The sequence below is a fragment of the Adiantum capillus-veneris genome, chromosome 16 (assembly GCF_014529385.1).
Source record: "Adiantum capillus-veneris isolate H3 chromosome 16, ASM1452938v2, whole genome shotgun sequence".
NCBI lineage: Eukaryota > Viridiplantae > Streptophyta > Polypodiopsida > Polypodiales > Pteridaceae > Adiantum > Adiantum capillus-veneris.
Window position 1 is genome coordinate 51770839 of NC_140946.1, and position 72089 is coordinate 51842927.

Here is a 72089-nt window from a genome sequence, read left to right on the forward strand (position 1 = left end):
GGAGGTGGTTATGGAGGAGGCGTTGTGAGCGGGATGGAAACACATAGAACGCCTCTATAACCACCTAACACACACTCTTGGGAAGATACACACACACAGACATTGGGGCACCACTCCTCTTACACAACCCACCTGGCCGAGACAGGGAACACACCGATGGAGCGAGAGGAGAGAGACTATTCGTTTACCCACTCCACACAGAGAGAGAGACACACACACACACACACACACCCAAAAACTCAGCTCACAAGAGTAAAATTTTTTATGTTTAGATACAATAGAGCTTGGGCCGACACCAATGGAGCAAATAGCTCACACAATATGGGTAAAATGTACCAGATACAATCACAAATTGGAGCAGAAGCTTCGTTCATAGGAGAAACTTACACAACCAAAACAATAGAAAAATAGTGAGGAATTTGAAAAAAAATGGACAGCACCATTGCGTCCGGAACGACCCAAAACCCCAATCTACAATGTCGAAGTGCTCAAATCCGACTTCGGATGAACAGTTTACGACCAATACAGGCTCCAAAATCAGCAAAAACACAGTTGCAGTTGTTCTTCCTCTCTTCTCCACGTTTTTTTTTGTTTTCTCTCTGTTTTTTCATTTCCCACACTTAGCTTTATTAGTTGGGTACCCTTGGCCTTTTAGATGACCTCAAACGGACCCCGAACAGGCCAAAAACTGACCTTGCAATGCATAGTTGTCACCTTTTTGCATCATGAGCACACCTGGCACTCAACTTTTTTCAATAATGCATCCCACCACCATGTGAAGTGGCCCCAAAATATGGTCCTCATGATGACCTTTCTGCATTATTATCACAAGAAAACACCCACGTTGTGTCCGTACTTATCCACGTGCATGTATTGACCCCATTTGCCCTCCTGACGCCACCAGATGCCATCTGACGCATCTGCTTACCTCATGTCATCGGCCCGCGGATAGCTTCCTAGATAAGTTTTATGCGCTACCAACTCCTCAATATTGTAGAAAAAACACACTGGTACTAGTAGCGATGAAAATCGATGCACTATGTACACCCTGTCCCTACCTGTACACATGTGGGCCCCACGTAACCACCTGGCTCTAGAAAATGGGCAATCCTTTATTCGCTGCACCATGCATGTGTATGTACTGAGGCGGTCCGGGGTGGGCAACAAGAAGAGTGTCCTCTAAGCACTCTGCTAGGCTCCCGTATTACTCAATTGGGTTGGGGTTGAAAAAAAAATAACAAACACACTCCCTAACCCTACACCAATTTGGGGCACCACCTAGTTTTGGATGCGAACTAGGACGCGTAGAGAGAGAGAGAGAGAGAGAGAGAGAGAGAGAGAGAGAGAGAGAGAGAGAGAGAGAGAGAGAGAGAGAGAGAGAGAGAGAGCTTGGGCTGCTTTGAAATGTATCAACAATGATCAAGCAAACATAGTTTTATATGTAAGAAAGAAAAAGAAGGGGGAGGGGGTGCTTGTTGCATTAATACCTTCTTACAAATCTATCATGACCAATCAAAGTGACATTAGTATTTGTTCAACATAGCTTGAGTAAATTACACCACAACACATCATAAGAAAATCCACCCCAATCACTGTCTTAAGGCCAGGGGAGTCCTCTCCATCCTGTCGCCCTCTTACATTATGTGGGATTTATGGCTAAATTGATGACAACACCCAGAGACAAGCTATCAAGAACTTAAAAAAAAACACCAAGACACTTACACATCATTGTTGTCCATTACTTCACGTTGGAAGAGAGACAAAGTATCCAAACTTAGTCCAAATCCACCCTCCTTGATTCAGCAAATGTTGGGCTTACACTAGTAGGAGAAATGATAGATTTCCTACTCTCAATTGAATGATCACTCTCTCTCTTATAATGGCATAGAGTTCCCTTGCTAATCACCCCTATTACAACACATTCACATGCATAAGACAATGAGCTTCCACTCAAGAGCTCCTTCTAGAGAGGTTGAGCTTGGCTTCTCAAGCTATAGCATAGTGCTCTTGCTTATGGATCTCCCCCTTTTGTGCTAGCTACACCCTTCTTTTATAGAAATTTTGAGGGCTAGGGTTACTCCTCTAACCATGGTTGGGTTAGATTTTCAGTACTTATCTAATTTCTTTTGCTTGGAATTATCAAGAAGTTAGTGTGGATAGATGAAGAAGAGAGAGAGGAGTGAAGTGGAGGTGATAGGACTTTTCATAGTAGGTTAGTGTTAGTAACTTAGTAGAGTTGGTATTTTTATTGATTTACAAATGGAATTGGATATTTACAAAGGGAGTATCCAAGTAGGATACAAATAAGCAAGAAAAAACTCTTAATAGGTAAGAAAATATGGACTTCTTACAATGTTGATGCTCCAAGTATCTTGAGTACGGTCAATTTTGACGCTTGTTGACGGTCCACTAGCTTTGATGGTACGTTTTTTCTCCACTCTTGACCTTCCTTGGGAGCCAAGATAAGTGAACATGAGTAATCAATCACCATGATGTTGTCTTTCAAGAGAAGAGGCTGAATTTTGTGGTTTTTTTATAGATATGGGTAATATGGATAAGGAAAAATGAGTCTAGGTGGTCAATTTTGGAATGGAAGTGTGTGTAGGAGACATGATTTCACCATGGTTTCTCTTATTCTTCAAGGTTGAGAAGAAGGTGAGTAGGGTGTACAGAGGAGTGGTGAGAGAGGTGGGGATGATGAGTGGAGAAGTGTGTGTGAAAGAGGAAAATGATAAAGTGGAAGAGGGAGTGTGGTTGCATAGCATGGGCAAACTGGGGTCCACCAATAAAATCATAGCTCACAGCTCGTAGCTCAAAAAAATATGAAACAATTTGAGGTAAAAGTTCAGCCCACGAGCTACAAATTTTGTTTGTATCACCTTTTGAAATTCAGAGAGCAAGTGATCTTTAAAAATTCAGCAAAACCGACTGTTTTTTTCCACTACACAAAGTCTTTGTGAGGTCCTTCTTTGGATGATTCTTTTGAATACCTCCAAGAGTGAGCCCCCCATAGTGCATGCATGCATGCCACATATCCTTGACCTTATTTGGTAGGTCTATAAGTGAAGATATTGTTGAGATCATGATATAAGTGAATAGTACCACTAAGAAAATCAAATATTGAGGGGTCTAAAAAAAATATGTACATGTCAAATATAAATAATATAGGTGGAAAAAATATAAAGGGGTCAAAATAAATCTCTCTCATTATAAGTCTACCATAAAAAGATGAATATTTTTGGTGGTCTAATTTATGAGAGTAATAGAGAATAGACGTAGGAAGGAAAAAATCACAATAGTAAAAAAATATACGCATAAATAGAACTAGTTTTTTTGTATTTTTGTTGGGATGGAGTTACACCAAAAATAAGAGAAGCTTGCATGAAATTATTTTTATATGGAATAAAGAGTATGCAAAATGGTAAGAAAAAATATGGTAATGGTGAGTCAATGTACATAGCATAAATAACACACCATAAGTAGAAATATTTAAATAAATACCAAAATAATTATAAAAAATCATTTTATTTAGGCCCTATATACAATGAAATATTTACACACAAATGGGCCATAATATACTTATATTTTTTTATTTTTTATTTTTTTGGTTCAACTAACCCAGTGACTAGCTAATTGAGGGTTTTTAAGAAGATATGGGAAAAGTCCCCTAACTCACACACTCCTATATACAGTGAAAGGGCGAGGGTAACCACAGTGACTAGCTAATTGAGGGTTTTTAAGAAGATATGGGAAAAGTCCCCTAACTCACACACACCTATATACAGTGAAAGGGCGAGGGTAACCACAGTGTTTGAATGATTTGATAGGGTGAGGTAACTCGCTATGGAAATTACAGAGAGCCGAAAAATGGCTATCAGTACATATGCACAATCCCTTGCTCCAAAAAACTCGTGACATAATTTGCCTATCCCCTATCCTTCTAGATCATTCATGATCAGCAGAGCAGCAGCAAAAAGTGATATGAGACTCACCGCGTCACAGGTCTCCTCATCCTTCACCAACACTGCTTGATCCACATACAACTCATCTTGCTCCACCATCATTACCCTGGCATGATATAATTTAAGACGCAATCCATTTACCCTTGACTTATGTAAAATACCATCCAAGTTAGCCAGCTGATATGTACCATTCGAAAAACACTCCACTACCTTGAAAGGGCCTTCCCACTTAATTTGAAACTTCTTTTGGAAGGTGTTGTCCAGCTTACTGTTATAACGCAAAACCAAGTCATGCTTCTTGATACCCTTACTTTTGACCTTTTCATTTATCTTTGCCAAATCCTTATCCTGCATCTGTCCATAATGTCCCAATGCACTCATCCTATCCAGTTGAACCTCTTGTAACTGTAAGAGCCTCTCTTTGAAGGCATCACTAGGCGGCCCAAGCAATTTCTCTAGCATCTTTACTGCAAGCAACTCTACCTCCACTGGCAATGGTGCTTCCTTCCATACACCAAATGAAATGGAGTAAAACCTGTACCTGTCTTCACCGAAGTACGGTAAGCCCATAATGCACTAGGCAATTCCAAATCCCAATTCTTTTCTTGGTACTCTGTCACTTTTGAAAAAATCTGTACCAACTCACCATTGAACCTTTCATTTAAGCCATTACACTGCGGGTAATAAGGAGTGGTATGCTGGTGCCTAATATTTATCTTTACGCATAAAAAGTCTAGCAGTTTAGCTATAAATCCTGGCCCCTTGTCTGAAAGTAGCTCTAGTGGTACCCCAAACTTGCAACATATTTCATCATACACAAATTTTACCACATCCAAAAGAATGTGAGCCGGATGGAAACACACAGAACGCCTCTATAACGACCCGACACACACTCTTGGGATGATACACACATACACACACACACCCACACACACACACTATGGGGCACCATTCAGCTTACACAACCCACCTGTCCAAGACAGGGAACACACCCATGGAGCAAGAGGAGAGAGACTATCCGTTTACCCACTCCAGAGAGAGAGAGAGAGACACACACACACACCCAAAAACTCAGCTCACAAGAGGAGAATTTCTGATGTTTAGATACAATAGAGCTTGGGCCAACACCAATGGAGCAAATAGCTCACACAATATGGGTAAAATGTACCAGATACAATCACAAATTGAAGAAGAAGCTTCGCTCATAGGAGAAACTTACACAGTCAAAATAGTAGAAAAAGAGTGAGAAATTTGGCAAAATGGACAGCACCATGATGTCGGAAACAGCCCAAAACCCCAGTCTACAATGTCAAAGTGCTCAGATTCGACCTTGGATGAGCAGTTTACGGCCAAAACAGGCTCCAAAATGAGAAAAAACACAGTTGCGGCTGTTCCTCCTCTCTTCTCCACGTTTTTTGTGGTGTTCTCTCTGTTTTTCCAGTTCCCACACTTAACTTTATTAGTTGGCACCCTTGGCCTTTTAGATGACCTCAAACGGACCTCGAACAAGCCAAAAACTGACCTTGCAGTGCATAGTTGTCACCTTTTTGCATCATCTGCACACCTGGCACTCAACTTTTTCCAATAATGCATCCCGCCACCATGTGAAGTGGCCCAAAAAATATGGTCCTCATGATGACCTTTCTGCATCATTAGCACAAGAAAACACCCACGTCGTGTTCGTACTTATCCACGTACAAGTATTGACTCCATTCGCCCTCCTAACGCCCCTAGATGCCATCTGACGCATCTGCTTACCTCATGTCGTCGGCCCGTGGATAGATTCCTCAACAAGTTTTACGCACTACCAGCTCCTCATTATTGTAGAAAAAACACACTGGTAGTGGTGACGATGAAAATCGATGCACTATGTACACCCTATCCCTACCTGTACACATGTGGGCCCCACGTAACCACCTGTCTCTGGAAAATGGAAAATCCTCTATTCGATGTACCATGCATGTGTATGTACATGTGCACAATCCCTTGCTCCAAAAAACTCCTGACATAATTTGCCCATCCCCCAGTGGAAAATCTGAAACATGAAACTTACGACGAGCTTTCCTTTTCCTCTTGGCCTTGACATCCTTGCCTTCATGGCTCTTTCCCTTCTTCTTACTAGGACCTGGGGCACTTCTTCCTTCCTTGTCCTCTGTGGTTCTCTTCCCAATAGGCATCACTTATGTATCCTCTAGCTTTGATGCCTTCTCCAAGGTGACTACACTTATCACTTTTGTCTTTCCCTTTTCCTCCTGGGTTAATCCATTGGTTCCTTCCTCTCCCTTAATTTCAATGCCATAATCATTTGACCTAGTTAGCACCTATCTTGGGAATGGATACATGTCTCCCCCCATCCTTGGTGGCTTATCACATTGCGGGCTGATGTGGCCCAACTCTCCGCAATTATAACATGTGGGCATCTGCCTCTAGAACCTGCCATTGCTTTGTCCACCACCATTCGTGGGTCTCTCCTCACCTCCTGGCTGATTTGCAAACCTCCCTTGACCTCGATTGTTTCGCACTTGACCTAGCATGTTTAGGCTGAGATTCTTCATTAAATCTACCACTTGCCTCATGTCTTGCCTTAGCCCATCATCTTACACTGCTGGCATAACCTGAGGAGTAACAGAAACCATTGGTTCATGATGAACCCCTAGCATACGACCTTGTGAAGAATCCATAGGCTGAAATTCAGACCTCATGGGCAAAGACTCTACTCCTAACTGACTCATTTTCCTCAGCTTCCACTCTTTGTTCCTTGCTACCTCTAGTGCATCTTCATATGTCCTAGGATTCTTTAGCTCCACTCTCCAACGTATATTATCCCAAAGACCAGCCAAGAACCTGTACTTCTTCATCATGTCAGGCGGGGGTACCTGTGGTGCTAAGGCCTTGCACATCCGCTCCCATGCCAATGAGAACTTACGTATGTACGCATTTACTAGCTCACCTTCGTTTAGCACTAAAGCCTGTACTTCTTGCCACACTTTGTCAGGACCTTCTGTCTTCACAAACTCCACTTCCAATCCATGCCTTAGATTGTCCCAGCTCAATCTTACAGGTGGATTAGCCCCACGCAAATCTTCTTCAAATGCTTTGGACCAAACTCGTGCATCACTCTTCAAACAAATTTGGAGAACACGTAACATCTGCAGAGGGTCATGAATCTGGTTGCTAATGCAGGCAACCTCCATCTTTTCCAAAAAGTCTTCCATCTTCATCACTTCTTCCATGAAACTCCGGATAAGAGAAAGCCATGGCTACCCAAATTACGATGCTTTGAGAACCCCTTCGAACACACGTGCAAGAACCCAAAACTTTTCACTACCCAATCCCTAGAAACTTCAATGGAGCGCAGCTTTAGATAAGGACAAACACATGCACATCACATGAGTTTTCATAGTTATTCATTGGAATTACAACAGTGAAAGGACATTCCAGGATCTCTCGTAATCTTCTTGGCCCAAACATAAAGACTATGCACTACTGGAAAAAAATATTCCTGGACACATGAACATTTATGTGGATTGTTTGAGTTAAATGAAAAGGAGTGAATTGAGGGCCATTTTGATCATCCATTAAAGTCAACCATGCAGCTCCCAAGAAAGCACACCTGTCTTATCCTCTGATTTTGCCAAAATTTCACCAGCATAACAGCATAAATGGCTTAAAAGACAAAAAAACCAGCCATCATAACTTGGAAAATTTTTGACAGAGTTTCCCGAGAAGTAGAGCAGTGAGAACCCAAAATATAGACTGCATATGTATGCATAAACTGCAAACAATAGAACTCGAGCATCAAGTAGGATCACTAGTACATAGCCTATGGCGAGGTCACGAAAAGGGTGCTCCAGCTACCTGTATCACCGAAAGGATCTCCACATTTGAGAATCCCCCAGCTCAATAAAACCTCACGCTATCGACCCTCACACGAAGGCTTATGCAAATCTCATATAGTCAAGTCTCAGAAATGACTATCTTCCAAACCAAGTCTCAGAAATGGTTGGGACTGCCAAAAAAAACCAAGTATGGCTTCACAAAGGCGTACAATGGTAGTTTCCACAAGTAACGTACAATCTAGCAGACAATGCGCTCAAACAGGCACCAAATGATGCATACCCACAACAACTGCAAGTGACACCACTACTAGTATATCACTGTACTCCAACTACCTGTACCTGTGTGAATTACCTCTACCTGTACCTGTCCCTGTAACGTGTAACTTATAATTTGCAACTTGTAATCTTGAATCTCGAAGCTTCAAGATCGAAGCAGAAGATACTCGAAGAAGATACTCCATGGGGCGCCAAAAGAATGTGAGCGGGATGGAAACACACAGAACGCCTCTATAACGACCCGACACACACTCTTGGGAAGAGACACACACACACTATGGGGCACCACTCGGCTTACACAACCGACGGCCGAGACAGGGAACACATCGATGGAGCGAGAGGAGAGAGACTATCCGTTTACCCACTCCACACACACACACACACACACACACACACCCCCAAATACTCAGCTCACAAGAGGAGAATTTCTGATGTTTAGATACAATAGAGCTTGGGCCAACACCAATGGAGCAAATAGCTCACACAATATGGGTAAAATGTACCAGATACAACCACAAATTGGAGCAGAAGCTTCGCTCATAGGAGAAACTTACACAGCCAAAACATCAGAAAAAGAGTGAGTAATTTAGCAAAATGGACAGCACCATCGCGTCCGGAATGGCCCAAAACCCCAGTCTACAATGTCAAAGTGCTCAAATCCGACCTCGGATGATCAGTTTACGGCCAAAACAGGCTCCAAAATGAGCAAATACACAGTTGCGGTTGTTCCTCCTCTCTTTTCCACGTTTTTTCTGCTCTTATCTTTGTTTTTTCAATTCCCACACTTAGCTTTATTATTTGAGCACCCTTGGTCTTTTAGATGACCTCAAACAGACCCCAAACAGGCCAGAAACTGACCTTGCAGTGCATAGTTGTCACCTTTTTGCATCATCCGCACACCTGGCACTCAACTTTTTTCCAATAATTCATCTTGCCACCATGTGAAGTGGCCCCAAAAGATGTTCCTCATGATGACCTTTCTACAGCACAAGAAAACACCCACGTCATGTCCGTACTTATCCACGTGCAATTATTGACCCCATTCACCCTCCTGTGACGCCACTAGATCCCATCTGACGCATTTGCTTACCTCATGTTGTCGGCCCGTGGATAGCTTCCTCGAGAAGTTTCACGTTCTACCAACTCCTCATTATTGTAGAAAAAACACACTGGTACCGGTAATGATGAAAATCGATGCACTATGTACACCCTATCTATACCTGTACACATGTGGGCCCCACGTAACCACCTGGCTCTAGAAAATGGGCAATCCTTTAGTCGATGCACCATGCATGTGTATGTACATATGCACAATCCCTTGCTCCAAAAAACTCCTGACAGCTTCCAAGGACAAAAAGCAAGGTAAGCCGAGGGGACCCTCGTATAATCTTAAATGTGATATTGAATTAGCTACAAATCTAAAGAAAGTTTTTGAAGAGCGCATTTCGAATAGCAAAGTGGAGCTCACATTGGGTGATATTCTGGGAATTTCCAAACGCGATTTCCACGAGGAGATTATTGATATTATCAAGAGGAAGCAGCGGATACCAAGTGAGCAGGAGCAAGAATTAGTTAAGAGCCAGATGGTTCAGCACATTGAAGCAATTCTAGATGATTATGAAGAATATTTGGTAGATCTTGAAGAAGTAGAGTCGAGGTCTTTGGTGGTTTCAAACCCAATTGTACCTGACGTAAGACATGTTCATTTTAATGATGATGAAGACAATGAAAGTATACCTAGGAGTCACTTTTCACGGACTCATTGGGCAAGGGCAGCAATCGAAACTGTTGTGAAGCTTGCCGACATTGAAGAATCGGTCTTAGCACTAATAGATCATGGATCGGAGATAAATTGGATGGAAAAAAGATTACACAAAAAGGGGAAATGGCCTATTGATGTAGACCACGGTTGGCGGATTTGAGCTGCCAACATGTTTCTAGGAGACCTCTATGGTGTATGTGTAAATGTTAAGGTAACTATAGGGGATGTGTGTGATGAGCAAAATTTCTTTATACAGGATCATTCCTCTTATCCATTGATTTTGGGGAAACCCTACATTATGGCTGTGCGGATGGAAACCAAGGTGCTGGATGATGGCTCAGCCTATGCTAGGGTTCGGAGTCGATATGGTAAGAAAGCGGTTCAATTCTTGAATGCATGTGTTGAACATGCCAGGAACAAGGATAGTTTACGTGATCATCCACTTCCAAAGATACGCAAGGAGTTTAAAGAACACAAGTTTGCACATGATTTTCTCGGAGTGCCACTATAAAGCGTGACTATGGTGGTATAAGTGAGGAGAAGTTCTTGCAAAGAGAAGATTTCTCTTCAGGGTTTTTGGGGTTAACATCTGAAGGTCAGTATCTTACAGATAATTTAATGATTTTTCGAAGTGGGAAAAACAGTATGCTTCAAGTATCTAAAGTGAATTGCAGGGATGTGATGTTCTTGAATCAGATGATGTGATTTTAGGGATATTTGGAGGTATCTTATGTAAATACTATGTCAGATCTGAGGAGATCAAGCAACACAAGTTACAAAGCAGAACTGAAGTGGTTAAGGTCCACTCAATGGACATGTATGAAGAGTTGGGTATATATGAAGCACTTTTGCATATTGAGGATGATTCAGGTAAAGCAGTTGAAGCACAGGTAGAGACAAAGTACAAGACTTTTGCAAAGAAAGTGAGACCAGTGGCTACACCTCTACCAAAAGGAAGCGATGGGGTGATCAAAGAAGCTTCCCAACAACCTATACTCAGGAATCCAAATAACATTGGACATAAATTTACTAAGGAGACATTGCAGCAGCTGAAGGTTGGAGAAGATGGTTTTCTCAATGAAGAGGAAATCAAGTGTTTACAAGGTATGCTCAAAAAACATGGTAAAGCTTTCATTTTTGAGCCAGGTGAGATTGGGTGTGTGGATCCAAGTGTTGTTTCACCTATGGTTATATTCACTATTCTTCACAAGCCACGGAGTTTACATCCTATTCCAATTCTTAAAGCTCACTTGCCAAATCTTATCAATTTGCTTAATGAAAAGATACAAATGGGATTTTTGGAGCCATCATGTGCACCATATTCTAATCGATGTTTTACTATTCCGAAGAAAAACGGTACGTTAAGGATTATTCATGATATACAGCCAATTAATAAGGTAACAATCCGCAATGTGGGTACTAGCTCAATTGTGGATGAATTTGTTGAGGCCTTTGCAGGTAGATCTATTTACTCCATGGGTGATCTTTATTCCGGATATGATCAATTCCAATTACCTTTGGAGAGAACGGATCTTACTACAATGCGTATTGCTCTTTGTTTGGTAAGAATGTGCACTCTACCATAGGGTGCTACTAATTCTGTAGCTCATATGATCATGATTTGGATGCATTTCTCATCTCACATACATCATGTCGTATTGTATCTATCGTTTCCTCTTTCAATACATGATCACTCTCAACTTTGCTCAAGCGCTCTTTCAATACATTCATGTCAACAAGATAGCGTTTACATTCCTGAACTTCATTCTCAAGATGCATCAAGCGTATTGTTTGCATTTCAAGAACCTTCTCGAGGTGCTCATTCTCCACAACGAGAACTCTTAAAGTGCCATTCTCCATTGCAAGTGTGCACAACTCTTCACCTTGCTTGTTGACGGTTTCTTGTAACGAGATCAAGTAAGCCATGATCATTGCTTTTGTTGTTGTAGACGATGTGGTTGGATTAGCATCCAAAATCCTTGGAGATTTTGCATCATTCTCCATGGAGAGTGTGGATTTTCCACCCTTGCGAGTTTTGTCTGACATTGCCTTCAAGTCGGCAACAAAAACGAAAAGTTTTGACAGTTTTTTCAGTTCTGAGATAGATAAAGAGAGATATAGAGAAATAGATAGAGATAAAGAACACTTGGTGGGGAGCAGCCAAGTGGGTCTTCTTTTGGTTGGTTCACATCTAGATGGGCTCCCACTCGGGGTGGATATCGACTCCAGTGGACCCAAGTCTTGAGTCGGTGTGAACAAGCAAAGAAATAAATAATATTTCTGGCTAGTTTACCCTAAACCATGAGTGTCATAGGTTTATTTTTGTTATTTGCAGGCATGGCCATCCTGCAGCTACCCTTCTCAGGTTCCTCCACTCGTCGTAGATCCAGACCTACAGCGGGCCGCTCTCTCTTTACGAGACCAGTACCTCTGAGAGACAGAGAATTTGTTTGGTCACTACACTCCACAACAGCTTGCGAGCTACGGACTTTCTCCGCAGACTACACCATGGGGGAGTTAGAGAGGGAATCCTTACCTACAGAGCCTCACACCGATGGCACCTCAGTCTATAGCCCCTTCTTATCGTCCTACTCTCCTTCCATCACAGGGTCCTACTCTCATTCTATCGCAGGATCCCACTCATCTTGCATCACAGGGTCCTACGCCACTCCATTCCATTTCTGCTTCGCCAGAACACCATTCGAGGAACTTCTTCTAGCAGTGCGCGTTGACGCTCGTCTCAGGGCAGCGAGCGCCATGAGAGACGAAGCGGCAATTGATCTTGTGGTTTTGCCTATTTTGGTAGTGGCGGGGGAAGGATTCCCCACTTTCAGAGTGTGTCGCCCCTGACGTAGAGGACAAGGATACTGATGCACTCATGCCAGACACGCATGGACGCTACTACAAGGTTAAATTTGGCAGGGAGGTGGACTTCGATGCAGCATAGGACAAGGCATTTCGACACCATGTACAAATTCTTATACATTCAACATATAAGAACTATTTTATAAAGTTTAGAGACCAATTGCCCGATCGTGCATGGTACATTGAGGACTTGATGTTAGATAGATTTCCAAATACCCAGGATCAACGTTTTTCACAACAATGGTTGGAGGGCTACATAAAGACATTTCTAAAAAAACAAGCAGTTGAGTGTGTGGTGCGCAGCAGCCAACCAGGTTAGAGATCCAGACAGGAGCTACCACGGTGGCAACATGGCAGACGCGGAGTGGGAGTGGGCAATTCAACAAAAGAGCGATCAAGGTGTGACAAGCTCATCACAAACAACCACGCGAGGCTTACGCAAGACAAACTCCCACGCACTATGTCTCAGGAGGCAAGGTATCTTGGAAGGACAAATATGTAAAATTGATTAACTTTTAATGTCGATCGATGATTATTAAAACTGTAGTTGATGATTTGTTATTATTGTTGCTCACTTAGGAAAATATCACTCTTTCTCGACCAACCTGAGAGATGATCAAGTATTGAGAGCGACATACAAAATTTGATACTTGGCGATAATTGTTCAAAAACAACCACATCTCTCGTGAGTAGTTCGACACAGCGTTTGGATCACTACAAGCGGTAAGTTTAAACAAGTAATTTTGTATCAATTGTTTTGAGCTGTTGATAATTGTTTAATTTGGTTTGGGTTTATTTAGAGTCAAAGTTATCTAACGTATGTGTCTCTGGAGGACGACGAGATAGAAAAAAAATTTATCCAAGGTCCTAATGTGGCACAATGTATATACAACTATTTACTTTTTCACTACAATAAAAAAACGTGTTATTGACGCAGATATCGACGCGGCCCGTCGCTATCCGCGTCGCTGTGAAACCAGTCGCTATTAGCGACGCGGATAGCGACGACCATAGCAGAAAATGTTTTTCTTGGTCAGAGGACAGGTAGCCTGGCCTGTGCCCAGTTAAAAGATGGACACAGCCACAGCCAGACTTCCTATCCTCTGTCCAAGAAAGCGAGCAGCACCAAAATATCAACCATGCTCCCGCGCGCAGAAATTTTGGCAGAGTTCCCTTTGTTTTTACATAAACTTTTCAAAAAAAACCATATCATGTATACGCCTCCTACATGCTATCCATGTAGGATCTCACATGAGATTTAAGGCCAATGAAAGACAACCGTACCAACTGAAAATCATAGCCATAACTTAAAAGCATAACCATAACGAACCATAACCATAACTTAAAACCATAATCGGTTATAACCACTTTGATCAAAACCATAATGTAGATAACCATAACCATAAACAAAATTAACAATAACCATAAGCATAACTAGAAAGAGAAACAATAACTGTCTATACAATGACAATGACAATAATCATAACCATAAGGGAAACAATAACTGTCTGAACACTAACTGTTTGTACAAAAAAGAGACACAGAAGCGTGTCTGTGTCTCACAAAGCATATAGATGAAATCTGGTCCACTAATGACTAGGCGTCGCGACCTGCACATAGGACAACTCACAAAATTAGTATTGATATTACTTCACATATATTGACTTAATTAAATCAACTCACACATATTAACGTCTCACCTCAAGCGATCAGCGAGACTGTAAGGCCTCCCAGTCTACAGGCTCTCCTGAAGGACTTCAATAGCGCACATAGACTTCAAAAACAGAAACATATTTCAAAAACAGACTTATGTTGAACCCTGATATATAGCCATTGACCAATAAAGATGAGATTATTACTTGGTGGTCCTGATCTTTATGCACTTCCAGATGAAGGTGTGCGGAAATCGGGCCTGGCTAGAGAATGTGAGGTTGTTAGAGCTAGCAACAAATGATAGAAAAACCACAAACGGACTTCAAAACGGTACTGGTCTTCAGAAACAACTTATATACTTCAAAAACACAAACAGACTTTGATAAACGAAGTAAAATAATGCAAACGAACTTCAATAGAGCACATAGACTTTAAAAATGCAAATAGATTTAAAAAACAAACGCATGCTTCAAGATCATTCAGTACTTCATAGATACCTCTGCGATATCCATCTGACTCCTCCTCGCGTGATGGAGCTCGATGCATTGCAAGATTCTGCATTTATACAAAAATCAAAGTAATAAGAATACATGATTCATCACGTTTTAAAAAACTCCATAGTTAAGATTGGATTAGAAACTCACAAACTCATAGTGAAAGGTGTCAAAGCCTCCGCTGCCAAGATGAGATGTCCCCCTAGTCATCTGTCGTACCTGCGCGGCCTCACGCTGCTATCTGAACCGCGTGGCCGTTGTCCGCTCATCCTCCCTAATTTGCAGCCACGTCTCGTGTGGAATGCCCGAAGGCTTTGGCGAGCCGGTCCTGAAAGCCTTCCGAGCTGTATCTTGTCGATGTTTGATGGTGTCCCGTGCAACACCCTTGATCCACCGTGCCGAAACAACGGAAGAACCTGGAGCAGGCTGGTACTCTCTCGGGATGGTCTCCACTATGTAAGTGACTTATTCCTTTTCTTGCTGATCCCAAGACATCAGAATGTTGGTCGAAAATTGCAGCTCCACGAGCTAGCGAATCCGCTGTTGCATCTGGTCTCGACTCTATCCATGTCAACAGAACCATCTCCCCGTACATTATAGATCTTGGAGGCACTAGGATCGTGTGTCCCCCAAGGTGTCCAAGGTGTGCCAAGAGGTGTGTCGAGAGGTATGCCTAGGTAAGACGGGGGTCGTGAGCGAGGAGGGGTCGAAGCATCAGTGGACCCTCCTCCACAACAACCACCACCTCCGCCTGACGATCACCGAGATCGGCGAGTGCGCCTGTGCTGCGGAGATGAGGACGTACCTGTCTCTGCCCCACCCCTAGGTGTCAAAGCAGCCATGATGGGAGAAGAAGGCATCGTACCCATAGACGTCCTAAACCCCGTAGGCGTCCCCCCCCTAGGCGTCAGACCCTCGGGTGTGAAGCCCGGAGGCGTAGTACCCGTGCCTCTGGCTACCGAGTACTGAGAAGCCTCTGCCATCTGAGCAGGCGTCATCCGTGTAACGAAGCCCATGAATGCATCTGCACTCATGGAAGAGGGATCTAGAATCTCGTCTGCCATACTAAAGTCCTGCACAAAGAAAGTAAAATAAAGCGTCAGAACACAGTTGTTTAAATTAACTTTAAGCTTAATTTTAAATCAAAGTCTTCACACAAACACTTACAGGCCTAGGCCTCGACGAGTGAGGCATCATCGATAAGATCTTGCACCGTATCATCGTCTATCTCTAATTGCAAACATAACTCTGCCCCAACTCGTTCTGGCAGATTGTCTTCATCCATTGCATCTTCATCTACAAGTGTCAATTCTGGCTCGTCTACGTCATCCCTCGTATATCTGTCAGCTTCCTCTACCATACCTTCGTCCATCTCATCTAATGTCATAGTAGTATGGACGTCGTCTGACTGACTTTCTTCCAGGAGATCTTGCCCTTCAAATACTTGTTTATTTCTTGGAGCAACTTGAACCACAAACCACCATTGTCGCTCTCGAGGGTCCGGTACAAAGACCACTTGCTCGCAATGTTCGGGGAGAGAAAATGTGTCGCTCGCATTTGTCCAAGTCTTTGTAGAATCTATTTGCACAATTTTGTTTCCATCTCTGCGTACCGTTGCATTGCGACCAGAAGTAATCACCTTGAACCACTTCACATCCAACAAAAACATCTCAAACCGCCTGAAGCTTACTTTCAGGATATGTTACACCAGACCACAGTAATCCAGGTTGCTAGTGCTCTCATTCGTGTCTCTAGCACTGGCCCTTCTCTTTTGCATGAAACTAACCATTACCCCACTATCAAACGTGTTTCTTCTGCTGTCAATTTGTTGTGTTTTGAAATGCTTTCCATGCGACCACAGTGCCATGTATGTATGATACTTCCAGTCACATCCAATAGCCAGCTCTTCCTCTTCTAGAGATATGGGTTCTCCGATCTGTCGAGCTGCTCTCACTGTCTTGTCCAACCATGCCATTGTAGGGAATTTAGGTAGAGGAGCGAGATAGTCTGGCAAGGGTAAGCCTCTAGTCGTTCGACTTCGCCTGAAATCCTGTCGCTCTAGATTGCGTCTCTCTTTCTCTTCTTCGTACCTTTCAAGCCATTTTTGCATCAGCGTTGAATTTAGTATACAGAACTTCATGATCTTTTCTCGCATGGCCAGGTTCATTTTCTTCGGCACCCCTTGCCCTTGCGGCTCCTCTCCCACCAGTCTTGCATCCTCCTCATCGCTCCACAGTCGAGGCATTTCTGGGTCAGAAATGGATAGAAATTCGGTCGTCAATACAAGAGACTCTTGCACCATCCATCCTTCTGCCATCCTCCCCTCTAGACGCGCTTTTTGGCAAACAAAACCCTTAAGTGTTTTCATGAACCGCTCTAGAAAGAACATCCAACGGCTGTAGACGGTACCTGCCACTGCAACGTCATCTACTACATGGACGAGCAAGTGCATTTGGATAGTTAGGCAGCTCGTGGGTAGATACTTCTCAATCATGCAAACTGCCTCAATGGAGTTAGCCCTTGCGACTGCAATAGATTCCTCCCGTATCTCCTTGGAAGAGATCCACCGCACTAGCTCTGAAATCTTGTATATGCAGGTCCGTACTTCCTCCGTTAAACACCCCTTGATCCCAATTGGAAGAATGAATTGCAAGAGCTTATGCCAGTCGTGCGATTTCAACCTTGACAGTTGATCATCACGGGTGAATGCTATCTTGAGACATCGCATATATCCTGTTGGCCTCTTGAACTCTGAAATCACCCTTTTCACTTGTCGCTCTTTGTTTTTTAGCAATACCCATGGCGCTCTTGGAAGTTTTGTTTGACCAGCTGCATTGGTGAAAGGCCACAGCTCTGGCATCTTTCCAACTGACTGCAAATCATCTCGTGAAGCTCGATTGTCTTTCATTCCCATGATTGTCTTCCAGAGAGGCTCTCCCACATTCTTGAATATATGCATTGGATCCAGCAAATGGTTAATTAGTAGATCACCCCAGTACGACAATGTATGGAGAATGGACAAACGTTTCATTCCTGGAACAGGTTGCCCCTCATGTTGCTCCCATCGGCGACGCCACTCTTGTACATGCATAGGACGACATTCGACGCGACCAAGCTGGCCTTCGCGCAAGTGATGGCCATCTGGAAGATAACGGTGGTGGCCTTGATAAATTGTCTTTCGAAGAGAGGTAGAATAGCGCACATCCAAAGACTGCCCGCAAATTGGACATGCATTGTATCCCGAAGTTGTTAGTCTTGTATATATCAAATCATGAATCAGGCCAAGGCAAAGGGCTTGCGAATAGCGAGAATTTTGTAAATCAATAACCATTACCAGAAGCTTCTCCGTATCCTGGCCAATCATGCATAGTCCACATAAGAATTCCATGGATCCTTGCATGATGTTGTCCTACTGGTTCAACCGAATCTGCTATATCCCATGCCATAACTCCTGGAGCTTGTCAACTAGTGGAGCTAGATAAACATCCATGTTTTTTGCTTTGAACTTACCAGGTACAATCAAGCTTAAAATCAAATGACCCTTCTTGATAGCAAGCCACGGCGGGAGGTTGTGATTGATAAGGCACACAAGCCAAGTGCTCCATGACGAGCTTCTCAAGCCAAATGGATTGACTCCATCCATTGCCATGCCCAAACGCAAATTGTGTGGTTCACTCTTAAAATGTGTCTAGGTATCTTCAATGTGCCTCCAAGCATTCAAATTAGTGGGCACCCTAAATGTTGCGTCAGTGGATCTATTTGTAGAATGCCACCGCATCCACTTTGCAATGCAACCACAACGAAACATGCTTTTTATCCTAGGAATAATAGGGAAATGCCGCAACACTTTAGCTGGCACTGTCTCGCCAACTACATCTTGTTTGTAGCGCATTGCTCCGCACTTAGGACATGACAGACAATCTACGAATTCATTGCGAAAAAGAATGCAATCATTTGGACATGCATGAATCTTGTTGTAGTCCAAGCCAACTGAGGTCAGAAGTTGCTTTGTGTCTGGCCTGGAGGGAGGCATTTCATTGCCAACCGGGAGAAGTTGCTCCCGCAATAACCTGTTTAAGCCACATTAAATTAAAATTAAAGCTCTCCGAGCACATCACCGTTGCAATCGGAAAATATCTTTTGTAAATTACGTACCTAAACAAAGCAGTGACGCTTGCATCTGACCACCCATACACTGACTGAAGATTCAAAAACGCCAGACAAGTACGAAGTACAGATATTTTGGCACCTTCATAGATTGGTTGACGTGCCAACTTTCTCAACATGTCTTTAGGAGATAGGGGCACGGCTTCTGGTGCTGCTTCGTTCGCGTTCTCTTCGCTTGTCTGGAAGAAGGCATCCAGCATCTCCTCCATGCCGTCGTCTTCTGTCTGTAAGCCCTTTTCTGCTTCCATCCATGGCTCTATATTGGTCGGACCTTCACGCATAATCTTTTTTCTCTCTCTCAGATGTAGGTGCTTTGTCACGGAAATCAATGCCCGTTCCGTAGGAGTCGTATCGCAGATTATGTACGGTTTCTCTAGCAAACTCTCCGTACTTGTGCACATGCTCATTACATATCCTACGCATGCACAGGATTTGATACTTGTAGAGCGTGCACGAGCATGCAATCTTTTCCTCCATGTTAGTTGATGACGTTGCCATCTACAATGATTCTGAATGTTGTTTTAATATATATATATATATACTCCTCACAATGTAAACTACCTCGCATTCTGTAGTCTTGCCCAATCTCTGTACACCTCGGTCTAGAGGTGTACGGAGATGAGGACCACCGGGTCAAAATCTCGTCTTTATTGGTCAAATCCTATATGGGTAGACACATACGTGCACTCCCAGGTGTACATGGCAATGCATGTAGCAGGCAAAACCCCTTTGCCTCTTTTAGTTGCATAGTTTCTTCTCTGTCTACGTAACCTATCTCTCGTTCTTTCTCTCTCGATCTCGCTCTCGCTATCTCTCTTTCTCTCTCTCTCTCTCGATCTCGATCTCGCTATCTCTCTTTCTCTATTTTCCTATCTCTCTCTATTTCTCTATTTTCGTATTTCTCTGCCATAACTCCTGGAGATCCACTTCCCTATCTCTCTCTCTCTCTCTCTCTCTCTCTCTCTCTCTCTCTCTCTCTCTCTCTCTCTCTCTCTCTCTCTGGTGACACCGGTTCTTCTTTATGGAGTTGAAGTGTGGGGCGGGAGCATCTCAAAGTCTACTTGGAAAGAGTTTGAGAATGTCCAAAAGCGTTTTCTTACAAACTTTCTCCAAGTTAAGACACAAACACCATATATGCTCTTACTTCTTGAGTCGGGATCTCTTCCAATTGAGGTTATGGGCATGGAAAGGGTTGTGGAGTACGTGATAAAGATGCGTCAAAACCCCTCACATCGACTTCCTACAATTGCATGGGAAGCAAGCAAAAAAGTTCAAAAGACGCATAAAAGCAAGATCTTGAGCACGGGATGGATGCAAGACATAAAGAAGTGGTTTGGGAGATGGGATGCATTACACTTGCTACATGATGCTTCAATTGACTCTCAAGTGAATGAAGCTTTTCTACAACGCCAATGTATTACGGCTTGGGAGAAATCCGGTGGGTCACGCTTCATACATTACACCACCTATATTGCCCCCAACTACAAAACCATGTTCTTCGCTGAGAGAGGAAACCGTACTCACACTTACATGCTTGAGCCTATTCCCTTGTCCGCGATACGCACTATCGCAGCAATTCGGCTTAGCTCCCATTTCCTTCGATGCGAGATAGGGCGTTGGGGCAATGGAGAAGAGTCAAATCGATTGTGCACATTATGCTCACTGCAAGTTCAAGAGTCTGAGTACCACACACTACTAGAGTGCTCAGCTTTTGATCACATCCGAACTTGCTTCTCTCACATTTTCAGCCATAACTTAGACCTACACACTTTCCTCTCCCAGCCAAAGTGTGGGCTCTCCATTGTGACTCTCATCACTACAATTTTGGAGCATCGAGAGTCACTCATCAGCCATACACATACTACATCACATGTAACTTTGGTCCCATAGGTCATATTTGACCTCCAAGGACGATAATAAAATCTATCTATCTATCTATCTCTCTCTCTCTCTCTCTCTCTCTCTCTCTCTCTCTCTCTCTCTCTTTCTCTCTCTCTCTCTCTCTCTCTCTCTATATATATATATATATATATATATATATATATAACTCTCTTTCTCTATCTCTCTATTTCCTATCTCTCTCTCTCTCTCTCTCTCTCTCTCTCTCCTCTCTACTTACCTCTCTCTCTCTCGCTCTCTACTTCCCTATCTCTCTAATGATCGAACGAACGACTGATCTAGGGAGATCTAGACGCCCACGACTGCGGAGGACTACATAACATCGACAGAGGCTGCATCAGAGGATCTAGCTAGGTCACTTTGGCTCGACATGCACAACGTCCGGTCAGAGTACTGACCATGGAGGAGATCTACCTATCCCAACTAGCTCGTTTAGCCGTTTAGTCCACACCCAGCAGTTTAGGATTCCATAATATTTTATTTTGTCATCTTCTTACTCTGACTTCATATCAGATCCATCACATTGTAAATTTCTTGTCTCATGTCTCATAGGTCACTTTGGCCTTTCGAAGACGTTAATATAACATTTCATTTCATTTCTCTCTTTAATTTTTTTTCTTTAGTTTTAATTTCCTAAGCATACATTAATTCTCTCTCTCTCTCTCTCTCTCTCTCTCTCTCTCTCTCTCTCTTTTCCTACACACACACACACACATTTCTCTCTCTCTCTCTCTCTCTCTCTCTCTCTCTCTCTCTCTCTTTTCTACACACACACCTCTCTCTCTCTCTTTCCTGCACACACACACACCGCTCTCTCTCTCTCTCTCTCTCTTTCCTACACACACACACACACACACCGCTCTCTCTCTCTCTCTCTCTCTCTCTCTCTCTCTCTCTCTCTTTTCTACACACACACACACACGATGTAGAGGTAGAGAGAGAGAGAGAGAGAGAGAGAGTAAGAGAGAGGGGTTGGGGAGGGTGGAGATGGACATAATACCTGCGCAGCAGGTTTCGGCCAAGATCCGAGCAAGCGAAAATGGCCCCTACGCGCGGGTTTCGCTTTTTCCCCCAATTTTTTTGGTGTCGATATACGCGTCGCTATACGCGTGGCAAATAAAGCCTTTCCACGCGTATATCGACGCACATTACGACGCCTATAGAGACATCCGCTAATGTCGTCGATATACGCGTGGAAAAGCATGGCCGTCGATATAGGCGCGTCGATATCTTCATTTAGTGTTGTAGTGTTTATGGTAACTTTTTTAAATAGTTGATCTTTTGCATATTAAATTGTCAAGGTAAAGTAAATTCATTTTCAATTCTATGGTTCTTTTATACTCTTCCAAAAAACAATTGATGTTTCATTGTTTCATCCAGGTCAAAAATAAAGGTGCTCACTTAGACCACCCAATTTTGGGTGGCCCATATGAGCACCTTTATTTCTGAATGCGTGTGTAGCGACAATAAGCGCAGTAATAGAAGTGACAAGTATCACGCTAATAGCAGTGGGTATATTGTTGGGACAATTGCCGTGCTTATTGCTAAGAAACCAGTACCGCGTCATGGTTATTGCCGCTCTCATAATTTTTTATCTGTCCTTTTTCATTTGTTTTCCCTTTGCAATGCTAGCGGTTATAGATAACTCCTATTATAGTGAAAGTCTGACTCACTAGACCAAAACACAAGGAAATTTTGAGCTTTTGGTGTCCAAATCAAAACATTTGTTTAGAGTTGCTTACAGAAGAAATCCTCTACAAGTGGTATAATCCTTGAAGCCAAATAATACCAAAATGGAATTAGGAGAAACCTACCTAGGACGGTTGGTCATTACGAAATGCCAAAAAATAAAGGAAAATTTGTCAATAGATAGATGAACTAGAAACTACAATATAGAGTGTCAAGAGGATTTTCCGCTACCTTAGTGGCACTTTATATCTTGGCTTGTTTTATCCCAAGGGGGGATCGTTGCCGCCAGACATACATGCTTTTTCGGACTCAGATTGGGCTAGTTGTTTTGACACGCGAGTTTCTACAAGTGGTTTTTGTTTCATGCTTGGCAGTTCATGTATATCATGGTTGAGCAAGAAGCAACCTACTGTGGCCAGTTCGAGTTGTGAAGCTGAGTACAGGGCAGTCTTCACAGCTACGGTTGAGTGTGTATGGCTCAGACACCTTATGGCTGATTTGGGTGTTGGACAGGACATCGACAATACTATCTACACTGTCAGTCAGAGAACATTGGCAGTTGCGAGGAACCCAGTTTTTCATGCTCGCACAAAGCACATTGAGGTGCATTACCACTATGTCAGGGCGAGGCTCTCAGCAGGAGAGATCAGCTTGGCTTATGTGCCAACACAGGACAACCTTGCCGATCTTTTCACAAAGGCATTGTCTCATGAGAAGATGGAAGCTTTCCGCAAAGCTTTGGGCTTACTCCCCTTTGTGGACTGATCATGTCCTCAGGGCATGCCACTTCCCTTTACTCATGTGCCAACTCTTGTTCACCGCATCACTCCAAGGGGGATTTGTTACCATATACATGTGTTAGTCAGGGATTTCATTAACATAATCATGATCGGGTGATTACGTAAATAACTCTAGTATTTACACAAAAAAATCACGTGATCACGTTAATTGTTAACGTGACTTTGATAATGACCTACAAAAGCCTATAGAGCCGGTTAGCCCTCTAGGATTTTCTAATTTCCCTGCGGGACCCTCCGGGATCTTTCTTTTTCCTGGCGAGCCCGCCGGGAAATTGGAAAATCCCGACGGGCGTAATTATATATAGTAAATAGTGTGCTAACCCCGGTCTTTTAGCTAGGAAAATCCTTGGGGAGTGTATCTGAGTGCCAGGTATTGTCATCTCCTTGTGAATTGACCTAAGGTTACAGAGTCACTGGTCCTTTTTTGGGCCGAACGTGATTCTTAATTCGGTAACCACTTCTAAAAATTTTAATTCGTAAGGTATGAAACCAAAACAACTGAAAACTTGGGGAATCATGCTCATTGCAAAGAAGCCAATGGTCCAAATGAGGGTTGTAATTGGTTTTAGAAGATGAGCATATGTAAATGACGAGTCGATAGTCAAGGGTCGGATGTCCTCTACTAGTGTACCGGGCATATAAAGATCCTTGAAGTCTTATATTTGAGTTGATTTACAATATAAGAGCTATAATCCTTGATTGGGTTAAAATAGCTTTTATATATTGAATTGGTTGCATGGGTGGGCTACAATCCTTCACTGGGTACAATTAATTTCTGATTGGGTGATTATATTGAAGATTTATTTGCGTTAGTTCATGGATTGTTTTATATAGAGAGTGCATATTTATTACGATAGATTATTAGTACATGAAATGACCAATTATATATTTTATTGCTTTCGTTTGTTTTTTTGTAGCAAATGAAATTAGATGTGTCTTATTGTTTGCAAATCAAAGTGGACATATAAATAATCATTATAATAATAATTGGATAGAGAGATTTATAGCATTGTTATTGTTATTACACCATGTATAGATTACATTGCAATGTGTATGGTTGCTTACAATATAGGTGATCGATATGTGGATTGACTAGCATGAACTGAAAATCTCATATTGTGCATCATGGTTACTTTCATATTGAATGGTTTTTGAACTATAATATATATTGAAAATTTAAAAAAAAACAGTTTGTAACATCTTGCTCTTTTCTCTTCAGTTTTAATTTAAAATCAATGGAGCAAAATGTGGGCACAAGTGGTACGAAGAAGCGAAAGAATAAAAAAGCTCCTGGCAAAGAGTGGGATTATGCTCACAACATATGCGGCCGATATATGGAGTGGCAATGTAAATTTTGTCACACAACAAAATCCGGCAATGCACCACGTATTAGGAATCATTTTTGGGTAGCGCTAAAAACAATTGTAGAAAATGTGAACATTCTTAGGCACCTGCAGTTTCAAAGCGTTTGAGAGAAGAGCTCACCAAAAAGGGTGGCAAGAGACGACAGATATATAGCTCTATGCCTTCAAATCAAGAGTTCCCACAGCCAAATATTAACTCCGCAGATCCTGTAGTGATGCCAACTAACCTTGGAGAACAACCTGCACAAGGAGAGGAAATTCCAGGCCGTGTTCCTTTTAAACATCACAATGAAGGTGGACTAAGTCAAATGCGTCAAAAATCATTACATCAAAGCTTTCGAGTGCAGTCTCTAGAAGAGGCACAAACAGCGCTCGCCAAAGCAATATTCTTTACTGGAAGTGCTTTGGTCATGGTAGACAACAATCATTGGAAGGCTGCTTGAAAGAAAATCGGTGAGTTTGGTCCATGATTTTCAGCTCCTTCTTATCACACAATAAGAAATGTTTTCTTGGACAAATGTTACATCGAAGTCAAAGAGCGTATTGGAAAAATAATACTTGGGAATATTTCTCTTTCAAGATGTACGATTGTGAGTGATGGCTGGTCAAATGTTCAGAGAAGACCGTTGATCAATGTAATGCGGGTTTGTCCAAGGGGAGAAACGTTTATAGAGGTGATTGATAGTTCTGGTGCAATTAAAAGTGGCAGATACATTTTTGAGGTCTTGATTGATGTAATTAAAGAAATTGGTGTTGAACATGTCGTTCAAGTTGTGATGGACAACGCAAAGAATTGTCAAAATGCCAGTAAATTAATAAAGAAGTGCTTTCCACACATTTTTGCCAATGGTTGTAATACGCACAGCTTGAACTTGCTGCTGAAAGATTGGTACACTAGTGAAGAAACCACATGGTTCGCCAAAATAATTGATATAGTACGTAAGGTTGTGAAATTTATTTTGAAACGACAGAGAGTGCTCGATTTGTATAGGATGAGCATGTCAGTGATGCTGAAACTTCTTGCTGAAACTCGGTTCTGCATACACTTTTATACCTTGAAATCACTTCTCCGTAATAAATGTGCTGTGATTGACACATTCAATTGCGCGGCCTTTGATGAATGGCAGCTTAAGCAGAAAGAAGTAGTGAAAGATAAAATTACATGTCTACGTGGCAATGTAAACAAAGTTGCTTGGTGGAGGAGTGTAATGGATGCATACCATGTAATGATGCCCGTTATGTTCGCGATCCGCAATCTTGATCAAAGGGCGTCAACTGGGGCAAAGTGTGGATGACATGGTGGTCAGTCCAACAAAGTCTTGAAAATCCTGAAGAGCTAAAAGAGTCTGTAGTAGAGAAGGAGTGGCAATTATCATTCTCTGACAAACAACGAAAAATTTTGGCTAAGTATTTTCATGCAAGGTGGAAGAGCTCTCACAGTCCACTCCATAGCGTGGCTTACATGCTCGATCTAGAGTATTGGAATTTAGATCTGATGTCCAATACAGAGGTGGTAGGTGATTTCTATCACGTGGTCAACACGTTCTACTCCAACGTCCAGGACCGAATTGATTGCACCAAAGAAATGAGTGCACAGGTAATGGCAAAAGAGCAACCTGCATGGAAGTGGTGGATGATGAATGGTGGAGAGCATTACTCTACCTTATGTCCTCTTGGAATGAAAGTACTCGCACAATGTGCAACAAATTCAAGTTCAGAGAGAAACTGGACTATGTACAAGTATGTTCACAGCAATATTCGCAACAGACTAGTAGCAGACAGAGCAAAGAAATTAGTGTATATGTATTGCAACGAAAAGATACTGAATCACATCGAAAGTGCTGGCTACGAGGAGGAAATGCCAACCTGGTTGTATAATTGTCAAAACGAAAATGAAGAAGATTTCAATGTTGTTGTATCTCAATGCACTGTAGACGAAATAGAAGAGAATTTGATAATAGATGTGGAGGTTGAATTACAAGGAGAACCACAACACTCAGACTTAGAACCAGATAACAACTCAACTGATTCAATATAGCTTGAAAGTAAAATGAGTAAATGTCAAAAACCATTGTAAAAGACCTTGTATTCAAATGTATTAATTTGAGTAATTACAATGCTTCATATTCTCGATAGTACACCGATATTACATAGTTTGTCGATCTCAATTGTGTTGCCCTGAAGAAGCATCTTGCTCATCAAACAGATTTCTAATTGTGCTAGGGGTATTTGGGTGTGCTTACTTGAATTTGTATTCGTTTGCCATGCCAAACATAATATATATTCCTTGTGGAATATCTTGTGAACATATTGCGCATCGACTATTGTTTTGCATCAAACGAATGAGAAAAACTAAATGATAATAGTGACCACATGTCAATGTATAGTACCCACTCTATCCATCAAAATTCTTGTAGCAAACTGGACATTGGGAAGAAGAGGATGCATCTGAAGTAGACAAGGGGACCAACTCCGGATGCAAGACAAGGTGGCTGATGTGTGTCCCTTGTACAGGTGTTGGATTCACTCGTTGTGTTAGGGTTTGAACGTCCTGACTTAAGCGGTGAATGCTTTTCTCCATCCGGACTTGTCTAGGTGGCTATAGAAGGACGTGTTATTTTTGCATCCTTCTTCTCCAACTCTGTCGTGTAAATATCCTTCTCTCTCTTTAACTGTAGATCGGTGCCTTCCACTATCAATGCCAGCTCATCTTAGGTGAAAGTGACACAAATCTCCCTTAAATCATGTGTGGCAACAGTTGTCTCCTTTGACGAGAAGTCTACTGGTCACTGTTGCACAAAGTGAACATATAACATTTTGGCAAAATATAGCACACAATCTGCATTGTGCAGGGGATGGCCATAACCCTCCAAATAAATCCTCTCAGCGTTATCTTTGATACCATCATGGGTGCACTTCGAAACCTTCCACCTTCCTTTCTTGATCTCTGCGTCCTCACATGGCCATATTGTCTTGATCATGTCCTTTGTCACTTCTTTATTGATCTCTTTCCACTGCATATGGTTTGGATTTGCTCACTTTGAGAGTCGGCGAGCAATACACGTTGCTTGTTGTGCCGACATGCCGTGTGCCAGAGACTTCAAGCGTTTAAATGCATTAACAGCCGCTTGTTGCTGATCATCACGCAATTATTGGGTGCCAATATCTTGTTCTTGATCGGCCATTTTCTCTTAGAGCTGCAGTCAACAGAGTGGCAAATATTCAATATCATTGGCAAATATATATTCTCACTCATTGGGACACTGCACCGAATTCACTAAATCAAACCACTTCAAATGCGACTAATTGAACCACAAAGTAATTTGAAATATTGACAATTAAATGACAAATTTGAAATGATTAAAGATAATTGACTAAAGATAATAGACTCAAATAGGTGAACCACTTCAAACCAGATAATACACTTGAATAAAAAAAAAGAATACACTTGACAAGATATGTATATCATAGAAATGTTTATATCGGATAAAATGATGGTGCAAGTTCAACAAGTGGACGTTGCACAGGGTTAGGGTCTGTCTTTAAATGTTCTTTGAAAAATATCAACACATCAAAAGCATTCCTTCTTTGGTCACGCTCTTTTAACTTCATCCAACAATCTACTTTAATTCGAATAGCCCTCATAACATCTTCGTCCGGGTGGTAAAAAACTTCGTCTGGAAAATAAAATTTTCAGGCTGCACTCCAAAAATCTTTCAGCATGTCGAACAAGTAGCCCAATGCATAAATGCCGCTGGCTTTTGTTTATGTATCTGTGCACCGTGGATCGTATAGTTCGAGATCAATCCACGGTTGCTTAGCCATCTCGGTGTTCCCTGCTCTCTGTGCATTCAAAACTACTTCATCCGACTGTGCGCTTGGAGATAAAATAATTATTTGTTACGCGCTTAGCAGGTGCTCTCAGCATCATACCCCAATCAATGATACCGACGCAGGGTTTATTGGCGCGAGTAAAGTTCAACATTACGTTGAACAGGTGCAGGTCACTATGCACTATACCGGCCAAGTGGGCAGCTGCAATGCCGTTGATTAAGGCATGAAAAATTGCCGGCATCTTCTTGACCACTGCTTTGATCTGCACCGTGTCTATCTCGCTTACAGGGTTGTTTGCTACAGGCAATGACCTCCAGCCGTGTTGTAGCCTGTGCATGTGTCGTCTGAACAATCCGTGAGCGAACGATAAGTGGCACATCATGTCGCCCACGGTACCCCCATTGTAGTATGGGAATATCATGATCCAAGGAGCTTCTGTAGTAAACCCAATGCACCTTACAATGGAGGGGTGAAGCATTTGCATTCCTTGCTCTATCTAAAAGCTGTCAAATTTTGCCTCACTCCCTCCCTTGTAACATTTTCCCACATCTGTAATGTGGTCTGAAAAAATTGAGATGCCTTTGATAGTGCGCACACACTGAAGGAGCCTGCTCCAATCCTCATACCTTCTACCAAGGCTTTGTGAGGGATGCCAACAAGATGAGCGCACTTTGCATTCAAAGCGGTGTGCATGATTGTGCCGGTGCCGTTGGCATCGGATCGACCTCCCAAAGCTTCTTACGCATTTTGGGCCATCTTCAATCTCTTGGGTAAAGCTGCTTGGTCCTGCACTTTCACACGCTTTATTTTTACCTTTTGTTCTTCCCACAATTTATCCCAGAGCTCTAATTTTGACATGTCGCAAGCAGGTGGGATATCTTTCTTTAAGTCTCTGCAACATACTTTCATATTGCCCAACACTATCCTGACCTTGTGGTTGGGTCAAATTCTCGTATCCCTGCTGGACTCAAAAACTCGTATTGGCCTTCAAGTCACAACGTGCACTCTGTGTTCTCCCATATATCGCTAGTGACGTCTTTGATGTAGACATCACTTTCACTAATCTGTTGTATGCGATCAGTTACACATGATGAGATCGCCAAAATACATTCTTTACGAATGGCATGCATAATAGATTTCTTTTGATATGGCGTCATATTTGCACTAGACAATACAAAAACAACATATCAAATACAAATTCATGGTTGCGAACAACACTATCACTCTCACACTATCTCAGGTAAACTCTTAACCACCACTTGAAGACTTTAACAAATGTTATGGAAATATTGATAAAATTGAATATAATCTTCACTTAGAATTGCAATCTGTTACACGTGTAACAGATTGCAATACACGTGTAAAAAGCAGTTCAAACAAATGGTTTATAAGAACTTAATTCAGATCAAAAAATACATGTTAATGGTCTTTAACATTTCAATATATATTGAATTTTTAACTTATATTTTTCGTGCGCACATACTAATTCAAACAAAGCACACACCGACTCAAAATCTTAAAAAACATTTAAAACATTGGAAGTATACAAATTGGATTAGCAAATTATGTTTACACACTTTTTACATCGAATTCATATAAATGTAGCAATCAAAAAGCGATGATAATTGATGCTCTTTAAAAAGATATAAAAGAATATTTAACATGCAAATTGTGTATATTTAGATTTTTTGCAGAGAATTTATGTAAATGAAGCATTAAAACTAGCGATAATGCTTGAGAGTCCTTTAAAAAGACTAAAAATGAATATTAAACATGCAATTTGTGTGTAAATATATTTTACATGTAATTTATATAAATGGAACATTTAAAATAGCAATGACTGATAAATAAAGTATTCTATATAAATGAAACATTTAAAATAGCGATGACTGATGAATAAAGTATTCTATATAAATGGAACATTTAAAATAGTGATGATTCATGAATAAAGTATTCTATATGAATGGAACATTTAAAATAGCGATGATTGATGAATAAAGTATTCTTTTGAATATGATTAGCTAGTATATAATGTCAAATGGACAGTTAAAAACAACAAAATCAAACAATTCATACATTTTGTATATGAAATACTCTTCACAGCCGCATTACCGACCAAGTATTTCATATACTTAATACTTAAAAAATTGATTGCACATGCACATACAAATTATATGACGTTCGTACGGCCGGGTTAACGACGTGAATGCCACATTTATGCAAAAACATATGCTTCTAACAAACATATGCTTCTAACAAACATATGCACTCCGGGTTACCGCCTGAGTGCCACCTGAATCTAAGGAAAAACAATGGCCTACATACGAACATCATATACCCGCGTTACTGATCGATGCCCATATGTTTTTTGGGAAAGGGGAAGGGAAGTTGACTTACCACAATGATACTAGATTCTCCGCATTACGGACGTAGTATCCAGAAAGTAAGCCAATACTTACCACAAGGCCACCATCTTTCCCATGTCACCGAGGTGATGCCCCCATGATAAACATTGTTCCAGCTTACACACACACTCCCATTGTGTGGTAAGATACCTTATTACTGCCACGCACTACGACAAAAGGCACGCTACCACACAACACATACACACACACAAAACACATACCCAGATCGTGTGGTCAGGTACTCTTCTACTGCCTCACACTGCGACGCAGAGCATGCTCACACACGACCCCCTCTCTCCCTCTCTCCTCTCTCCTCTCGACGTACCTGCAAAGGTGGCGCAAGGGCTCTCTCTCTCTCTCTCTCTCTCTCTCTCTCTCTCTCTCTCTCTCTCTCTCTCTCTCTCTCTCTCTCTCTCTCTCTCTCAGAAGACAAAAGCGTTAATACACCCATCGGGCCCGCGTATATATAACGCTAATCGCCCACTGGAATTTTTCGTTTCCCCAGCAGACCCGTAGGGAAAATAATAAACCCCGGCGGGCCCGTCGGGGAAACAGGAAATTCTGACAGTAATTTTGTGGGTTTGCAAGTCACCCTAAACCGGTTTCTATGTGATCATGTTTACTGTGATCATGTAAATGTGTCAATAATACCTTGTGATCGCACAAAATTTGACGTAATTATGTAAATATTAAATCCCTGGTGGTAGTGATGTGTGTGAACACACTAGGACCGCTGGGGCATTTTTTCCCTCTTTAGGAGGTTTTTTCCCCCGAGCATTGTATATACGCCCATCACTCTAGGGCAATCTATCTTTCCATTGCACACTAAGTAACACACTCTCTATTGTGTGCCTTGAGCTTCCTTCATCTTCTCCAAGCTGTGTGTGTTTCTTTGCAACCCTAATTCCAACAGAAGGTAGGGATATCAACATCATTACCCTTGAGTAGCAAGATGTTGATGTCTTTGCCAATAAGAGAGTGCGGCATGATAACAAGAAAGAGGCAGAAGAAGAGAGGGAAACAAGAGCAAGCAAAGGGAAAGCTAAAGTAGAAGATTAACCAGAGAGAAGCAAGAGGCGGTGACGAAGGAAAATAGGTCCAAAGGAATGTCCTCTTGGCCAAGGTGTTGAAGACTATGATATTGTGAGGATATAAGTCAAAAGGCTAATTTAAATTTTGGTCAATTGGTCGCTTTGAACGCTCAATTGAGGATGCAAAGGAAAAAATATGTGAGTATGTAGCTTCCTTCCAAAAAGGAAAATCATCAAAGCTTTCTGTCATCCTTGAGGGTTGGTTACCCTATAGATATGGTGATGATAGTTGAAGCTATGGTAGGAAAGAAGACAAAAGTGCAAGAATACATGGATGATGGTGCCCAAGTGTGTGTCCTCATTGAGGCTATCATGAAGTACGTAGGTATCAAGATGTCAAGGAATGGTTCGATCCGTATGAGGATGGCGAAAAATAAAAAATCAAGGTGTCTTGGGATAGCTAAGGATGTGAAGATAAAAGTCTCTGGGATAGAGTGGTTGGTTGATTGCTATGCAATGCAAGCGGGTGAGAATGCTTACCCAATCATTTTAGGGAGGCCATGGCTTATAACCCATTGTGCTAAATAGGATGGGACACAAGCTTGATTACCATCCACAATCAAGAGAAAGAAAGGACCATAGTGTACAACATGGAGACACAAGAGCCATACGTAGCCTTTAGTGGAGATGCAAGATACAAATTCAACAAAAACTTCCTTGTATAGCATTGATGATTCGCCTACATCATCAAAAGAGAGTGTAGAGGAAGGCTTGATGCAATTGGGTCCTAGTCTTTTTGGGATAAATGTTGAAAAGGAAGCATACATGCATGATGTGGAGGTCAAGGAGGAGAAAGATAATCCAAAAGCAATCATAGAGCCTACCAAAGTGAATGTACGAACCATGCTAGGACAAAGACTCGATGGAGAGAGAGAAGGGGTATGAAGACATGTTTCTGTTGAGCTTATATGTGAAGCTACTCAATATATGGCTTCTCTATATATGGCACCCAGGTCCCCTCTATATATATATCATCTCATGTGTGTATTCTACACACTTTGGGGTTCTATTTCTGTGATCTCTCTTCTCTCTCTCTCAACATGGTATCAGAGCAGTACGTTTTTATTTTCGATTTTTCTCATGATCAAAAACGATTTTGCAGAAACTACTCGCAATAAGGACCGAAATCGATGTGGTCTACAACTTTGCAGAAGGAAGTTTTTTCAAATTCTGCACCAATTTTGAGTTATCGTTCACGGACTGTGTACATACCTGAAAAGAAACTTTCGCTTTTTGTTTTTGATTTTTGTGCTAATTGAAAACGATTTTCCAGAAACTACCCACATGAGGTACCGGAATTGATGCGGTCTACAATTTACAGAAGGAAGTTTTTTCAAATTCTGCACTGATTTTGAGTTATCATTCGCAGACTGCGTACATACCTGAAAAGAAACTTTCGCTTTTTGTTTGTGATTTTTGTGCTAATTGAAAACGATTTTGCAGAAACTACCCATTGAAGGTACCGGAATTGATGCGGTCTACAATTTTACAGAAGGAAGTTTTTTCAAATTCTGCACTGATTTTGAGTTATCATTCGCAGACTGCGTACATACCTGAAAAGCAACTTTCGCGTTTTGTTTTTGATTTTTTTGCTAATTGAAAATGATTCTGCAAAAACTACCCGACATAGGCACCGTAATCAATGTGGTCTACAACCTTGCAGAAGGAAGTTTTTTCAAATTCTGCACTGATTTTGAGTTATCATTCGTGGACTGCATACATGCCTGAAAAGCAACTTTTGTTTTATGTTTTTGATTTTTCTCATAATTGAAAATGATTTTGAAAAAACTACTCGGCCAAGCCACTGGAATGGATGTGGTCTACAGCTTTGCAGAAGGAAGTTTTTTCAAATTCTTCATTGATTTTGAGTTATCGTTTGCGGACTGCGTATATGTCTGAAAAGCAACTTTCGTTTTTTGTTTGTTGATTTTTCTCCTTATTGAGAACGATTTTGCAAAAACAGCTTGCGAAAGCACTGGAATCGATGTGGTCTACAACTTTGCAGAAGGAAGTTTTTTTTCAAATTCTGCACTGATTTTTAGTTATCGTTTGTGGACTGCGTACATGCCTGAAAAGCAACTTTTGTTTCTGGTTTTTTGATTTTTCTGCTAATTGCAAACGATTTTGCAGAAACTATTCACTTCAGCCATCGGAATCGATGTGGTGTATAACTTTGCAGAAGAAAGTTTCTCTAAATTGTGCACCGATTTTGGGTTATCGTTCTCGTACTGCGAATATGTTTGAAAAGCAAATTCTACTTTTTTATTTTCCTCATAATTGAAAACTTCTCAATTATATTTTCTCTTCATCAATCATATCTTTGTTACTGACATAACTTTGCTGCAGAAGCCAGTTACATATCGTTCCGATTCAGTCGAGTCGTTGATGATCGTCCAAATTCTATCGAGCTACTGTTGGTACATATCTTTTGTTATATGATATACTCGTTCTCGTATAATATTCTTTTAGAGATATAGTTTACACCGTTTTATTGATAATCTCTCGTTGATACCATAGTGATTTTGATGGTACCATGATGATGTTTTGTTAGTACTTTGGTCATGGTGATTTTTGTTGATAGCATGATGATATTTCGTTGATACCATGGTTATTCTCGGTGATGCCATGAAGATATTTCGTTGATTCATGGTTATTCTCGGTGATACCATGATGTTGTTTCGTTGATACTATGGTTATTCTCCGTGATACCATGATATTGTTTCGTTGATACCATGGTTATTCTCAGTGATACCATGACGTTGTTTCGTTGATACAATGATTATTCTCGGTGATATCATGATGTTGTTTCATTGATACCATGGTTATTCTCGGTGATTCCAGACGTTGTTTCGTTGATACAATGATTATTCTATGATGCTTTTCGTTGATACCAGATGATTTATTCATTTTTATTGATACAATGATGATATTTTTTTAATACTTTGATGATATTCATTGATATCACTACGTTGATAAATGTCGTTTTATGTAGTATATACACATGTCATTTGGATTACGTATCATGCATCTTGTAATTTTTATGTTCATACTTTATGTCCACATATGTTGTCGTGCGTATATATGTCATCAAAAGAGTGGCGTTGAGAACCATCTCTTATGGCATTGTGAATGTAATTATTTCACTAACGATGCTAATAATTTTCATGACTATGTTTTTTGAGTCTATGATCTATGTAGGATTGATCAAAGAATTGATTTCATGAAGAAAACCATGGTGACAATAAAAGATTTATGAAGACATGTTTGGTGATGCCATATTGATGACAACATGAAGATATGTTTGGTGATGCGATAGTGATGACAAGCTACACAACAGATTCTTGGAAACACTTTTGATTACAAGCTAATCGATAGCCTTTACACCTCTTTATTGAGCCTTTGTATTCATTATTATATTTGATAGGATAGGAGTAATGTAACTCCTCATAAAACATTCATTGTAAAAGGAGTGATGTAGCTCCTCATAAAATATTAATTGTAAAAGGAGTAATGTAGCTCCTCATGAACATTTGTATATTCAATGATTTTTATAATATAACGGTGGGTCTATATAGAGCTGTGGGTTTTTCCCTTGATCCCCCAAGGATTTTTTCATCCACAGTTAGGGACCCTTATTTGAGCGGGGGTGTTGAGCTTATATGTGAAGCTACTCAATACATGGCTTCTCTATATATGGCACCCAGGTCCCCTCTATATATACATCATCTCATGTGTGTATTCTACACACTTTGGGGTTCTATTTCTGTGCTCTCTCTCTCTCTCTCTCTCTCTCTCTCTCTCTCTCTCTCTCTCTCTCAACAGTTTGCATAGTTTGTAAAGATATTTCCCACATTATATATGGAGGTACAAGGAGCAAAAGGGGTCAATCATATAATCAACCTAACACTAGGCACGAAATCGAAGGTTCAAAGCTTAGGAGATTGGGGTCATTCATGAGAGGGCTCTTTGTGAAGAGGTGAAAAAGCTTTTGGAGGCATATTTCACCTTGCGAGCGGAGGAGCAATGGGTCTCTCCAATGGTTATTGTGCCCAAGAGGAATGAAAGATCTAGGGTATGTGTTGATTTCAAACCTTTGAATGCTGTCACAAAAAGGAATCATTACCCACTACACTTTTGGGAGAAAATCCTCAATCAGGTTGAAGATCATGAACGTTACTCAATCACGGATGGATTTTTTGGCTACTTTTATATCTTGATAGCAATTTAAAATCGATTAAAGACTACCTTCATTACCTCTTGGGGCTGTTTTTCATACAAAAGAATTCCTTTTGGATTGGTTGATGCGTATGCAACCTTTCAAGGGTGAATAAATAAAGTGCTTGATCCCTACTTGGGTAAGCTCATTCAAGTTTTCATGGATGACATTGGATACTATAGCTCTTGGATCACACATTTGAAGAAGCTAAGGTTGAGTTTGAAAAGACTTCAACAAGAGCATGGGAAACTCAACCCAAAGAGTGTAATTTTTTTCATGCTAGAGTTAATTTGCTAGGACATGTGGTCCCACAAGATGGAATAGATTTGCTGACCCTCAGAAGGTTAAAGATTTATTGCTTATGAGGATCCGCCCAACAACAAAAGATTTGACATCATTTGAGCATACGACTAGGTTCCTCTCACATATTTTTTGGATGTTATGTCAATATGGGTATCCTCTATAGAAATTGAGCCAAAGAGTTCAAAGTTTGAATGGAATCTAGACATGCAACAGTCTTTTCCTGGTATCAAGGAGGTATTGTGTGCTTACCCCGTGAGTCCTCCTGACTTGCAATCAATTTTCTATGTATCTATTAGTGTGGGATAAGTAGATTTTGGGCTGGTCCTCTTACAAAAGCAGGGTAGAAACTTCAGAGAAGTTTATTTTAAGAGCAACATGAAGAATGTAAGTGAGTTTTCTTACATAAAAAAGGAACAATGGGTATTTGCATTGGTTCTTGCTTGTCGCGGGTTCATGACATATCTACTGCCACAAAAGTTCTATGTGCTCAAAACATCAAACCTTTTGCCAAACATAGTGATACATAAGGGATAAGAGCTTCCATCTTACCCAAGAGTTGATAAGGATGATAATTATGAAGAGGAGTTAGATATTACGGATGCATTATATACAATGATGTTTGATAGTGCATCCAAGAAGTCTCTTCAAATGGCAAGAAGTGGAGAGATCATTAAGAACTCAAAAGGCGATGTAATCTTTTCTAGGGCTTACTTACTTGATGAAGCTGAAAACGATGATGAGGTTGCGTACCTCACTCTTTTTCTTGGATTGAAGGAGTGTGTTGAGTTTGGTTTGAAGAAAGTCATTGTGAAAGGGGATGTATTACTAGTCATGAATCATATGCTTGGTTTATGGATAATTAAAAAGGACAACTTAAAGAAATGGTTTTATGGCGTCAAGAAGCTTTTGCATGAGTTCGAGAAAATACATTCTAAGCATGTCCCACATAAACAGAATAAAGAAACTAATGATTTGGCTAGGGACAAGTTGGATGCTTTGATAGCTCCTCTAAAGGTCAAAGACGCCTTGTATGCAGGGAGGGAATCACTACAAGATATAGAAGAATTTTTTGGTAGAGGAAAATATCAAGAGGACGTGTCAAGATGTGATGTAAGAGAATAGTTGCAAAAGCACAAAACTACACATTGGTAGGTTAGGACTCATGTTTTATGGTAGATATAGCATTTTAAATTTTAATAAAAGTGCCATACAAGGAAAAAATATGCTTAATCTTGTAACATTACGATGAAGAAACAAGTCATCAAGAGAGGGACCAAGTTGTATTTAGTATTTTGAGAGCGAGTTACTATTGGCCCTCCATGATGAGAGGTGTTTATTTTTTGTGTAAGTCATGCCATGAATGCTAAGTGTTTGCAAATCGGAAGCTTTTGACAGAGTATAAAAAAGAAATACTATCTTTTGATGCATTTGCAAAATGGGGAGTGGATGATGTACGTCCAATCCCAAGGACCAATACTGGCAACAAGTATATCCGTGTGGTTGTGGACTGTTTTACAAAGTGGGTGAAAGAAAGAGCTCTAAAAGATGTAATAGTAAGAAGAGTGGTCTCTTTTTTCCATGAACAGGTGTGTTGTAGGTTTGGAGCTCCTATGGATATCATTTTTTATTGTGGACCAAAGTTTAGGAGGAAACTTTTTGGTTCCATCATGGAGAAGTTGGAAATTCAACATAGGAATACAAGCAATGCAATGGATTGGTTGAAATTTGTAATGGTCAAATTGTAAAGATGTTGTCAAAATATGCTACAGAGAATCCCAAAGAGTGTCACTTGGACGTGGGAAAGTGTTTGTGAGCTAATAGAACCACGTATACAGTGTCTACACAATTTACATCGTATGATCTTGCTCTCATGCCTATACAAGTGTAATGTTTGTTGGATGCATTGAAGTTGTTGTGTAGAATGCAAGTTGAGCATAATGACAAGCTGCAAGAAAGAATTTTTACTCTAGAGTTATTAGAGATGAATAAAAAGAAACCAAATGATTATTTTCTTCAACATGCAGAGATAAGGATGGACAAAATGAATAAGAGGCTGCTAGAGAAAGAGATCAAAGAGGGAGACCTTGTAACAAAGTACGATTCTCGCTTGGATTTCACTTTTTAAAAAAAGTTCAGGGACAAATGGTTGGAGCCCTACAAAGAAGTGTGTTCTTTCGAATGGCACATATGAATTGAAAAAGTTGTCTGGTGAACATTTGTGCTATAATATAAATAGTTATAGATTGAAGAATATTTTGCAAGGGATGTAGTTCTAAACGGTAATAGTCTCTTGGTTGAGCATAAATGAAAAAAAGTGGAGATATATTATGTTTAGTATGTACTAGTATGTGACTTGCGCACTATCGTGGCGAAGAAAAGCATGATAATTGGATCTCTCTCTCTCTCTCTCTCTCTCTCTCTCTCTCTCTCTCTCTCATGTGCGAGGAGAATGGAACTGTAGTCCTAGGAATCACTCTAAGAAGAAAACCCATGAACACTTGTTACCTTGAGCACCTATCTGCTACTATCAAGTGCTCCCATGGCAGCAAGCAATGCTTGTCCCCTATTCGCCACCACTTCACAATCGAGTTCCTGATGATGAACATCACGGTACCACCGCTTGGCCTATCGTACATATGTGTGATCACCATCAACTACCTTGGTCTAGGTCTTGTCCCTATCCCTAGTGACCCACCTCACTCTTTCTCTTTTTCTGTCTAGTGGGAGAGCTCTATGTGTGTGTGTGTGTGTGTGTGTGTGTGTGTGTGTGTGTGTGAAATATAGCGACAGTGACATACACACACACATAGTGAGTGTGAACGTGTGTACATACACACACAAGCTATCAAGCACACAATTTGGCTATACAATCTGTCTATTGTTGAAAAAGGTTGGATTTGTGCAGTCTATCGTCTCTCTCTCTCTCTCTCTCTCTCTCTCTCTCTCTCTCTCTCTCTCTCACACACACACACACACACACACACACACACACACGATCATGATTATTGCAGGTTATTGGGAAAGAATGGAGTTGTGTAGATCGTGAACCACTTCATGCAATTTTTGAAGGCTCTTTAATGTGTCTACGGAAAGGAGGATGACCCAGTAGGGACTGAACACAATTTTGACATTGATACAACATGCCATGCAATTCCACTAGAAGGCAATGCTTGGAGGCCCTCTCCTCCTCTAATTTTTCAAGCTCCATTATAATGGACTATTGAATAATAGAGAAAAAATATTGTGTATCCGAGTGTAGGTAATGGACTATTCAATAATAGAGAAAAACTATTGTGTATCAAAGTGCTCAAGAAAACCTAGGTTTAGTGTAATCCCACCTACAAATTTTCTCAACTATAATTGTTGCACCTTAGAGGCCCGTGCCACGTGACAAAAGGAAAGGGCTTGGACCGGGGCAAGGGGACCAAGGTAAATAAACAAAGAGAGTGGGTTGGGTGCCAAGAAAAGGACCCCCCCCCCCCCCCCCCCCCCCCTCTCTCTCTCTCTCTCTCTCTCTCTCTCTCTCTCTCTCCGTCCATGGGATGGTGGGCCACATACCCGTAAGATTTAATTTGAAGGTTAGGACACCCATAACAATTGCAGGAAAAAACCTAGGTTCGGTATAATCTCACCCATAAATTTTGAGATTTATCCCTATTTCTTTTTTAAGAAAATTTTGCAACACTTACTTCACAAAGTGAACATCCCCATGCTCCAAAAGAGACATGGATGCTTCCAATCGCGCAAATCCTGTGCAAGTCAAAGAAAACGTCCTTATGAGTGCATAGGGTCGCCTGGCTACACTCAAGCCCATAACGGAGGTCGAGCAGTCAACCATAAATTTTAAATTGAAGGTGAGAATACCTCCAAAATTTAAAGAAACTACAAAGTTAAAACTAGAGAATCTATAGAGTGCAGAGAATTTTAGTGCAAAAACCTTCAAATATAGTGAATTTGCCTCTAAAAGTTTTACGAAAAAAGTGTAATATAACCGAATGCTAAAAAAATCATAGGTTTAATGTAATCCCTTCTCAATATTTTGAAATTTATGTTTAAATTCAAAATTTGAAGGTGAGGAAATTGAGCGTAAACGCCTTCAAATATAATAAATTTGCCCCTAGAATTTCTCTTATCTAAGTTTTCTAAGTTTTTGGCAGAAAGCACTCTCCCTCAACTCGATTTAGCGTGACTCCCCTTACAAAATTTTGAGATTTGTCTCAAAAAATGTAATTTTCCTTTAAGCGCTCTAAGTCTACTACAATACCACTATGAAATTTGAGATTCACTTTTGAATTCCGCAAAGCTTAAAGAAATCTAGTTTCTACACCTTCAAAAACACTCGAGAGTTGTTGCCTCCCATCGTCTGTCATTGCTATCTATTGAGGTCCGCTCCTACCTTGGGCTTGCATAACCGGCCTTTCATTCATCGGATCAAACTTTTCCAATTCCATTGATTCTTGATTCCATCGATTCTCAATTCCGTAGATGCCGATGTCAATAGTCGATTTCTGATGCTCGATTAAGGCTTTCGTCGATCGTCACTTTGTTGATTTTTTATTGTAACATCAATGCTTATTCTCCTCCCTCTCTCTCTCTCTCTCTCTCTCTCTCTCTCTCTCTCTCTCAGGCACATACACACACTCACTCACATAGACTGGCGAATGGCGCTCTTTCTCACTCTCTCACTTTCACATACATTCTCTCTCTCTCTCTCTCTCTCTCACACACACACACACACACACACACACACACACACACAGGATGAATCGCATGGACCATTTTCTATTTTTTAGCAATCTCACTCACACACAAAATCTTGCAAGCAACAACGTCTCTCTCTCTCTCTCTCTCTCTCTCTCTCTCTCACACACACACACACACACACAATACGTGCATGATATCCACAATAAATCCCTAGAAGCACATCACTAAATCATTGAGCAGCTTGCTGCACTTCATTAATGTAATGTAAATATGTAAGGCCTCCGTGCAACTCTTCAACACCTGAGCGAATGATGGTATGTTGATTCTGTCTTTGATACACACACACACACACACATAGAGACAACGGGTCCCTCCCCCCCCCCCCCCCCCCCCTCTCTCTCTCTCATACACACACACATACACATACACATACAAACAAAACACAAGCATGTGTGTACAACTGCTAAGTTTTGAGCACCAAGATCAGAGATCATTCCCGACATGGAAGGTTCATGCAAAGCCTCGGGTCTATTTGACAGCCTCTTGTTAGGTGGGATCTTCCAAGATCGTGGACCTTCCGTTTATTCTAAGAATTCGACCGAGTTGAGCCTCCACGACTTGAACCACCACCTACCACATCAGAGACCATTACTCTCCCACTAAACTATTGCGCATCACTTGAAATGGAGGTGAGAACTTAAAATGATATAGCAAAAATGATGGGGTGAGGATCACATGGTGTTCACTAAAACATCGCTTTGGGACGGTTGGGTCCCATAGTCATCACGTTGAAATAGATGTGTGCACAAGGTGGTCATATCTCAATTGGGATTTACACAAGGATCACTTGGCGATCAGTTATGTTCACATCGAGTGTATTTGGGGTTCACTTTAATTGTGATCACTTGGAGATTAATCAGCCATCGGATGGCACAAAAACATGGGACAATTGATCCCACGTGAAAGAGGGGGTGTCAAACAATCACGAAGCTTACCAAAAGAACTTCATTGAACGATACATGAAGGGGAGTTTTTTTATGGCCTTCAAAATGCAAAGTAAAACCACCTTTCAAATGAATTTTAAAAATAAAAGTAGTGAGTGATGACCTTTCAAATTTCATTTCAGAGTTGGACTAAACTACATGGCCTAGAGTTGGAGTAAAACTACATAACCTTTGCACATTTGCAAAGACTCTAAATATTATGAATATAGATAGAGTACTTTTTTACTTTACATTGCCAACTCACAAGTCTGCGTTTTTAACTCAGCAGATTTTGTGTTTTTATTTTGTAACATGTTAAAAACTTACCCTTCACTTTTTCATTTTAAATTAAGTATTCCATAAGGTTTGCTTTGAAAGGAAGCGTTGAATGACACATGGAGGGTCTCTCTTTAAAAAAATTTAAGGTGCTTCATATATAGTATAGTATAGATGACCCTTATTTGTCGATTTTGTGGTGTAACTTCAATTTTGTATCTTAACATTGAGTAAGTCATCTCAAATGTTTTTTTTAAATTATATTGCAATTTTTAAAAAACATTTGAGATGACTTGCTGATTGTCGCAATGAAGACACAACTAACGAATCAGTGCCGTCCACAACCCCACTCTCGCAACTTCTATAGAGCAATGGCATGGCAACCTCTTTCCTCTTCATAGGTAGTGAACACCTTAGCTTTGATGTGAATGGGAAAAGGGGGTTTCATTGCAACACAATTGTTATGCAAGCTACCAAATGGGAGTCTAGAGCACCTCATGTGCCACCCTCCGGACAGGGAAGAAAGTGCACGAGAGAAAGCTGGGGAGCGAAGCTGAAGCCCGTCGGCCGTACTAGTATCATTAATGTTTATCGTAAACTACATCCACGGGAAAGAGATTACAAAATAAAATATATATTGGTTACAACCCCTTACATACATACATCTGACGCACTAAAAACAGGCGCACCATACATAGGCTAGGTCTTATTTACACACGCACCGAAGACACCCGAGACTACACTCCGATCAAGGATGAGCATCCTGAATCCACCAGCTTTGGGGGGCAGCACAGCGTTGGGCCACTTGGGCGTGGGGTTGCGGTGGAGCGCCTGGAAGGAGAAGGCATCGTAAAGCCGCATCAGCAGCGGCGGTCCTGCCCGATTGAATAGGCTCTGTCCGATGCACTGCCGGGGCTCCGCGGTGAAGGGAATATAGGACATCAGCGGAGGCGCCTTCTGCCCTTCCGCCCAGCGGTTCGGCTTGAAGGCCTGAGGGTTCTTGTAATAGACGGGGTGGTAGTGGAGGGCAATGATGGGCACTACCAGCACTCTGCCCTTGGGAATGGGACCAAAGCCGTCCACATAGTCGTCGCTCTTGGCCCGCCCTGCTATCACGTTGGCCTCCGGGTACATGCGGTTGGTCTCCAGGCAGACATTCTTGAAGAAAGTCAGGTCCGCCTTGGCAGCCCGCTCACGCCACTTGGCCTCCCGTGTAATCAGTTGCACCGCCCACCCCAGCAAGTTAGCGGCCGTCGTCGCTCCCGCAAACAGCAAGTTCTTCACCGTGTCTTGCAGCTGCACGCCGTTCACGCCCGCTGCTGTCTCTTGCAGCTCCGCTAGTGGTGACCCCGCCCCCCCTTCCTCTATAATCTCCTCCACCACCTTGTTCAAGCCCTACACCAGGCCTGCCACGTCGCTCCAGTAGAGCTTGTACAACGGTAACAGCCTGGCCGGCACGAAGCCCACCACCGCAGAGTACCTCTCCAGCTGTGATATGAGGTGATGCACATGCCGGAACGGTCAGCTCTATCCCGAAGGCGAACTTGTAGAGAAGATTTCATTCATGTCTACATACAGGTCTACCTCCGTGGCATGGGCGGCCACCAGCTCTGCCCATTCCTTCACCTTGTTGTCATCTCTTTCCCTCTTGCTATCTCTTTTTCTCGCCCCCCGCCCCCGCCCCGCCCCGCCTCGCCCCGCCCCCTCCTCTCCCCTCCCCCTCTCTCTCTCTCTCTCTCTCTCTCTCTCTCTCTCTCTCTCTTACACTACTTTGACACTACTCTAACTATAAGGGGTATGAGCCTTCCGAAAACGGCCACGGGAGGGGACCCCCCACGTAAACACGCTAGCCTCACTCCACGCACTCGTGCATCGTGGGGACTCCACGCAAGGTTCCCCAGGGCACGCTATGACCCTCCGTGAGTGCGGCGGAGCCTGAGGCTACGTGGGGCTAGGGACCCGGAACGCAAGACCCGCAAAACGCAGCACGGCCATCGACCCATGGAACGCAACCACGCCCGAGCCGGTCCCGTTCGAGCCAGGCCCCCGTGAAGGCAACTCGACCCGAGCCGGTCCCGTCCGAGCCGGGCCCTCCTGAGCCGGTGCCGTCCGCGCCAGGACCCCTTGAAGCAACACCTCGACCCGAGCCGGTTCCGTCCGAGCCGGGCCCTCCTGAGCCGGTGCCGTCCGAGCCAGGCCCTTGAAGACAAAACACCCCTCCGCCCGAGCCGGGCCCTTTGAAAGCAAACGCGCCCACCACGCACCTCAACCTAACGCGCCCAAATTCTGGGGCGTCACACTTGGTATCAGAGCTCTAGGTTCCGTCCAGAGCTCCAGGAAAAGAACTCCACGCCCCCCGTCCCCGTGACGCGTCCAAATCCCGAGCCGTGACCCGCGCCGGCCCCGATCCGAGCCGGGCACCTTCAACACAATTAATGAAGAGAAAGATATAATCAATAAATTTTCAATTCGGAGAAAAATTAAGAGCAAAAAGAAAAATTTCTTTTCAGACGTGTTCGCAATTTGAGAACGATAATCCAAAATCGCTGCAGAATTTAGAGAAAGTTTCTTCTGCAAAGTTGTAGACCACATCCATTCCGGTGGCTCTCGAGAAAAATGTTTCTACAAAATCGTTTTCAATTAGGAGGAAAATCAAAAACAAAAAGCGAAAGTTGCTTTTCAGACATCTTCGCAGTCCGAGAATGATAACTCAAAATTTGTGCAGAATTTGAAAAACGTTTCTTTAGCAAAGTTGTAGACCACATCGATTCCAGTGGCTATGGAGGATAGTTTTTGCAAAATCATTTTCAATTAGGAGAGAAATCAAAAAGAAAAAACAAAAGTTTCTTTTCAGACGTACGCAATCTACGAGCGATAATTGAAAATTGGTGCAGAATTTGAAAAAAGTTTGTTCTGCAAAGTTTTAGACCATATCAATTGCGGTGCCTTTGGCGGTCTATTTCTACAAAATCATTTTTAATTAAAAGAAAAATCCAAAACATAAAGCGGAAGTTGCTTTTCAGACATGTACGCAATCCGCGAACGATAACTCAAAATCGGTGCAGAATTTGAAAAAAGTTTGTTCTGCAAAGAGTTGTAGACCACATTGATTCTGGTACCTTGCATAGAACCATTTTTGCAAGATCGTTTTCAATTAGGATAAAAATCAAAAACAAAAAGTAGAAGCTTCTTTTCTGACATGTATGCAGTCCGCGAACAATAACTCAAAATCGGTGCAGAATTTTGAAAAAAGTTTCTTTTGCAAAGTTGTAGACCACATGGCTTCTGATGCCATAAGCGAGTTGTTTCTGCAAAAAAAAAATCATTTAGGAGAAATGAAAAACAAAATTAAACATCCTACTCTGATACCATGCGGAGAGAGAAAGACAGAGCACATAAATAGAATCCCAAAGTGTGTAAAATACACACATGAGATGATGTATATATAGAGGGGACCTAGGTGCTATATATAGAGAAGCCATATATTGGGTAGCTTCTCATATAAGCTCAACAAATGATACATTTTCCATTAATCCCTTGCACTCAACACATGTTTAAAAGCAGGTCTATCATGGAGCTTCTCACGTGGCACGTGAACCACTACTCAAATGATGTAATGAGGTGTGTCCCTGCCGACACTTGAGGCTTGGGTTAGCAAGTGATGGTCTCAAACCCTTTGGCACTAAGTCTACTTCATGGAGCACTTGGCCTGTGGTGATCGTCAACTACAATATTCCACCATGAAGGATAACCAAGAAGGGTAATATACTTCTTTCCTTGCTTGTTCCAGGGAAGTACAAAGTGGTAAATATTGATGTCTACCTTGATCCCCTCATCGAGGAGTTATGGAGAGGCATCCCTGTTGTAGATCTCTCACTTCCAAAGGGGAAAAAGAAGCCATTATGAGGGGAATCCCTAGGTGGACTATGCATAACTATCATGGGCTTGGAGAGATTTTTGGTATCTCCCTTTCCATTCTCTTTCTATTTATCTCCCTCTAGTTTGAAGCTCATCTCTAGCAATATGACATGTATGTAGGGTTGTCCAAATCGGGCCACAATGCATGTCCTACTTGCAGGCCATCCATGGTGACAGATAGGCCAAATTCCTTGCGGAAGGTAGCCTAATTAAACAACCATCATTTCTTACCCCAAGGTCATAGCAAGTACAAGGTTCCAAAAAATGGGAAGAGGCCTCTAAAGCTCACGATGGCAAATTGGGCAACTATTTGGGAAGAGCACTACAACAATAATCTAGCTCCGAGTACTCCACCAAAAGGTATGTTAAGGCATTCCATATGTTTAAGGATTCCATATTGGAAGGACTTAAAAATAGAATACCTCTTGGATCCTATACACATATTCAAGAATGTAGCCCACACACTGGGGGAGAGGGAGGATTTGAGGGTCTTGAAACATCTTCCCCCCTCTACTACTCCATTCCATGCCCTGAATGGGAAGAGTGTTCTTGCTAAAGTTCCATGGATGCTATCCAAAGAATAATTGGACCAAGTGAAGGGTACCATTGCATCTATTTGCACACCAACAAGATACATGAAGTCGCTAAAGAGAGCTTCTACAAAAGCAAAGAAAGGTGGAAGAGTTCAATTGTATGGGTTGAAGTCATATGATTGGCAAAAGATGCTTCAGGTAAATCCCTCTCCCTATTATCTCTATTGTTTGTTTTTTAAGACACATATGATGTGTGTGTATGACTTTCTCTCCCTTTCCATTCCTCTAATTTACAATGTAGTTCATTCTATCGGTGAGTATGTGTGTATGCTAGGACAAGAAAGTGAGGGATGCATTTTTAAACTTGGAGAGCTAGTAAGGTACACCACAGGACTTCACTCGAGTACAATTTTTTATGTACACAATAACCTCAATTAGCACTAGGTGTATTCTTGTGTGTTTTCTTACAAATTTGTGAGCTCCAAGGAAATTGAAATAGATGCTATCCCTATTGCTCAAACACTTGCAGTAGAAACTGCATGTGCCATTGAGGATACATTTCCTTGATCGATTCTTCTTCGTCAAATCAACCTCTTGGTTCACGTGGTGGAGGATATGTCTATATGCAGCGCACGCACGATGGCCGCTACAGGCCACCCCCGGACGCTACAAGCCACACCCGCCGGTTGAAGGAGGATCTGACTCGTGGCAGGGGGGAATCGGAACTCCCTCCCCCTTTATCTATTAGTATAGATAGATGAGGAAATGATGCATGATAGCAAAAGCTTTCAATTCTCAAAAGAATAACGAAAAAAAACTTAAAAGAATCCGACCATGTTTTCTTTTTTCTTGCTCAAAAAGACCTTAGCCAACAACAGAGTAAGGAGTGCATTCATAAGAGTTTGATCCCATGAAGTATTAACGTAGATATATTTTCCTTAATATATTGTTTTGTGAAGGAGTCACATTTAAATACCTTGTATGTCCATTTCATTACATTGTTTTATTATACTTATTGTATCCTTTTTTTAATGAAAGCAATAATGTAATATTTTGTTATACCTACCATAATGTGAAGTGTTGACTCAATGAAATATTTCTTAATATTTTGATTGGTGAAAGAATCATTCATTTAAGGACCTCGTATATATCCATTTTATTGAATTGTTTTTATTGCTTCCTTTTCTTATGGGATCATTAAGGTATTATTTTTGTTTTAGTTTGACAATGCATACTTTTATTTTAATGAAATATTAGGACCCATACTTCTATTTTATTATTTCTATTTTTCTTCATTTTAAATTAACAATGTACACCTTTCACCTTGTTGTTTAAATGAGGCCTTTGTAACATATAAGAAATTTGTGATTATGTGTAGACAATACAATTTTATATTAAAAGCACAACAAGAATGACATGTAATTGTTGACACTCATTTAAATCTACTCCTCCTCGTAATTGTCATCCACCTTAACTTGAACTAGCTTTGTCTTTCACTTTGTATACTTTTTGAAACAAGCCTCTCAAAAACCTCTAATGAGAGAATTAGGTGGACATCTAAAGTTTTATTATTTTGTACAATGATTGAACTGACCTTTTCATTTTCATGTCAATTGTTATTGGTCTTTGAGTGGATCCCTTCATTTCACATCCTTACATAGTGATTTTCAATGAGTCCCTTCATTTGACATTCTTACATGACTTGAAATCACTTTCATTAAAGTTATTGAAATCTCTTCCGGTCATTAGTAGTATTAGTATGCGATCACACATTGTTGCAACCAAGAGAAACATGAAAACTCACTCTCTCTCTCTGTCTCTCTCTCTCTCTCTCTCTCTCTCTCTCTCTCTCGCTCACACACACACACACACACACACACACACATCTACATATTAGGAACATTTTGAGCTCATTTTTGGGCCTTTTAAGGGTGACACATAATCAAAGCTGCACAAATGAGAGCAACGTACTAAACCCTCTAAATATTTATCAGAACCTTATGATAGGATCTATCATTTGAAAGCTCTTGAAAAATGGATTCTAAAGAGCTAAGGTTTGAAAATGTTTGGATGAGTTTTATGAAAGTTATGCCGTTATTTTTAAGCTGCTACTTTTCTAATCCTTACGGTAATTTAAAATCACCTTTTTCTATATCTATATGAAGGCAATGTTTGTTACATGTATGCTATATATCATAGAGAATTTGAAGAGTAGATTCTAAATATTCAGTCTACGACTAATTTGGATCTTATTTGTAAAAAAATTATTGGATTGCACTTTCTGAAAGTTGTTCCATATCAGCAATCTTTTACAAGGCCCAAAAATGAGCTCAAAATCTCCCTAGTACGTTTGGTGTATGTGTGGATATGGGTATTTGTGCCTACCTCTGAGGAGAATGCAATTATCCTTGGAATCAATCTGGGGAAATAAAAATGAGTAGGTATCCCTTGTCTCTCTCTCTCTCTCTCTCTCTCTCTCTCTCTCTCTCTCTCTCTCTCTCTCTCACACACACACACACACACACACACACACACACACACAAGATCTTGAGATCAAGACTCATCGAGTAAAACATTGATATTTCTTTTTCCTCCTTTCTCAATTCTTTTGAGTGAAGACTAGTTGGGTAGATCTCTCTCTCTCTCTCTCTCTCTCTCTCTCTCTCTCTCTCTCTCTCTCTCTCTATGTATCTCAATTAGCACTCCATCTTTTAGTCAATCAATTTCTATCAAATAAATTTGAGCTGGCCATATGTCTTTGTGTAATGTACCAAATTTCTACCATCCTGCTACTCTTCTGCTATGCTATAAAAAACCATGGCTTCCTAACAAAATAGGATTCTCACGATCCTTAATTGGTTGGAGAAAGGCATATTTTGGATGGCAACATCCTTCCGTGTCACTTTTGAAGGGCTAAGAAGTTGCGAGGAAACCCCTAGGGTCTGGGGTAAAGGGGCAAGAGGGGTATGAATAGGGTAATACCGAGCCAAATATTGGTTTACAGCAGGTCAAAAAGGTGGACATGGCGGGAGACTGAGTGAAAAATAATGAGCTAGTTTTTCGCCCAAAAAACAAATTCTGTGCCGCTCCTTACGGAGACGACGAATGACTCGCTCTACAGACAAGAGACATGGGCTTGGGCTTCAACATATTCTTCTGTAGCTTTCACCCAATCAAAAATATCAAAACATTCTTATAGAATTCTCTTACCTCTATCATTAGTAGGCGGCTTAGGCTGGCGCACCACAAGTTGTTGAGCTACTGCCACATTGGATATCATAGATCTCCAATCCTGCATTTGACTCTCCAAAAAAGTGTGCAGGTCCTACTGCATTTCCATTGCTAGTGCATCAAGATCATTCAAATTGATCATCACATCACCAGTATGTGAAGCTACATAATTTGCCAGGCTATTTTGCATTCGCAAGTGAAGAAGTTCATCTTGAATAGAAGAAACAATTACATAATTAGCCTCTCTCAGAGTTTGCATTTCACAAACGTGCTGCTAAACTGTACTATCCAATGCTGAGTTTTGGATCGCTAGCTTTGCATTGCGAGCCTGCAAGGCAGCCACCTGCGATTCGAGCTCGGTGACTCATGCCTCAGTTGCCATTGCTGGCCAAACTGACCAAAAGGAATCCACCATGCATTGCAAAAAGGTTCTACATGCTTGGAGTTGATCCGAGGGATTTGCATTATGAGATTTCCAAGGTTGAAGGACTGGATTCGTTCCCACCACATTTGCAAATACCCAATTAGGATCTGGGTTTTCTATCTGCGAGGAAGTGTGCGCACCCGTAGAGCCAGTTCCCTCAAGATTTTAAGTTGTAGCCCGCTCCTGCACTCTTTGACGCCAGCGCACAACTACAAAATCCTCTGCATATTGGCCTCTGACCAGTGACGACGTCGGAGCAAGAGGTGGTGTGGAAAGCAGGACTTCCTCTCATCCTCGCTTTTGGCTCAATGTCCCCACAGTGGCCATCTCCCATGAAACAGAGGCTACCACTACAATAGAAGCACCAGCTACACTTGTTACTCGAGAAAGGGTATAAGACAACTTCCAAACAGGCACAGAACTCGGAGCCCGTGCCGACTGTGTGGTGTTGTGGGAAATAAATCTCTCATCCTCAAAGTGGAACAAAGGGAGAAGGGCAAGAGGAAAAAATTCATGTAAGGAAAACACCAATGTGAGAAGTTTCCCTTACTTTGTATTCTTCGGGACACTGCACCCCATCTACCCCATCACTCGTGGACATTCCGCCAGCAACCTTTTCCTGACTATCACTACCCAGGCCACTGGCCCAAAGTTGGCTGAATGCAACAGATTACGTGATTTAGCAAAAATATATACGTTTTGGCATGCAACCAAATTGCTTCCAAGAACCAACCATACACATCTCTTATCACTCCATCAGAGAGCCCTCACAATTTGTGTTCGCCCTTCACCTTCAAGCCGAACTCAAGCTCAGCCTTTGCAGTAGGAATAACGTGTGAAGCGCGAACAACACCATCATTGGGATAGCAACATCACCTTGAAATTATTTCAGCTGTCAACTGAATCTACTCATTGTTCACTTGCACCATATCACCAAGAGTGAATTGTTAGATCAAAGCCATAGCCTGTGGGTGAACATGGATACCTTGCCAATCAAGGTTGACAAAGACATGCAACCGCAACTCCTTCAACCATGCGTCCACCCTTCTGAGACCCAGTTGCTGCATGGGAGTAAAAGGAATGCACTGAAGCAAAGAAGCCGTCATGGTGGCGAAAGCATATAGGAGAAGACTGAAACGCAGAAATGAAATAGTGCAAAAGCTCTACAAATAGCGCGACCAAAGTATAAGGTATCTGTTGCATGCACAAAATCACTCACAAAGAGTTCTCAAAATAGGGTGTGCCACGGTGTTGGAACCATCATAGTCCTTTTTCCGCTTTTTGAGATTGCATGTTAAAGAATCCCCAATCATGATTAAGGTGGCTTCCGGCTCTTGTACCATAGCAAAGGGGCACTTAATAGAGGTAGGTGAAAAGTGATGGCGAAGTTGGAACCCATTCACCGGAACAGAAATCACCTCCCCCCGTAAATCAACCATAAAAGGAAGTAGGCCCAGATGACTTAAAAATCCTCGGAACGGCCCAGACCACTGTAATTTTAGCTTCCCGAGCATCTTCCCAAAGCGGGAGTTAAATACAAGAACCAACTGGCCCCGCAAGAATTGTCCTGCTTTAGGTCGATCCGACCATTCCTTCCATTGAGATTGCAGATCCTTAAACACCCCAAAATTGTGCAATTGCTCTTCATCTAATTCTTTCAAAACATCTAAATGATAAATAATGGAATCTTTCGTAAGAAGCCTATCTGCAAGCTCCACACCACATCCTCCATTGGGTTAATTGCCTCCATCCCAAATGCCAATTTGAAAGGAGTTAGTCATGTTGCCACTTTATATGATGTACGATAGGCCCATAATGCGGAAAGAAGTTTGACATCCCAATCCGTTCTATGCAAATTAACTAGCTTTGTCAAGATGCGAACCAATTTCTTATTAGTTGATTCTACGTGCCCATTAGCCTAAGGATAATATGGAGAAGATTTCTTGTGTAACACAAAATAGAATTGCAACATTCTCTCCATTATCTTATTCAAGAAATGGCTACCCCGATCACTAACCAATTCAATAGGACAGTCATATCAAGAAAAAATATCCTTATATAAGCACTCAACAACAGAAATCACTATATTATCTTTCAAAGACCATGCTTCCACCCATTTAGTCGCATAATCTTTGGCCATCAAAATATACCTATTACTAGTGCTAGCTACACTGGTTTAAAAGGCCCAATAAAATCCAATTTCCATTTTTGAAAAGGCTCCAAGGGTAATACTGGTTGTAAAGGCATTATGGACATCTTAGTAGGTTGCCCCAACTGTTGACAAACGTTATAATCTTGTACAAAATCCCTCGCATATTGAAACAATGTTGGACACCATAATCCAGATTGTAGCACTTTTCGTGTTGTGATCAAAGCTGCAAAGTGACCCCCTGCAATGCCTGCATGAACCTCCTCCAGAACAAATCCTTGTTCTTGTGGTAGGACACATCTTAGCAAGACATCCTCTATTATGAGATAATACAACTTCCCCATGACAATCTCAAAATTTCGGCTAAGAAAAGCCATCCGGCGTCGTTGATGTCTGGAAAAAAATGAAGGTATTTCTTCGCTGTCGAGAAAATGGAACATCTCCTCATACCAGGTGCAGGGAATGTTGGGAATCCCACGGGATGATTGTGTATATGGAAGATCATCCACAAATACTCCTTTCAAAAATAGAGACACATCCAAAAATTCATCCGCAATCCCCACCGACGGCTCGCCAAATTCAAGCTGAGACAGGTAATCAACAACTGCATGCTGCACTCCGGGATAATGTATGACCTCAAAATAAAATTCTTGTAAAAAAAGAAACCATCTGGCTAGTCTTCCTTTCAAATTTTGTTGGCACACCAGTATAAGAGAGCCGAATGATCCACATGAAAGAAAAACCATCGTCCCAACAGATAATGACGAAACTTCTTCATCGAGTAAATCATTTCTAAGCATTCTCTTTTTGTTATTGAATAAATTTTTTTCACATATGATAATCCTCTGCTAGAATAATAGACAGGTTGAAACCACCCTTGAGTTTGTTCTTGCATCAACACACTGCCAATAGCCCTGCCTAGAAGCATCCACAAAAACATGAAAATCCTGACCCAATTCGGAGGGATCATGATAGGAGCTTTGGACAACTGAGTTTTTAATCTCCGGAAGGCCAGATCATATTCCTAAGTCCATTTAAAAACTTTGACATGTGCTACCTGATTAATAGGGATTGCCAAATGTGCTACAAACTGCAAATGCCTCCCATGCCAACGAGCTTGTCCCAGAAATACTGCACACTGCTTTGGATTTGCCGGCGGAGGTGCTTCCATAATTGCTGTTATTTTATCCGGACCCACTAAAATATCGTCCTCAAAAACTATATGGACCATAACCTCCCACTTCGCACTGCGAATGCACATTTTATAGGATTTAAACTAAGTTTCACATCTCTACATTTCAAAAAACATAACAGCAATTGCTTCAAATGCTCTAATTGCACTCCAAAGACACTTAGATCATCCGAAAAGATTCGCATAAAATTTATCAAGCAAGGACCAAAAATTTCAAACATATTCCTTTGAAAATTTGAGGGCACATTTCATAATCCGAACCACATTACTGTGCATACAAAAACGCCCCATGCTGTAATAAAAGCTGTTTTAGCGTGCTCACATTCAGCCATCCAAATTTAATTATATCCACTAAACCCATCCAAAAAAGAATACATCTCATGCCCTTCCACATCATCTAAAATAGAATCCAGAAATGGAAGAAAAAAAGGGTCTGGAACAGTAGCTACATTCAACCACAATTTGTTTTTCTTTCGTACCACCACAATAGGAAAAATCCATTCTGGATTATCAATAGGGATAATAAAACCCACCTGCAACAAGCGATCAATTTCCACCTTGACTTGCTTGGCCACATTCGGATTCATCCTATATGAATGTTGCTTCATCGACACACTGCATCTCATTTTAGATGAATCTTATGCTGATAAAACTTTGGATCCAATCCTTTCATATCCGCATACTCCCATGCGAAAACATCCTTAAATTTTGTCAAGAAATTAATCAAGTCTCCTCGAAAATTTGTCTCAAGCTGTTTACTGATATGAATTGGCTGAGACTCCTCCTGTGCTCCTAGAAAGAATGTCTCCAGTTCATCCTCCTTCACCCTTGTTACTTTACTCATTTTTGTTTCAAACTCACGTTCTTGCCTAATAATCTCCTCCAATGGTTTGAGAATAGGCAAGACTTTTTATCGCCCCCCTGGCACTGCCATTTCCTGATCCCCTAAAGACTTCCCCTCCGAAATCATAGAAATATCTACAAGATAAAGAGAAAGTAAATCCCGATTAGCCTTTATGAATTACTCCTCTTCATTATTTTCTAATCCTTCCACCATATTCACTATCTCCGCTATCACAGGCCATGCTACCTTAACTGGTTATCTGCATGTTACCAACATCACCCAAACTTTCTTGCAACCCTTTTTAATCGTCAGTATATTTGCCTATCAAATATGCTTTACCCTGTCTTGGCGTAACCATGGTCTTACCAAAATAATATCATAATCCTAACTATGATCCTCAATGTTTAACACCACTAATGAAACAACAAAAGACAAACCAGTCACATCCAACACAATGCCTCAAAGAAATCCTACTGGTTGTACTCTTCTCTGATCCGCCATGCGAACAATAAAGGGACCAGGCTCCCAATCACTGAGACCAAAGGCTCACTTGAGTATATTAATATTCACTCCCGCACCTCCATCTAATAGAACTTTGTCGATATACGTGTTATGATTTCTCACTGATATCTCTGGAATGCATGTATTCGTATTCGGACTGAATCATCCTGCTCACCTTCAGCTGCCGCAAAAACAACTTCCATCTCGTTCATTTCTTTGAACTTCCAACTCGTCAAAGATTTGTGAAAATTCTAAACGAATTTCAATAACGATCCCAATCGTACTTGTCATGGTGATTCTAGAGCCTCCTTCCAAACAAAATCCCAATTATCTTCTTTCATGGTATTTACCTTGTTTATCACTTTTCCCTTTTTCTTCTCCGAAGAGGTCACTGATGGTCCTAATGATTGCAAATGGTGGTACTGAATGTGGCATCCAATTATAGTCTTTTTACGTACATCCTCTTAACTTGCCCAATTCGGCAGCTTAACATCGACTCCTGGTACCACTTTTTTGCCAGAACGGGTAATCAACGAAACCACCAGGTTAGATTCATCCAAACCGACATTCTAAACCATAGCGACACTCAACTGCTTGGTGCTTTTGATCATATTCCACAGCTTCTGAATACTCCCACCGCCAATGCCCATCTCCACAACAGAAAAGGAAAGTCTTTGGTCGATTAAGATCTGGACCACCTCTTCCATGATCACGACTCCCCTTCTTGACCTCGTCCACCGGATGGTCCTTAAAATGGCGCTTCTGATGCATGAGCGTGGGCTAACGCCACCGCAAGCTTGTTTCCTTGTCCTGCCTATTGTGACTGCCATGTAGAAGAATCCCGACTCCTACAGTCACGACCATTATAATAGCATTCCACTGTACTATGGGTGTTGGTTGTGCAAATCACACACCATTTCTGATTCATTGCACACTATTGAGCGGCATGTTGTGGATTCTGGCACTAAGTACACCACAGCTCCTTCAAACTTTTTACCATCGTAGAAGATTTCACTAATCCGAATGGAACACCTTTCCCTTCATGCCGGGATCTTTTCCGAGGTGCCTCCTCCGACCCTTTCACCGAACCACTGCTACGTGAATCTGAGGATTCTGAGTCTGCACTCTCCGACTTTGAACTATCACTGCCACTTCGCCTTTCCTTCATCGTTGGAGAGGGGGAATGGCGGAACACACCCGGCACAAACACAAGGTCCTCTCTATAGCTCAGGGTATCCACAACACCCCTATCCTCTCGGAAAACACCTTCAAAAATACAATTTACACTAGCAGACCCAAGCCTGCTCAATTTCCACTGCTTACACACTCCACAATCCCACCACACAATGCACACTTTCTGCCACGGTCTGTCTCCACCCTTACACACAAACACAGCCACTCAATCTTGCTCTCTCACACAAAACACCTTGGTCCGGGGGGGTACACACATCCGCATTGCCGGCACCGAGGGGAACATGAAAGCAGGAGAAAGAGAAGGGGGGAAGGGGAAATAACAGCATGAGGGGGCAAAGGTGGCTTTATTGCACTTCAAAAGGCATGTACACTAGCTTGATCTTCCATCACTATGGCCATTTTCAAGAAAAAGCTACAAAGGGGTTGATCTATCAGAGGACTCCGCTTTGCAGGCTTCAAACAACACCAAAAAAAGCCCCTCATTTGACTAAAATTTGATCTTTATAGGGGGGCGTTTAATTTTGGAATTTCCACCTTAATTGGTCCATCTAGCATCTTGATTTGGCATTTTTGGAAGAGGGAAACAACTTAACTCTATCTGCTCTCTTCCTCTCTCTTTTGCACTTGGGGATTAGTGAGGTCGCTATTGCCCCTTGGCTTCTCTTTTTTTTTTTTCCCTTCATTTTTACCCCTTTGGGGCTACCATTTTGCACTATTGTTTTGTCCTAGCTTTGACCCTTGGCCATCTTTTTTCCACCTCTTTTGACCTACCTTTTACCAGCCTCCTCTCTCTCTATTTTCATCTCTCATTTGGCTTGGCCTTACCTTTGCTCTTGCCTTGGCCTTTTCTTGATTGGACCTTGCAAGTCTTGGAGTGGCCAATTTGCCTTTGTTTTGCACACCCGCCTACCCTCGGGCTCTTTCCCTCTCTCTCCGTGCCATCTACCACACGGACCCTCCCTTTTCTTCTCCTCGCTGCCACTACTGTGGGACTCTCCCCTTGCCAATCAATAGTGAGGTTGCTATTGGGTGGGGGGGTTCCCTTCACAAGTTTTGGGGCCTTAAGCCTACGAGAACGGCCCCCTTGGGACCACCACATCATCGTCTATGGCCGTCGGCCCACCCTCCTCACGTGGGCGCCAGCTCCTACAGGCCGCCTATCACCGCGCCACCAGGAGGCCAAAACTGCCATGGGCGCGCCCATGGGCCACCTCGCACCACACACAGAGCTACAACTACCATACGCCATAGCTCATGGAGCTCCAAGGGGAGCTCGCCTCCCTTTACACAACCCAAATGGGCTCTTTCCCCAGCTCTTCTACCCCAAAGTTCCACCACCTTTGAATGCCTGTGGGTTAATCCCTGCCTGCCACGTGGTGGCTTCTAGGTCCTCCAAGCCTTTTAAGGCCTTTGAAATTCCATGAACCTCTTTTTTTAAAAAGAAAAAAACCTTGAAGAGGGAAACTTTCCATCACTTTAGAGACTGTAAAAACCCGGTCCAGGGTCCGATTTCCAAGCCGCAAAGCCCGTCAGAGGAGATCCCATTTTTCCGACTCCAACATGGGTAAGCTTCACTGTCTTTGGTCTCCTTCGAGCTCGCTATCCGAGGCCGTGAAAAAACCAAGAAGATTACCTGCTCTATCCCTCCCAACACTTTTCTTCAATTTCAACTTGCTGATCGTAAACCCGATTGACGCAACGTCAATTTGTGTTGGCTCCACATGATGCACCTTATTACCAAGAACCTTGACGAGGCCAAAAAGATGCCAGATGGCCCATTCTTCAATAGGATCAAGTGGGCTCATACCCGGCCCCCGAAAAAATTTCAAATGACCTTATCTTGCTAACCAGAGCTCCGATTCACAATCCGAGAAGACCGGCATGCTCCACAACTCAAGCTCTACACATCCATCCACTGACACCTCCCTGGACCACTTGTCCCTAGCTGCCCTGCCCATCGAGGATCTGCTACACACTTTTCCTTTAAACTTCAATATCTTGCACATCGGGGCTCCGTTTGACGAGCTTTCTGGACCGGCTTCTAGAGCACACTGAACACTACATTTTAGGACACCGATAGAGCACTTTGGACACCTTCATCTACTACCCCATCTGAGCTCTGTTTGAGCCTTCTTGGACTTTAAAAGCTGCTTTAGACATAATTTTCCGCTACCCTTTTTCTTCCTAGGTCCTTGGAACCTACCCTAGCCTTTTGCACTCCACCTGTCTGCCACCTTTGCTTGGCATAGACTATCTCCGAGCTCGGACCAGCTTTGGCTGCACCATCATTGCCCAGCCCTCTCGTCAAACATTTATGTTCGACCAAAAGCATACGTACAAAACTTTGAAACTAACACACCAAACTGACGATTAAAAGCACTCGCAAAACCATAATTGTATGTACAACCTATGTACAAACGCTTCATCTCCTTTCTCTCCCACACTCCATGCTTTAGGTGGGCCTCCTTGACTAAAATTTGATGCACCTCGAGCACTAGATCCCTCTTGAAATATAGTTTGAGACGCACACCATGCACCTTGTTCCTAAGAAGTTTGCCATTTTCTCTTACCAACTGATATTCGGAAAGGTCTTTTGCACTTTATACGGACCTGTCCACTTCTTCTTGAAATTCTTTTGGAATGTGAAATCCAGGTAGCTTTCGTACTTCATGACCAGGTCTCCTTCTTCTATCTTCTTGTCTGGTAGGTTCTGAATAAACTTGGAAACCTGCTTCTCTCTCTACTTCACACAGTAGTCTTCCGCCGCTGCCTCTCTGTCCATCCAAAGCTTCTAAACTGGCTATCTGATCCTGTAGAACTCCTAGTTGTGCATGCACTTGAAACACAGCCTCCTTATCATAGACTAGCTCGAATTGAGTAAAATTTGTAGCTAATTTATAGGAAGTTCTATACACCCACAAACACTTCTCTAGATTTGTCTCCCACTCAGCTTCCTGCTTAATATACATGTACTTCGTTAACATCTTGATGATTTTCCCATTAGCACTCTCAACTAGACCATTGCATTGGGGGTGATAGGACGAGGAAAACCGATGCTGAATCTTTAACTTTTCCACTAATGCACTCATGAGTGCTTCTAAACCCCTGACCCCTATCAGAAACTAACGCCCATGGAACACCAAAACAGCAACAGATGTTATGAAAGACAAACTCAGCCACCACATTAGCATTTACTTCCTTCAGAGCTTTGGCCTCGATCCATCTTGTAAGGTAGTCCATGGCCACCACCACATACTTCTTACCACTCATAGACTTTGGGAGAGGACCTATGGTATCCAGATTTCACTTCTCAAAAGCACTTTGTGCGATGATGGCACCTTGTGACTCCACTACTAGTCGTCCTTCACTTATATTTTGACACTCGTGGCATGTCTTGCACCAGTAATGCACGTCCTTCACAATGGAAGGCCACCAAAAACCTGCTCTAAGCACTCAAAATACAACTTGGTCTTTGCCCTGATTTCCACTTTATTCGTGGAATTTCTCCAGCACCATTCCTATCTCTTCTTTGTACAACACCCTTCTAAGCACTCCCTCATGTCCATAGTTCATGAGATCCTCACCCCCACCAGTGTGAATTTGTGGGCCTTTTACACCACTCTTCTCTCCTACAACTTGGACAACCCCTCTGAACATTGCCCTGTACTCAAAAACCTTTCAATTTCCTTAAGAGTCTCCCTATCTGTATAAGTAGTTGGTGCCACATATAAACCTACAACATGCACTTGTACTCTACTACTTGCTAACTGATCCGCCTCTTGGTTCTGCTCTCTCTCACATATTTGAATTAAACCTCTTCAAAAGACTTTAGTATCTTCTTGATGGAAAAGAACCAATACTTCAATGAATCGCACTTTACCTGCTATTGGCCTAGCAGCTGCTTGATGACTAGCAACGCATCTCCCTTCACCACCAACCTTGAAATTCCAAACTATATACTGTTTTAGACCCAAATGCAGAGTAAGATACTCCGCCTCATTATTGATGTGGACATCCTCCATATCATATGCCTTCAAAAGTATAGCTCTGTCGTGTGGGTCGTGTATCACCACACCTCCTCCTGCCTTCTATACTACCCTTCGATACGCTCCGTTGAACCACATTGTAAAAGCATTCTCCAAATCCGGATCCTCCTTAGCTTCTTCTCGCACTACTCTTGGATAGGCCAGCAAATCAACGGCCTTGCTGACGAGTCGTGCGATCTACCTTGAAATCAAATTCAAACTCTTGTAGCTCCAACACCCGCTTCATAATCCTCCTTCCTGGCTTCAAATGTAGCACAACCTCCGACAATAGATTATTAGTTGTCAACAAAAAAAACTTGCACACAATCAAATGCACCTTGAATTTCCTGCAAGCAAAGACCAGAGCCATCACCCATTGCTTTGCCTCGGTGTAGGTAGCCTCTCCTGGGCTAATCACCCTTCTCTCCAAGTATATCGGCTTGTAGCTCCTCCCTACCTTTTGCAGTAGAACCGCTCCAATAGCAACTGTGCCCACCGTCATAGACACATAAAAGTTGTCCTCTCGATTGGGGGGACATACCGCTGGCAACTGACACAAAATCTTTTTGACCCTATCAAAAGCCTCCTGAGCTTCCCCATCCCACTCATAACCATGCACCTACTGATCGAGCTCTCTTTTGAAGAGAATGCATATATTGCAACAACATCCAAAAGAAACGTAATAGATACTTTAGCTTATGAACAAAGGAAGCCAAACCTTGAGGATCTGATGGTGGCTCCATCAACACCAATATAAAAGTTTTTTCAAATTCTTCATTGATTTTGAATTATCGTTGATGGACTGCGTACATGCCTGAAAAGCAACTTTTGTTTTTGTTTTTTGATTTTTCTCCTAATTGAGAACGATTTTGCAAAAACAGCCTGTTGAGGCCCGAGGCATTGGAATCGATATGGTCTATAACTTTGCAGAAGGAAGTTTTTTCAAATTCCGCACTGATTTATAGTTATCGTTGGCGGACTGAGTACATGCCTGAAAAGAAACTTTTGTTTTTGGTTTTTTTATTTTTCTGCTAATTGCAAATGATATTGCAGAAACTATTTGTAAGGTTTCCAGTTTCTGAAACCTTAAAGGTTGTATAAAGCTTAATCAAACTGATATGATTATTGAAAAAGAAATGTAGATTGTCCGACCATGGCAAATATTGGTATTTTTGGAATCTTAAGCACAGCAAACCCCGGGCTAGAAATTTTCAGAATTGAATTGCGATAAAAACTGGCATAGTTATGACCCCTGAAAGTTTACACTGTGAATTAAGTAAAATAGGTAAAATTGAAGGGTTGCAATAATCATTTAAGCATAGAATTTATTAAAGATCTCCCAGATATTTACAAGGTATTTACCAATTAAGCAAAAATAGGTCAAATTATAGCAAAATTGACATTTTAAAAGCTGGCAGGTAATGGGAGGGTCATCACTGACCTTCCAGGGACTCATTTAGCAACAGGGGGCATTTTTTGACTTGCTGGGGGCTTCTTGAACTTCAAGCAACTGCCTTTTTCAGGCGGTGAGAGCTTATGAGTGCCAGAAAACTATAAATAGGACCCCTAGCTTCACATTTTACACAGACTCGGAGCCTTGATACTCTCTCTCTCATCTAGAGAGAACGCTACGTAGAAATCATTAGAGATTAATCTCTAATTGATTAACCTAAACGGTAATTAGTCTAATCTTTCTTAATTAGCAAGGTTAGATTAAGCTATTTTGTTAATAAATCAAAGATTACGCTTAGGTATACTCATAATTAAGTAATCTCTGCTGATTATTATAATTAAGTTTATTTATACTAAGCTAATTAATTATCCTATCATATTAGGGCTGAATTTAGCCAAATTAACCATGAATTAATGGTAAATATATTAATTAAGCTTAGATTAAGTTGAGGTAATTATCAGAGTTTCATTAGACAATAATTAAGCTAGAAAAATTATCCTGTAATTTTCTGAGTAGTTTTTCTAATTAATTAGTCAAAATTACTCTCGTTTTTGAGAAATTTAATTAGTGGAAACTAGTAAATTGATTTCAATTACTGTGATATATTTATCAGTGGTTCATTAGGTGTTAAGGAAGCCGTGATAACTAGGATAAGCTCAGATAATTAATCTAGCTAATTGATTGGGCATAATTACTCTATTTTTGAAGAAATTTAAATAGGGGAAATTAGCAAATTGATTTCAATTGCTGTGATATATTTACCAGTGGTTAATTAGGTGTTAAGAAACCCGTGATAATTGGGAGAAGCTCAGATAGTTAATTTAGCTAATCAATTAGGTAGAATTACTCTAGTTTTTGAGAAATTTAAATAGAAAAAATTAATAAATTGATTTTAAATGTTTTTATATATTTATCAATGCTTGATTATGTGTTCAGGAATCTATGATAATTAGGAGAAGCTCAGATAATTAATCTAGCTAATTACTTTAGAAAAAATCCTCTATTTTTTGAACAGTTTAAATAGGGAAAATTAGCAAATAGGTTCAAATTGAATCGAGTTATTTATTAGTGATTAATTATATGTTAGTAAAATTGTGATAATTATTCTAATCTCAGATAATTAGTTTAACTAATTATCTTAGTGGAATTACGCTACTTTTAGGAGTAAATTAAAGGGGAAAATTAGAAAATTATGTGCTATAATTGCATGCTATTTTCTAGAGCTATATTTTATGGTAAAGAGGCCGTGATAATTATGCCAAGGTTAGAAAAGTAGTATAGATATTTATCTAAGTCCAATTACAATATTTTTAGCTAAAAACTGAAGAGGGAAATTAGTAAATCATGCTATATGATTACATCCTATTTATCAGAGTTGTATTATAGGGTAAAGAGGCCTTGATAATTATGACAAGGTTAGAAAAGTAGTATAGATATATATGTAAGTAATATTACACTATTTTTAGCTAAAAACTAAAGAGGGAAATTAGTAAATCATGCTATATGATTACATACTATTTTTTCAGAGCTATATTATAGGGTAAAGAGGCGGTGATAATTATGTCAAGGTTAGAAAAGTAGTATAGATATTTATCTAAGTCAAATTATACTATTTTTAGCTAAGAACTAAAGAGGGAAATTAGTAAATCATGCTATATGATTACATACTATTTATCGGAGCTATATTATAAGGTAAAGAGGCCACGATAATTATGCCAAGGTAAGAAAAGTAGTATAGACATTTATCTAAGTCAAATTATCCTAATTTTAGTTGAAAATTGAAGATGGAAACTATATAATTAAGTTAGAAAATAATAAGATAATTACTAGATGTCAAAAATATCCTTATCTACTTGTGATAATTATACCATAGTTAATTAGTGAGGTTAGAAAATTATAATTGACCAAAAGTACTATTCTTAGTGAATGATTAATTAAAATAAGTAGACTTTGTGGTCAAAAGTTTTTGGGAAAATTATAGTAAGTGTAAACCTATGATATCAAGTTGAGAAAATGAAATCTTTAAGAGAAATTAAATACAATAAATACTAAGCCCAAAATTAGTAGATTATTAGCTTAAAAGTCAATGGGAAAATTAGAGAAAAAGATATAGAAAATTATAATAAAATTAGGAGAGCTTAGAAAACCCTTAGGGAAGCGGTGGAAAAAGTTATCATACCTCTATAGACAAATAAGAAATTACTAGGTCAAGAATTTATCAATTAAGACTATAAATTTAACCTTGGATGGGTTACGGTTGAATACAAAGGTTAAGTCTAGATTTTGAACTATTTACCTAATAATTAGACGTCCTTTTTATAAGGATAAGAAGTTATGATACCAAAAAGGACACGAGTAAATCCTACATCTGATGATGAGGACGTAGCTCCAAAACGAACTAGAGCATCGCACGACGACGAAGGCGGGCCTAGTAGTAGGCCTACGAAAGAGAGTCTTCAAGCGCCAGCGCAACAACAAATGGCCAATCAATCCCAGGTCGGTTTCCCATTATTCAATTAAGTCTTTAATTAGTTTAAGTTTTTTTATAAGTTAGCATTGCATACGTAAGAAGGATAATTTGGCTGAAAACGGAAGATAACTTCCAGCGTGCATTTGTTTATAATGTAGGAAAGAATTGTTTGGGTTAAAACTAGTTGAATTAGGAAATATATGTTTGATCATCCTTAACACTAGGTTGGTAATGGGACACTTTTATGTCCTGTTAAGTGACCATTTTCCTTGAATTATGCCAAGAGTTTCAAAATGGATTTTGAGGTGCTATCTGTCTAGAAAGTTGTCTCATGAGCTGAAAAAAACTTGACATTTTTTTGGAATATCAATTCCATCTTTAACCTTGTCCTTGCACAACATTTCACAACCTAAACTGTGTGAAAAAACGGGTCCTGTTTTTTGCTTTTTTCAACTTTTTGCAACTATACCACTCTAGAATTCATGTTTGTGAGGTCTATAATGCTAGAGAACTATCTTTAGTAGTCTTGAACATGCCCTGATGCTTCTAGGGAGAAATAAATGTTAAAGTTGTAAGTTATGACCAAATTACAAAAATGATCAAATCCTATTTTTTAGCCAATTTTAGCTCTTCTAGGATTTTTTTGGTGGCTTTCATGATATCCAAATGCAGTTTTGATTTTCTATGTCGCATATTGTAACATAAAGATAATATTCTTTGACTTTTGGGACACCTAATACCCTATTTTGCATAGTATACAACGATGGTTGGTTTTTTCAATTATAGAAGAAAACGAAACATTCTAGTATATCAAGTATAGCTTTTTCAATATTGTTAGTTTCTTGTCACAACTACATGCATTTTGTAGTGAGGCGGTCCGGGGTGGGCAACAAGAAGAGCAACCTCTAGACATCCTTCAAGGCTCCCATGCTGCTCAATGGGGCTGGGGCACAACACAACACAAACCAAAACAACAAACACACAGCCAAATCCAAACTACACAAGGGGCACCACCTAGTTTAAGAGCGAACTAGGACGCAAAAGAGGAGAATCGTTAGAGCAATCCACAAACAAGTAATGAATTTACACTAACCCTAACACCAATGGAACACTCTCACACACTAAAACACGAGAGCGAGAGAGAGAGAGAGAGAGAGAGAGAGAGAGAGAGAGAGAGAGAGAGAGAGATGGTGCACAACTTAGCTTCAAATTTATATTTTGCACAAAAAGGAACTTAGAGCTTGCGGAATCAAGTGACAAGATTTGGTTATAGCATCACTAGCACATTGTCTTAGGGTTATGGGAGCCCTCTCACCATCCACCCTCTTACAATGGTAGCCAAACAATAGCCAATGAATCACAAGCAACAAAACAACAACCTTCAATGAAACAAGTCACCTTATGAAGCTCAATGAGTTTGCCAAGCCAAATTGGGGGAGAAGCGTGAGCCTTTGGACATGAATTGCACCCAAAACTACCAATTCATTGATGTTGGGGTAGATACAACACTGGTAGGAAGAATATCTTCTACTCGCACTCACTCAAACTAGCTCAAGCTTTTCTATGCACCAAGGTGATGGTGTATAGAAAGCTTACTCTCTCTTTACAACCAAGATAGAACTGGCGTGTGGTACGCTCAATCTAGTGTGCAATGGTATAGTGATGTATTTTACAAGGAGGAATGGGTTCTATTTATAGGTTTTAGAAGCCTTGACTAGGATTAAGCCTAATCAATTTTATTAGGAAAGATCAAGGATTATGAATTTTTATGAATTTCAAATGAGAATGGGGTCTCTCTTTTCTCTTGAGTCACATGGATGTGGGCTCAAGGAAGAGAATTATTATTGTGGTGAAAGGAGAGAAACTTCCATGGGAGTGAGTGAATTTGTTTTACTTGTGCGGTTGCCTACTCCATATGTTGATAGTGTGGGTGCATTTTTACAAGAGAAGTTAGTTGTTAGTGGTAATAATCACTAGAATTGTTAGTGATATATTTACAATGGGTAGGATGAGTTGATTTGATGAAGGAAGAGGGGTGAATTAAAAGAGAATCATTGAGATGGTGAAGCTTTGAAGAAGCTTGAACTCACCCTTGTGTAGATTGTGGAAAAAATGACCGCTGGTCTTCTTCTTCTTCTTCGCTTCTTTACGCCGCCGCCACGGTTGACCACCTCGATGAAAAGAGGATTTGTTGATGAAAAATCCTCAATTTGCAGAAGTTATCATGGTTAAGATGCTGAATTTTAGATATTTTTAGGAGAGGTAAATAAAATTGTAACATAGAAGCAATAGAGAGAGACATGGAGAGGGTGTATGTATGTAGAGGTTCATAAAAGAACTATAAGAATGAGAGAGAAGGGTAATGGTGAAGAGGGTGGGAGAAGCCATGGAAATTGCAGGTTGGAGTGAGGAAAGGAGAGGGAGGGATGTGTCAGAGTGAGTAGGTGTGTGTAAGGGTGAGAGAAGACTAAGGGCTACTTGTGAGAAAAGTGGGCAGATTGGGGTCCACTAAAAAAATCATAGCTCACCGCTGGTAGCTTCAAAAATCATGAAAAAAGTTGAGGTGATTATTCAAAGCGTGGGCTACATTTTCTCTTTTGAACATTGCTCCAAATTCGGAGTGGAGATAGGTGCCAAAATTCTCACCAAAAAGCCTGTTTTTATGCCTGCAAAAGTCTTTTAGTGACCCCCTCCTTTGTTGAATTTGTATAATGCATCCAAGAGTGAGCCCCTCCTTTGTCATATTATAATACAAAGCATCCAAGTTGCCCTTGACCCATGCATGGAGGAGGATTATTGGTGAATAAATAAATATATACATGGTGGGACTAGTGTATGGACTATTCATGGACTTTAGCTCAATGAGCACATGGTGTTAGAATAATGAGTAAAAATAATAATAAAAATATGGAAGAGTTATAGATATGGAAAGATATTGGAATCATATGATATGGTCCCTCCTTGAATTATTTTGGGTGAAAGTGGAAAGGGTATGCAAGTAAATAATATAATAAACGTAACCAATGAGTAGAAATCAATTTTTTGTTTTCACGAGGGTGAGGGTGAAAATGTGGGAGTGATTTGTATAAAGGAAACATATGAGGTTAGAGTATGTAAATATTGGCAAAAAATATAATTATGGTGTAAGAGGATGAAAGAAGGTATACATAGGTTTAATAAAACACACACCTAAGTAGAAATATTTAAATAAAATACCAAAATAATTATAAAAAATCCCTATATTTAGGCCATATATACAATGAAATATTTACACACAAAGAGGCCATAATATACTTTATTTTTTTATTTTTTGTATTTTTTTGGCTCAACTAGCCAAGTGACTAGCTAGCTGAGGGTTTTTAAGAAGATATGGGAAAAGCCCCCTAACTCACACACGCCTATGTACAGTGAAATGGTAGGGATAGCCATAGCGTTTGGGTGAATTTGGTAGGGTGGAGTAACTTACTATGGCAATTATGGAGAGCTGAAAAACGGCTATCATTAGCCCTCCCCCAGGATGATGGTATATTCATGTACCATCATAGAGCATCTTTTCCAAAGAGAGTGCTTCAGAGTCCTTGACGAAATCTTCATTGTTTGGCCCCTCAGAATTTTGGCTGGAGTAACACTCATGCTTCATGTAACAATACTTACATGAGACAGCGGCCTTTGGACAGATCTTTGGTAGATCCTTTGGTAGAAGGCGACTCAAATAGGGCTTCAAGCGATACCCGTTTACCTTCCTGGAGTGCTCTTTACCATTCAAGTCCATAAGCTGATAGTAACTAGAATTGAAAACCTTCTTGACTATGTATGGCCCTTGCCATCTAGTTTCAAACTTGGCATCAAAACGATTTTCAAGTCGATTGTCATACCTTAGCACAAGCTCTCCTTCCTTGATGCCTTTGTCCTTCAGTTTCTTGTCGTGCGTTTCTTTCGCTTGTGTGGCTTTCCTCTTGTAGCACTCGTATGCTGCTTCTCTTTTCCACTCAAGATCCACTAACATAAGAAGTCGATCCATCCATACCTCTTGATCATCTTGTGCTCCTTTGCCATGAAGTCCCATTGTTGGAATGTTGAGCTCGATAGGCTGCAAAGCCTCTTGACCATAGACCAAGTGAAATGGTGTGAACTCCGTGGCTTCCCTATATGTGGTTCGATATGCCCACAAGGCACCATCCAAGAAGTCATCCCATAATTTTTTCTTGTTTTGCACCATCTTTCTAATGATTCTTGCAATGACACCATTAGCCTTCTCCACCAAACCATTTGACTGTGGGTAGTATGGTATGCTATGACGATGTAAAATGTGAAGCTCTTCACAAACTTCTATGAGCAAGCCCTTCCTAAACCCTAGACCATTATCAGAAACAATCTCCAAAGGTGTGCCAAATCTGCAACAAATGTGATTGTACAAAAACTTGCTAACTGTCCTCTCATTCACTCTTGCCGCACTTTGAGCTTCCTCCCACCTAGTCATATACTCTACAGCCACTAGAATGTAGAGTTTACCATTTTTTGTCCTAGGCAGAGGACCCATAGCATCAATGCCCCACTTTTCAAAGGGTCCATTTGCAAGCACTATTTGCCTCGGGCCATGCACCAACCTTCTATTTCTATTTATCTGACAATTGTGACAGCTTTTACACCAATGTTGAACATCCACATGCAAGCTTGGCCAAACATACCCCGCAAGCAAAATCTTCTTCACAGTTGATTCTTGGGCAAAATGACCACCACATGCCTCTTCATGCAAACCTTTTAGAATGGTTGGAATTTCCTCGATAGTTGGTACTCTTCTGCACACTTGATCCTTCCCTCTTTGATAGAGGGAGCCTTCTACGAAGAGATAGAAACTTGCCTTCTTCATGAGTCTCCTCTTCTGAGCCTTCGTGAAGTCTTGTGGAAACTCACCCTCCAAAATGTAGCCAATAATGGGAGCCAATGACTCCAATCCCTGGTATCTTGGTTTCTTGACAGCTGCTGCCACCATGATGACCTGTACTTCTCTCTCAACACATGTAACTTCTTGTTGTGCAAGTAAATCGGCATCTTCATTTTGTTTCCTCGGAATATGATATAGTTGCACTTCTTCAAACTGATTAAACATCTTACGAATGGCATGAACTTTTGTCCTTAAGCTTTCATTCTTGCATGCCCAAATGCCTAAAATCTGTTTAACGATGAGAAGGGCATCTCCCTTTACCATGAGACGTTTTATCCCTTGGCCAATGCACATCTTCAAACCATGAAGTAGTGTGTCGTATTCTGCTTCATTGTTGCTAGTTGAACCTGGTAGATTGACCTTCTCTTTCATGACCACCTCTCCACTCGGGTTGAGCAACACTAGCCCTCCCCCTGCTTTCCCTGTGGCTCGTCGAAAAGCTCCATCAAAGAACAAGGTAAAAGCATTGGGAATACTTTTTGGTGGTGGCAATGGTAGGGTCTTTACTTGAGGCACCTTAATTTCCTTCTCATGTACCCTATAAGTAAGAATCCCTGCCAATTGTGCACGCACACTATCTTCTACCTTGAAAGAGTATTGGAACTCTTGCAACTCCATAATCCACTTTGAGATCCTAGTACTAAGATTCATTTGAGATGACACCCAAGGGAACAAATTTTCTGCAGTGAGAATTACAAAAGGTTTTGGTAGCAGGTAGGATCTAAACTTTCTCACCGCAAACATGAGAGAAAGCATCATGAGTTCTGCTTCTGTGTAGTCTCTCTCCAAAGCATTCATGACCCTACTAGCAAAGTAGATGGGTCGCATCCTTGTACTGTGGGGATCTTGTTGTAGCAACACAACACCAATTGTTTCCCTTCCAACACTAGAGCTAACAAAGAATGTGTACTCCCAACAAGGAGGCATGAGTGTTGGTAGCTCTGACAAAATGACTTTAATGTTACAAAAATACTCTTCAAGCTCATCAGACCATGCAAATTCTACTTGTTGTGTCAACTTTTGCAAAGGATGAAGCAACTCCGAGGCTAAGTGAATGAAGCGTGACATATACTTCACCTTCTGAATGAAAGAGATGACCTCCTTAAGACTCTTCGGTGATGGGAGCTCAATAAGAGCCTTTGCCTTTGAAGGATCCACCTCAATGCCTTTATAGGAAACCTTCTGACCGAGCAAGATCACTTCATCCTCACCTATGTGGCACTTGTCGGGGTTGATTTGACCTCCCATGTCATATAGCTTCTTTAAACCTTCTTCTGCCCTTCGTAGATGCAATGATTTTGAGCTATAAATACAGAAATCATCAATGAACACCCTAATTGACTTTCCAAAGAATGCTTGAAACACCATGTTCATGAAACGTTGGAATGTTGCAGGAGCATTTGTCAGACCAAATGGCATGACTCTAAAAGCATAACAACCCCAAGGAGTGATAAAGGTTGTTTTCAATTGATCTTCCTATGCGATACCTATTTGAAAGTAGCATGAGTAGCCATCACACACAGTGTACTTCTCATGACCAGCTACCTCATTTAGTATCTCATCCTGAAATGGGAGGGGAAAGTGATCTCTTTTTGTTGCCTCATTGAGTGGACGGTAATCCACACACACCCTCCACTTTCCGTTTTTCTTAGGAGTGACAACAACGGGAGAGACCCACTCTGAATTCTCCACTGGATAAATGAAACCTGCTGCTAGAAGCTTTCTTACCTCCTTGAGTAAAGCCTTCTCCTTGATGACTCCTAGCCTTCGTAGCTTCTGAGCCTTAGGTGTGGCCTCTGGATTTAACTCAATTTTGTGTTGAATAGCATCTACTCCACGCACATCGGTGTAGTCTTTAGCAAAAAGCCTAGGAAATTTCCTTAGCACACATTTGAACTCCTCTCTTTCATCCTTTGTAAGTGTTTTAGATAGCATACCTTCTAGCATTCTTTCATCTTCCACTTTTTGGTTCTCTTGGGAACCTGCCTCCTCCAAACCTTGACAAGAGGTCTCTTGGCTGGTTGGCTTAAACCTTACCCCCATGACTTCGATGGAAGACTCCTCTTCAGTAATGCTGCCGCTACTTTCTTCTTCTGAAGTGTTATCGGTCCAACCTTCTTCCGTCTCACTTTGAGATGATTCTTCATGGAGCTCCTCTTGGCGTTGCTCCTTCATGTCAAAGACAACCTTCTTTTGATTGTCGTTCCTGCAAATTAGTTTTCCACTCTCCCAACCCTGCAAAGCTCGCATTTTCATTAGCCATGGTCTCCCTAGGATAAATGGGTAACCATTTCCTTTGGTAGACATGACATAGAAATCCACTGCCTTCTTAATGCCAAAGGCCTCCACAAAAACATTTTTACAAATGCCTACGCACCTAGCCTTGCTATTGTTTGCCATCTTGACCTTGATTTCGGGTGTCTCATGGATGTGCATGCCTAGTTTTTGCATGAGTCCCTCTGTCATGATGCAAATTTGTGCACCCGCATCCACTAGACCTTTCCTAACCAATCTCCCTTTTATGTAACAATCTAGCACAGGTGTAATGTCCTCATTCATTTCAACTTGTGCAATTTTTACAACAGGCACACTCTCTTTTACCTTTCTCCTAGTGCTAACTGCCCTTGT

At 41.1% G+C, this 72089-nt stretch overlaps 2 protein-coding genes and 1 pseudogene across 2 annotated transcripts; 1 reads left to right on the forward strand and 2 right to left on the reverse strand.

Moving 5' to 3' along the window:
* The first annotated feature begins 37231 nt into the window (after positions 1–37231).
* LOC147439028 (uncharacterized) lies at positions 37232–37741 on the forward strand. Its single transcript, XM_086483955.1, has one exon. The coding sequence runs from the start codon at positions 37232–37234 to the stop codon at positions 37739–37741; it is 510 nt and encodes a 169-aa protein (XP_086340081.1).
* Positions 37742–43154: 5413 nt separating this feature from the next.
* Positions 43155–51794, reverse strand: LOC147439029 (protein LUTEIN DEFICIENT 5, chloroplastic-like; annotated as a pseudogene).
* Positions 51795–52854: 1060 nt separating this feature from the next.
* On the reverse strand, positions 52855–54616 carry LOC147439030 (uncharacterized). Its single transcript, XM_086483956.1, has 3 exons — positions 54405–54616; positions 53895–54084; positions 52855–53682 (listed from the first exon to the last, which is right to left on the reverse strand). Exons 1-3 carry the CDS (start codon positions 54614–54616, stop codon positions 52855–52857), a joined length of 1230 nt encoding a protein of 409 aa, XP_086340082.1.
* Positions 54617–72089: the final 17473 nt, after the last annotated feature.

Bases quoted from the DNA above. Each gene is read 5' to 3' on its own strand.
- LOC147439028 (XM_086483955.1), top strand. From the start codon at position 37,232: ATGATGTTTGATAGTGCATCCAAGAAGTCTCTTCAAATGGCAAGAAGT.
- LOC147439030 (XM_086483956.1), bottom strand. From the start codon at position 54,616: ATGAATCCGAATGTGGCCAAGCAAGTCAAGGTGGAAATTGATCGCTTG. The intron at 54,085-54,404 runs GTATTCTTTTTT...GTGCATTCGCAG, and splicing joins GATGTGGAAGGGCATGAGAT to TGCGAAGTGGGAGGTTATGG. The intron at 53,683-53,894 runs GTAGCACATGTC...TTATTCTAGCAG, and splicing joins TGGCAATCCCTATTAATCAG to AGGATTATCATATGTGAAAA.